Source organism: Mirounga leonina, unplaced genomic scaffold (genome assembly GCF_011800145.1).
Source record: "Mirounga leonina isolate KUSES-001 unplaced genomic scaffold, KU_Mleo_1.0 Mir_115, whole genome shotgun sequence".
Lineage (NCBI taxonomy): Eukaryota > Metazoa > Chordata > Mammalia > Carnivora > Phocidae > Mirounga > Mirounga leonina.
The window spans coordinates 85091396-85161541 of record NW_023270268.1 but is presented as its reverse complement, the minus strand read 5'-3'; the positions used below and the strand labels follow the sequence as shown (position 1 = coordinate 85161541).

At 40.8% G+C, this 70146-nt stretch overlaps 2 protein-coding genes and 1 pseudogene across 3 annotated transcripts; 1 reads left to right on the top strand and 2 right to left on the bottom strand.

The window, feature by feature from the left end:
• Nucleotides 1–10067: 10067 nt before the first annotated feature.
• On the bottom strand, nucleotides 10068–10809 carry LOC118000533 (annotated as a pseudogene).
• Nucleotides 10810–17387: 6578 nt separating this feature from the next.
• On the bottom strand, nucleotides 17388–30513 carry WDR53 (WD repeat domain 53). 2 transcript variants are annotated; one of them, XM_034999907.1, is made up of 3 exons: nucleotides 30439–30513; nucleotides 23576–24071; nucleotides 17388–18877 (listed from the first exon to the last, which is right to left on the bottom strand). In XM_034999907.1, exons 2-3 carry the CDS (start codon nucleotides 24053–24055, stop codon nucleotides 18281–18283), a joined length of 1077 nt encoding a protein of 358 aa, XP_034855798.1. In that variant the 5' UTR covers nucleotides 24056–24071; nucleotides 30439–30513; the 3' UTR covers nucleotides 17388–18280. The 2 variants fall into 2 exon arrangements, with proteins under 2 accessions (XP_034855798.1, XP_034855799.1); XM_034999908.1 differs by lacking the exon at nucleotides 30439–30513 and adding an exon at nucleotides 29103–29153.
• Nucleotides 30514–30751: 238 nt separating this feature from the next.
• Nucleotides 30752–47805, top strand: FBXO45 (F-box protein 45). Its single transcript, XM_034999905.1, has 3 exons — nucleotides 30752–31227; nucleotides 39101–39457; nucleotides 43774–47805. The coding sequence occupies exons 1-3, from the start codon at nucleotides 30904–30906 to the stop codon at nucleotides 43957–43959; spliced, it is 867 nt and encodes a 288-aa protein (XP_034855796.1). The 5' UTR covers nucleotides 30752–30903; the 3' UTR covers nucleotides 43960–47805.
• Nucleotides 47806–70146: the final 22341 nt, after the last annotated feature.

Genomic DNA, 70146 nt, shown 5'->3' with positions numbered 1-70146 from the left:
TTGTGCAATCATCACCACAATCAATGTTGAACATTGACATCACTACAAAAAGAAATCTTGTACCCATCAGCTGTCACTCCCCATTCCCTCCTAATCCCTCCACCCCCTGCCCAAGGATTAGCAACCATTTATCTACTTTTTGTCTCTATAGATTTCCTTGTTCTGGATATTTCATATAAGTGGAATCACACAATATACAGTTTTTTGTGACTGCTTCTTTTACTTAGCATAATATTTCCAAGATTCATCCATATTATAGCATGTATCTATATTTCATTCTTTTTTATTGCTGAATAATATCTCATTATGTGGTGCAATGGACTGAATTGTATCCCCCAAAATTCATATGTTGAGACCCAGTGTGACTGCATTTTGAAATAGGGATTTTATTTATTTTTTATTTTTTTATTTAAAAAATTTTACTTATTTATTTGAGAGAGATAGAGAGAGCAAGAGCAAGGAGGAGAGGCAGAGGGAGAGAAAGAAGCAGACTCCCCACTGAGCAGGGAGCCCGACATGGGGCTTGATCCCAGGACTCTGGGATCACAACCCAAGCTAAAGGCAGATGCTTAACTGACTGAGCCACCCAGGTGCCCCGGAAATAGGGACTTTAAAAAGGTAATTAAGGTTATGTGAGGTCATAAGGGTAGAGGCCTAATCCAATATGACTAGCGTCCTTATTAGAAAAGGAGATACCAGGGATGTGCATGCATAAGAGAAAAGGCCAGAATGAAGACACAGTGAGAAGGCAGCCATCTGCAAGCCAAGGACTGAGGTCTTGGGAGAAACCAAACCTATGTACACTTTGATATTGGACTTCCAGCCTCCAGAAATATGACAAATACTATTTGTGGTTTTTAAGCCATCCGGTCTCTGGTATTCTATTATGGCAGCCCTTGTAGGCTAATACAAGAACAAATGGAAATTCTAGCACTGAAATATGCAACATCTGAAATTAAAAATGGACTGGATGAATTATGAGCTAGAGATGAGAAAGAAAATGATGAAGGATAGTTGGAAGAAAAGCAGGCAGGGACAAGGGGCACATGCCCTAAGAGGAAACCACCCTTAAAAAGATTTTATACCACCCTGGAAAGAGCCCTCTACCCTTTCCCACATGATAGGTGAATGACAAAAATCTGATTGGATGACAGGCTCATGAAGGGTTAATCAGATTGAAACAGCCCACCAACAAGCCCATAAAAACCCCTAGACTTAGAAACGACGGTGGCAACCCTCTCGGGTCCCCATCCTCCTCGGGAGCTTTGTATTATCACTCAACAAACTTTGCTTTACTATCACTCAATAAACCTTGCTTTGCTGCCTACCACTTTGTCTGGTCTACCTTTTCATTTTTCAAAGCAGCGTGACCAAGAACAGTGGGCACTAAAGGAAAAGAAATCCTGTAACAAAAAGATCAATGAATCTGAAGACAGGGCAATAAAAACTCTTTAAACTGAAGCACAGAGAAGTAGGGCTGAAAAATAACAGAGCCTCAGTAAACTATGAGACAATATCAAGAATTCTTACATATGTATATATTAGAGCTCCGGAAAGAGAGGGAGGGAGGTAGAAAAAAATATTTGATGAAAGAAATGTTTCCAAATATGACATATGACACATATAATTCCATGAAGTTAAAAGAGGCCCAAGCAATGTATGTATGTATGTATGTGTATATATATATAAAAACATACCAAAGGTGACAGTATTTGATAACACTGTGTTGCATAATTGAAATTTGCTAAGAGAGTAGAAATTAAATGTTTTCACTGGAAAAAGATAAATATGTAAGGTGATGTATGTGATAATTAACTACATGGGTGGAATCCTTTTACAATGTGTGCATATATCAAATCATCACACTGTGCACTTTAAATATCTTATAATTTTATTTGTCAATAAAGCTGGAAAAAAAAGAAAACCATACCAAAGCACATCAAAATCAAATGGTTGAAAGATAGTGATGAAGAGAACATCTTAAAAGCACCAAAGGAAAAAAAAAAGATGCATTAAATACAGAGAAATAAAAATAAACATCACTGCTGATTTCTCATCAGAAACAATACAAGCAGGGGAAATTGGATTATCTTTGAAAACAATTAAAAACAAAGGGAAAAAAACTACCAACCTACAATTCTCTATCCAGAAAAATATCCTTCAGAATTAAAGGTGAAATAAAAAGACATTCGTAAATAAGAAAGATAAGATTGGAGTAGGGTGGGCCCTTAATCCAATATGACTTAGTATTGTCTTAGTTCTTTCAGGCTGCTATAAAAAAATATCACAGAGACCCGGTAGCTTATAAACACAGGAATTTATTTTTCATAGTTCTGGAGGCTGGGAAGTCCAAGATCAAGGCACCAGCATGGTTGCCTTCTGGTGAGGGCCCTCTTCCTGTTTCGTAGCTGGTGCCTTCTTGTTGTATCTTCACATGATGGAAGAGGCTAGGGATCTCTCTGGAGTCTCTTCTATAAGGCACTAATCCCATTCACAAGGCCTCCACCCTCATGACCTCAGCACATTACAAAGGCCCCACCTCTTGATACCTTTGGGGTTAGGTTTCAACATATAAATTTTAGGGGGACATGTTCAGACCATAAGTGTCTTTATAAGAAGGGAAGAGACCCAGAGAGACACACATAAGGGCAGACTGTCATGTGATGACAAAGGTAGATTGTACTCCTAGAGGCTGTAAACCATGGAATGCCAAGGGTTGTTAAACTAGGAAGATGTAAGGAAGGATTCTCTCCTACAGGCTTCAGACCCTGATGATAATTTGTTTGCAGACTTCTAGTCTCCAGAAAATTCTTAAGACATATTCTTTTATGTCTTAAGCCACCCAGTTTATGGTACCTTGGTATGGCAGTCCTAAGAAACTAATATGCATGTGTCCCTAGAGAAATGAAATGTATATCCAGAATATATTTATATTATGAATATTTATAGCAGCTGTATTTATAATAGCTTAAACTAGAAACATCCTGTTTCCATCAATAGGTGGATCAATTGACAAAATGTGGTATATTCATACAACAGAATATTACTCAGCATTAAAATTTAATTTGCCATGGATAAATACAACAAAATATACAAATTTCCAAAACATTATGCTTAGAACAAGAAAAGACACTATGATATATGATTCTATTTTCTTGAAGTTTGAAAATAGGCAAAACTTATCTATCATGAGAGATAGTGGTTCTATGATAGTTATGCCAACAAATGGTTGTAAACATTTGTTAAAATTCAGCTATATACTTAAATTTTTAATTATGTAAATTATACCCAACATGGTTGATCAAAAATACATACTGTAAAAACTTGTAATGAATGTTCATAGTAGCATTATTCATAATAACCAAAAAGTGGAAACAACCCAAATGTTGTCCATCAATTGATGAGTAGGTAAATAAATTGTGTTTTAGCCATATGTGTTAGTCTTTTGTGGCTATCGATATGATTTTTGGAGTAGTGTGGGGGTCTGGAGCCAACAGCCAAGAAAGAATTCTTGAGACATCTTTGGTCCAAAAAGGTGGTTTTATTAAATCATGGGGACAGGACTCATGGGCAGAAAGAGCTGCTGCTGACTCGGGATTGTGAGGAGTTATTGATTATATACTTTGGGGTTGGGGAAAAGTAAAGATAAGGGAAGTTCCAAAAGGACTTTCATATGCTAAAGAAGACTCACAGGTTCCTGGAGACCTTGGTATTGTCAAACTAAGGTTGTTTTTCCCTCCAGCAAAGCATTAACATTAAGACAGTTGGGAGTTTCGTGGAAGAATGTTACACTCTGCCTATCTCAAGTATTTGTCAATGGGGTGCAGGTTATAAGGACATTTAATTTTATCTACAGTTCCCTCTGCCTGTTTTCCACATCAACTACCATGTAGAATACATATGGGCTGGATGGCATTTCATTTTCTCGTAGTTTTGGTGGCTGGAAGTCCAAGATCAAGGTGTCACAGGTTTGATTTCTCCTGAAATCTCTCTCCATGGCTTGCAGATTTCTATCTGCCTTCCTCACATAGCCTTTTCTCTTGTTCATGCACCTCCCTGGTGTCTCTTCTTCTTGGAAGAACAGTAGTTATAATAGATTAGGGCCCCACCCTTATGACTTCATTCAACCTTTATTACCTCTTTAAAGTCCCTACTTCCATATATAGTCATATTGGGAGTTAAGGCTTCACCATATGTATTTGTGAATGTTAGGGGAACAATTTAGTCCATAACGTTTTTTTTATAGTTTTCATTTCTGTCCTTATTTATGTTTTCCTTAAATCCTGACAACATTTATAATACCTTTTTTAAAAACAGACTTTAAATGCCATTTACTTCTATCATATATGTCATATAAAGTTCTGTTTCTCCTGACTAATTTTTCTCCTGAGTATAGGTCACATTTTCTTGATTTTTCAACGTCTATAGGATTTTTTTTAAAAAGTTCACCCATGTGAAGTGACAATTCAGTGGATTTTAGTATATTCACAAAGTTTGTACAACCATCACCAAATCTAATTTTAGAACATTTTCATTCACCCAAAAGGAAATCCCATACCACTAGCAGTCACTTTCCATTCCTTTCATGCCCCCAGCCCTAGGCAACCACTAATCTACTTACTAGCTCTAGTAAGAGAATGAATTTGCCTATTCTCACCATTGTCTAGTAATTTTGTTTGGATGCTTGTCATTATGCCTGTTACATTGCTGATTTTATGGATTTTGGTGTGTTCCTTTAAAAATGTTGAGTTTGGGGGCATCTGGGTGGCTCAGATGGTTGAGCGACTGCCTTCGGCTCAGGTCATGATCCTGGAGTCCCTGGATCGAGTCCCGCATCGGGCTCCCTGCTCGGCAGGGAGTCTGCTTCTCCCTCTCCCACTCCCCCTGCTTGTGTTCCCTCTCTCGCTGTGTCTTTCTCTGTCAAATAAATAAATAAAATCTTTAAAAAATAAATAAATAAATAAAAATGTTGAGTTTGGGGCAGTAGTGTGGCCGAGTGGTCTAAGGCACTGGATTTTGGGGAAAAGAATTTGAGTTTTATTCTGGTAGTCTGTTTAGTATGAATTAGAATGGTCCTTTCAAGGCTTGTCATTAAGCTTTGTGATGATGGCTCCAGAGTAGCCTTTTCTGTAGGTCTCACTTAGTCCTACTGAATGCATCAGGTCAATAAAGTTTCTCAACACCAGTCTCCCAACAAGATCTCCTAACACCAAGGTCTCTCTGATGGTTGTTTAGCTTACAGTTCTCCAGTAGGTTTTCTTTGCTTAGCCTCAAGGGGTCTCATCCTACCTTTGCACAGCATTGTATTTGGCCAAAGACATAAGGAAACTCCTATGCAGATTTGTGGATCTCATTCTCTGCATAGTTCCCGTCTCTGATATTCTGCTCTATAACTTTTAGCTGCCTCAGTTTCTACAGGTTTTGACTTTTTTCTCCTCAGCTCATCAACTCTGCCATGCCTTACTTGGGATCCTCCTTTTTTTTTTTTTTTTTTAAAGATTTTATTTATTTGAGGGGTGCCTGGGTGGCTCAGTCAGTTAAGCATCTGCCTTCAGTTCAGGTCATGATCCCAGGGTCCTGGGATTGAGCCCCACATCAGGCTCTCTGCTCAGTGGGGAACCTGCTTGTCCCTCTCCCTCTGCCTGCCACTCCTTCTGCTTGTGCAAATAAATAAAATAAATAAATAAATAAAATCTTAAAAAAAAAGATTTTATTTATTTGAGAGAGAGAGAGAACATGAGCAGAAGGGAGGGTCAGAAGGAGAGGGAGAAGCAGACTCCCTGCTGAGTAGGGAGCCTGACATGGGGCTTGATCCCAGGACCCTGAGATCATGACCTGAGCTGAAGGCAGATGCTTAATGGACTGAGCCCCCCAGGCACTTCTCCTTTTTTTAAAAAATTTTTTACGATTTATCTATTTATTTGAGAGAGAGGGAGAGTGCACGCAAGCAGGAGAGGGGAGAGACAGAGGGAAAAGGAGAGAATCTCGAGCAGACTCCATGCAGAGCATGGAGCCTGATATGGGGCTCGATCCCATGACCCCGAGATCATGAACTGAGTGGAAACCAAGAGTCCAATGCTTAACCGACTGAGCCACCCAGGCACTCTGGAATCCTCCCTATGCTGATATTTGGTAAATGCTACCAGGAAGAAAGCTAGGGAAATTGTAAGGCTCACTTCATTTGTTCCCCCTTCTCTCAGTAATCACTGTCCTGTGCTGCCTGTGGTACAATGACAAAAATAACTATTTTACATTGTTGTAGTTATCTAGTTGTGTATGACAAGAGGATTAGTCTGATACCAGTTACTCTGTCATGGCTAGATGTGTGTATTATTTTTTGACTGGTTCCTTTTTGCCCAATATTATGTTTGTAAGATTCATGCTTGTTTTTTGTTTTTTAAGCTTTAAAATTATATTTCATTTATTTATTTATTTTTAAGTAATCTCTACCTCCAATGTGGGGCTCGAACTCACAACCCTGAGACCAAGAGTCACATGTTCTACTGACTAAGTTAGCCAGATACCCCTCATGCATGTTGAGTGAAATATTTAGCTCACTTTTTATTTCTGTATATTATTCCATAACTGAATATATCACAATTTACTTGTACATTCTATTGTTGGACATTAGAGTAGTTTTCATTTTGGAGCTTTTTTTTTTAAAGATTTTATTTATTTATTTGACAGAGAGAGACACAGCGAGAGAGGGAACACAAGCAGGGGGAGTGGGAGAGGGAGAAGCAGGCTTCTTGCCGAGCAGGGAGCCCGATGCGGGGCTCCATCCCAGGACCCTGGGATCATGACCTGAGCCGAAGGCAGACGCTTAATGACTGAGCCACCCAGGCGCCCCCATTTTGGAACTATTTTAAATAATACTGCTATAAACATTCTTGTACCTGTCTTTTGGTATATGAATTCCTTTGGGTATGTATCTAGAAATGGAATTGCTGGATAGGCTATGCATATAGTCAGTTTTACACATACTGCCAATTAGTTTTACGAAATAGTCGTACCTGTTTTCACGCTCATGTGCAGTTGTATGTGAGTTCCAGTGACTCCATGTTTCAACACTTGATACTGTCAACTTTTTATTTATTTATTTTTTTTAAAGATTTTATTTATTTGACAGAGAGAGACGCAGCGAGAGAGGGAACACAAGCAGGGGGAGTGGGAGAGGAAGAAGCAGGCTTCCCACTGAGTAGGGAGCCCTATGTGGGGCTCGATCCCAGGACCCTGGGATCATGACCTGAGCCGAAGGCAGATGCTCAACCGACTGAGCCACCCAGGCGCCCCGATACTGTCAACGCCCCAATACTAACATTTTTAAATGTTAGCCATTCTGGTGGGTGTGTTTTAGCTTGTACTTTCAGGTTTCCAATGCAGTTGATCACCTTTTCATATGTTTATTGCCCTTTTGTATGTCTATTGGCCTATTGATATCTTTTGCCCATTTTTCTATTGGGTTGTCTGACTTTTTTATTAATTGATCAGTTAATCAGTTATTTTTTCATTCTAGATTTCAGTCCTTTGTCAGTTACATGTGTCCCACATATCTTATTCCACTCTGTGGCTTGCCTAGTATCTTCTTAACAATGTGTTTTGATGAACAGAGGTTCTTAATTTTAATGTAGCCCAATTTATCAAAGTTTTCATTTTGATGTCTTCTATTTGAAATCTTTCCTACTTCAAGGTCATGAAAATATTCTTTTTCTTTTAATTCAGAAGGTTTATTACTTTACCTATCATATTTAGATCTGAAGCACACCTAGAAATAATTTTTGGATTAGTGTAAAGAATCAATATTCATTTCTTCTCCATATGGACATACAATTGACCAAATCCCATTTATTGCAAAGACTGTCCTTTTCGCACTGCTCTGCAGTGCATGTTTGTCATTAATCAAGTTTGCATGTTCATAAATATCTATTTCTGTTCTCTATTCTGCCCCATTGGTCTATTTATCTATTCTTGTGCCCATACCACACTCTTAGTTATTGCAGCTTTATAATAAGCATATCATATAATGTGAGTCCTCCACCTCCATTCTTCAAGTTTAACTGGGCTATTCTATATTCTAGACCATTTGCATTTTTTTTAAAGATTTATTTATTTATAAATAAATAGAGAGAGAGGGAGAGAGAATCCTCAAGCAGGCTCCTCACTCAGTGGGGAGCCTGACAGGGGGCTCGATACCAGGACCCTGAGATCATGACCTGAGTCAAAATCAAGGGCTGGCCACTTGACTAACTGAGCCATCAAGGCGTCCCTAGACCATTCACATTTTCGTATAATATTTACAACAATCTTCCTAATTTTTATAACAGTACTAGCTGGGATTGATTAGAATTACACTGACATCTTTATATTATTTAATCTTCTAATTCATGAACATGATAAAACCCTTCTTTTAGATTTTCTTTAATTTTTCTCGATCATGTTTTACAGTTTTTATCTGTAGGGTTTTTGTACGTTTTTCATTATATTTATTAGTAAGTATTTGATGTTTCTTGATGTTATCATAAATGGTATTTTTAATTTTTCCTTTATTGTTGCTGTTATATAAGAACACAACCATTTTTTTGTATATTTATCTTTTTATTCAGCAAACTTACTAAACCCATTTTTAATTTTAGCAATTCGTCTCTAGATTCCTTTGATTTTCTGAATACACAATCATGTCTGTAAATAACTGTTTTACTTCTTTTTAATTCTTACGGCTTTTATTTTTTTTTCTTGCCATATTGTACTATCTAGGACCTCCAGTAGAATGTCAAATACAAATAATTGTGTAGATATCTTTCTCATCTCTTGTTTCCAATATCAGAGGGAAATGTGTCAATATTTGCCCTGTTCCTAAATAATTCATGTATCAAAGAATAAATCACAATGAAAATTTAAATTTTATATCAAAACAATAAAAATAAAATGTTATATCAGAACACTAATGAAAGTGTGGCACATAAAACTAACAGGATATAGCTAAAGCCATACTTAGAAGAAATTGTATAGCCTTAAATGCATATATGCTAAAGGTTGGGGAGGGCGCTAAAAAATCAATGAGCTAAGTGTCCATCTCAAAGTGTTAGGAAAAGAGCAAATTAAACCTGAAGATTGCAGAATGAAGGAAATAATAATTGGAGCAGGAATTAAACAGAAAACAAATAATAGTATTATCCAAGGCAAATATTGGTTCTTTGAAAAGGCTATTAATATTAATAAAAACTCCTGACAAGGGGCACCTGGGTGTCTCAGTTGGTTGAGCATCTGACTCTTGATCTCGCTCAGGTCTTGATCTCAGGGTCATGAGTTCAAGCCCTGTAGGTTCCATGCTGGGCATGGAGCCTACTTAAAAAAAAAACAAAAAAGCAAAAAAAAACCCCTCATGACAAGACTAATAAAAGAGGATATTACAAATTCATGACACTAATTTGAAAATACATGAAATCCAGTTTGCTGTATGTATCAATAGTTTGTTCCTTTTTATTCTGAGTAGTATTCCACAGTATGGATATATCAGCTTGTTTAACCATTTACCTATTTAAGGAATCTGGGCTAATTCCAGTTCGGGGCTATCCATGAATAAAGCTGCTATAAACATTCATGTACAGGTTTTTATGTGAACATATATATATATATTTTAAGATTATTTATTTATTTATTTGACAGAGAGAGAGAGACAGTGAGAGAGGAACACAAGCAGGGGGAGTGGGAGAGGGAGAAGCAGGCTTCCCACAGAGCAGGGAGCCAGATGCAGGGCTCGATCCCAGGACCCTGGGACCATGACCTGAGCTGAAGGCAGATGCTTAATGACTGAGCCACCCAGGCACCCCTGAACATATGTTTAAATGCCCAGGAGAGCAACTGCTGGGTCATATGGTTTTGGCATATTGTTTGGTAGGAAAATGCCCAACTGTTTTCCAGAGTAGCTGTACCATTTTACATTCCCACCAGTGACAAATGAGAGATCTAATTTCTCCCACTCTTTTTTTTTTTAACTGAAACGGTTGACAATTTTATTTTCACATTTCACAATACCAGTGAAAATTGCCTTTTTTTTTTTTTTTGGTCCCACTACTCCCCGGGCAAAAACTATTCTCTCTTTGATAGGAAGGGGGAGCAAGTCTTGTCCTGCTGTGAGAAAACACCCAGAGTCACAGCACCATGATCTCCTGGTGAAGTAGAACAAGTAATATAAAATGAATAGAAAGAGGTCCTGTCTCTCCTTATCTGTCTGGTCGAGTCATTCCTGGCAAAGTGGGCACCATCATAGGACGGGCAGGAGGTCTCATCATCGGGGGCCCAGGCATCATTGGCATGTGGCCTCCCACAGGTGGCCTCATTCCAGGAGCAGGTCCCACTGGCATCATCCCAGGAGGAGGAGGGCCCATCATTGGCATCATGGGAGGGCCCCCCATATGGGGCGCTGGCATCATACCAGGGCGAGGAGTAGCCGGGAGACTGAGGGGAGGTGGGGGAGGAGGAGGTGGAGCAGAGAATGGAGTAGGAGGTATCTTCCGTTGTTGAAATGCGGCGGTTGTTTTGTCAATCAGGCCCGAGCCTGCTCTTCCATCCATTTCTGATAGTAGTCTTTCACATTCTCTTTGTGTTTCCTACCACTGCAGTGTAGGAGAGTCATGGGTGAGGTACGTGTCACAGTAGTCACAATAAAACTTAGTTGTGTTGCTCTGCAGGCCTTTAGCCACTCCGTCCAGTGCCGCCCGGAAATGACGCTTCTCCCACTTTCTTACCAGCATTTGGTGTTGTCACTATTTTTTATTTTAGCCATTCTGACAGGTATACAAATCAATTTAAAAATATTTCATTCAGATTATTTAGTATTTTTTAATGATTTTACTTTTAATTAATCTCTACACCCAGTGTGGGGCTTGAATTCACAACCCTGAGATCAAGAGTCACATGCTCCACCCACTGAGCCAGCCAGGCACCCCCCACATTATTTAGTATTTTTTTTTAAAAAGATTTTATTTATTTATTTGAGAGAGAGAATGAGATAGAGAGAGAGAGCATGAGAGGGGGGAGGGTCAGAGGGAGAAGCAGACTCCCCACTGAGCAGGGAGCCCGATGCGGGACTTGATCCCAGGACTCCAGGATCATGACCTGAGCCGAAGGCAGTCGCTTAACCAACTGAGCCACCCAGGCGCCCTATTTAGTATTTTTGAAGGGTGAGTTGATCTGCAACATAATGAATCTCTGATGGTACTAAATTGGGTTTTTGAGGGATAGGACTTGGGCACCTAGATATTTTTCAAATCTTTACTGGTGAATCTGATTTGCAACTAAGATTATGAAGACATCTTGGTCTCAGAGGACAAGAGCTTTGAAGGAAAAGTCATCCTTTGAAGAAACAGCCATATCCATTGATGGGAATGTCATAGACAATGAAAATATGTGGTAGGATAGTAGAGCTGAATGACATTTCAGAAATACAAACAAGGATTCTATAACCCTGGAAAATAATATTTTTGGAAAATAGGTTTTTAAACTTTGGAAAATTCAAAAAATTAATTTTATTTCTTTTAATTTTTTTTCTTTCCCCATCTCCAAAATGGAGGTCTACTTAATTTTAAATTTTGGTATCTAAATAATAAATGGTTACTCAGAGCCATGAAGAATTCCTTACTAACAAGAAAGAAAAAAGAAAGTTAGTTGATAAAAAGATGTATAATTGTCCAACTCACTTAGAAAAGAAAAAAATAGAAAAAAGTTCAGGTAGGGACTAATCCAGTTACTTGACTAATTTGAGGCTACCAAAATCTGTGAACACCAGGAAAGCTATGAATTCTGTCTCTAGGGGGCGCTGAATCTCTACAGAGCAATGCAGGAAAGGAAAATATTGAAAATTCTAAGAACCAAAAAAGGTAATGCTTCATGAATAGCATCGATTAGAAAATTAGAGCGTATTATTAAGAAAGAAGCAATGCTAAGAGAAAGCGATTTAAGGGAAACAAAGAGAAAGAGAAATGTCTGCCTAGTCCCCACTCTGGCTTAAGGAGTCCAGTAATACTCCAAATCACCCCTGCCTCTCCAGTGCAGCCAGACTCCTGACTAATAACAGCTCTGTGCTATTTTGGAAAGCTGATGGTAATGACACCAGAATGGCAAGGACCAGTCTGGGCAGATAAGGTAGGTCTAAGTAGCCAAACCTGCCCAGCTTCTTGTGCTCCCTACGTGGATTTATGGCCCTAGGACCCACCCAGTCACTGAAATCAAAAACTTGGGCTTCATTCTTGACTCTAATACCTCCTACTGATTATGTGACTAGTTCTCCTATCTGGCCATTTTAGAATTTATTTTGAGCAATCCATGTTTCTCCAAAATATCCTCTTCCACAGCAAACTACTGGTTCCACCCTTGCTATTTCCCCACATTCTCCGGCAACATCACTTAATGCTAGTCTCACATGGAGATGCTAAAGGCCACTCAAGAAGATTTTCAGGACTCTACATGTTCATGCATTCAAGCTTGAGTACTGTATGTTGTTGTTTTTTTTTATTTTATTTTTTTATTTATTTGACAGAGAGACACAGAGAGATAGCAAGAGAGAGAGAGAGACAGCACAGGCAGGGGGAGCGGCAGGCAGAGGGAAAGGGAGAGGAGAGGGAGAAGCAGGCTCCCCCGCTGAGTGCCCACTGGGCTCAATCCCAGGACCCTGGGGTCATGACCTGAGCTGAAGGCAGACACTTAACAACTGAGCCACCCAGGCACCCCGAGTACTGTACGTTTCTAGAAGAAAAAAAATATATTGAAATTACTTTTAGTGTAATGTTGCTTAAATATGTCCAAATGCAACATTAGGTATCAACTTCTTTTAACTCTTACGTGACTATAAAATGAAAAGAAACATACATATTAAATACAAACTAAATTACAACTAATAAAATTAAATTGTCAACATTAATTTATTGTGATAGCTGGTGCTGTTTTGCTGAAGCTAAATTACCTCTCACATGAATTTGGCACTGTTTTAGAGGAGGTTCTTTTGCATTTGGCAAGTTGATACTACCTTGGACAGAGTAATGACTCAGTTATATGACATTTCTCTAACTGAATTACGTGCCTCACTTGGTTCATGCATTCTCACTTTATAAATTTTAGATTTACAGAATTTCGTAAAAAAAAAAACTACTTATACCTGGTATTTATTTTAAAGCATTTTTTAAATTTCATTCCTTCCTTCTTTTCTCTTCCTTTTTCTTTTTCTTCTTTCTTTTCCTTCTCTCTCTCTCTTTTGTAATCTCTACATCCCACATGGGGCTTGAACTCATAGCCCCAAGAACAGTCACATGCTCTTCCAACTGAGCCAGCCAGGCACCCCTAAAACATTTTTAGATTTTATTAGTTTTTTTCAGCCAAAGATACTCTATGACATGATAAATTCTTCCTGTTAACTTCTGCTACTGCTGTTACTGGAGAACTGATAACAGCACATTGGAGAGGGGGTTTATTGATGCTTGTATTTAGTGACTATTGGCTTTGGGGGACTGGTGTCTGTTGAATAACCAGCCAAAGTGTTTCTGTTGAACACAGTCCCAGTTTAAACTCTTGTATTCATATTTCTAACATCATAACTTTCAAATTAGAAAAAGGATGGAAAAAACATTAACTTGGGGCGCCTGGGTGGCTCAGTCGTTAAGCGTCTGCCTTCAGCTCAGGTCATGACCTCAGGGTCCTGGGATCGAGTCCTGCATCGGGCTCCCTGCTCCACAGGAAGCCGGCTTCTCCCCCTCCCATTCCCCCTGCTTGTGTTCCCTCTCTTGCTGTGTCTCTCTCTGTCAAATAAATAAATAAAATCTTAACAAAAAAAAGAAGAAAAAAACATTAACTTGAATTGTGAAACCTAAGGGAAAAAAATCCTAATTTTAAGTGAAAAATTAGTAGTGATAGAGCAAGACACACATTAATGGTGTGAGAGCTCTAAACTTTCTATTTACAAGGGCTTTGGTGGTTACAGGTTTGGAAAGAGCCCTAGGACACTTGTCTTGAAAATGCACTTTTTGGGGCACCTGGGTAGCTCAGTCAGTTGAGCGTCTGCCATTGGCTCGGGTTACAATCCCAGGGTCCTGGGATTGAGCCCCGTGTCAGGCTCCCTGCTCAGCTGGGAGTCTGCTTTTCTCTCTCCCTCTGACTGCCGCTCCCCCTGCTTGTGCGCTCTCAAAGAAATGAATAAAATCTTAAAAAAAAAAAAAAGAAGAAAATGCACCTTTATAGCCTGCAGCCTTTTTAAAAAAATATATTTTGAATATAATTTGCATACAATAAAATTCAATAATTATAAAAGTATGATTTTTTGAGCTTTGACAAATATTTAGTCATGTGACCACAACCACAATCATGATAAAGATCACAGAACATCACCCCATCACCCTCAGAAGTTCTCTTGCACTTTTTTGCAATCAATCCTATACCATACCTCTGACCTCTGATAATCTTTGTCTACTTTCTTCTTTTCCTTTTCTAAAATGTCTTATAAATAGAGATGCCTGGGTGGCTCAGTTGGTTAGGCAACTGCCTTTGGCTCAGGTCATGATCCTGGAGTTCCGGGGTTGAGCCCCGTTGTCTGGCTCCCTGCTAAGCGGGGATTCTACTTCTTCCTCTGACCCTCCCCCCTCTCATGTGTTCTCTCTCAAATAAATAAACTCTTAAAAAAAAAGTCTTATGGGGCGCCTGGGTGGCTCAGTTGGTTAAGCGACTGCCTTCGGCTCAGATCATGATCCTGGGGTCCCAGGATCGAGTCCCACATTGGGCTCCCTGCTCAGCGGAGGGTCTGCTTCTCCCTCTGACCCTCTTCCCTCTCATGCTGTCTCTCATTCTCTCTCTCAAATAAATAAATAAAATCTTAAAAAAAAAAGTCTTATAAATAGAATCATACAGTATTTTGTATCCAGCTTCCATCATGTATTTTTTTTTTTTTTAAGATTTTTTTTATTTAAGGGGTGCCTGGGTGGCTCAGTCATTAAGCAGCTGCCTTCGGCTCAGGTCATGATCCCAGGGTCCTGGGATCGAGCCCCACATTGGGCTCCCTGCTCTGCGGGAAGCCAGCTTCTCCCTCTCCCACTCCCCCTGCTTCTGTTCCCTCTCTCCCTGTGTCTCTCTGTCAAATAAATAAAATCTTAAAAAAAAAAATTTTTATTTATTTAAGAGAGAGACCACAAGTGGGGTGAGGGTCAGAGGGAGAAGCAGACTCCCCACTGAGCAGGGAGCCCAATGTGGGACTGGATCCCGGGACTCCGGGATCACGACCTGAGCCGAAGGCAGACACTTAACCAACTGAGCCACCAGGTGCCCCGGCCATCATAATTATTATCTTAGGTCTTCTGGAACTTGCACGGTCCAATACAGTAGCCACTAGCAAAGGCAGCTATTGAGTAGTTGAAATGTGACTAGTCCGAATCTGTATGTAGTATAAGTACAAAATACATAAAAAGTTTTGAAGACCAAGTAAGAAAAAATAATGTAAAACCTTTAGATGTTTATACTTTATATGCTCTTCTGTAAACATTACCCCCCTCTTTTTCCATTAGGTTCTTCACAATTAGCCCTTCATGCTCTCCTCATCTACACTCATTATTTGTGTCCCCCCAAATTCATATGCTGAAGCCCTAATCCCCGATGTGACAATAAAATTCTATAATCATAAAAGTATGATTTTTTGAGCTTTGATAAATATTTAGTCCATAGCTTGCCTTTTTTTTTTTTTTTAATTTTATTTGAGAGAGAGAGTGCAGAGTGAGTGACAGAGAGAGAGAGCATGAGCAGGGGTGAGGGGCAGAGGGAGAGGGACAAGCAGACTCCGTGCTGGGCAGGAACCTGATGCAGGGCTCGATCCCAGGACCCTGAGATCATGACCTGAGCTGAAGGCAGATGCTTGACTGACTGACTGAGCCACCCAGGTGCCCCAGCTGCTTTGGTTGTTTATGGTTTACCTCATTAAAGACTCAAGTGAAGCCAAGCTACATTTCTGCTCTAGTAAACTAGAGAATTCTGCTCCCCATGCCCTAATAGTAAACTTCCCTTTTGCTTAAGCGGTCTGAGTGGGTATGTTATCAGCAAGCAAAATAAGTTTAGGGCTGATGTTTCAACTCTGGTTTAAATACTTCTTACCTTATTCCCATAAATTTATTCAGACTCAATAGCTAAAATGATGCTGTACTTGGGTAATTTTTCAAAAGATCCCTCTAAAACCTCCAGAGATTAGCCATGAGCATTAGTCCTTCCTGATATTTTAATATTAGAATCACTGGATAAGCATCATATTATGATGGTGGTATTTTCATTTCATTTAACAGTGGCATGAAAGGTACCTTAGAGGATTTCTAATTCAAGCCCTTCACTTTCAAGGAAACTAAAGCCCAAATTGGACGAGAGCCTTGCCCAGGGCTGGAATTAGAACCTTGTTTCTGTCATTACTCAGGCCAAGGTCCTTTGCCAATAATAATTTTTTTTTTAAAGTAATCTATGTGCCCAACATGTGTATCAAACTCACAACCCCCAGATCAAGAGTTGCATGCGTCACCAACTAAGCCAGCTAGGTACCCCTACCAATGAATTTTTTAGGGCCAAGATGGTATTGTCCTTTCCTCAAATTCCAAGTGAGATCACTCAACAATATTTATTGATGGCCCACTTAATTGATCAGGACTCTTAGTTGCAAGTTAAAAAAAAAGGCTCTAGGAATACATTTCTTTCAGGTAAGGTTGTTTCAAGGCTCAAAATCACTGAGTATTCTCTCTCCCCACCTCTAGGAAAGACTTTCCACAGGTTGGGAACCTGTAGACTCACATCTTACCAGCTTATCTATCCCAGCAGTACATGCTGGATTATCCTTGGACTTCTCAGTTATGTGAGCAAAAAAACTACTTTTTACCCCCTTAAGCCAATTTGAATTTGGTTTCTGTCACTGAACAAGTGTTCAGACTAAAATCACACTTATTAAAGAATTCTCCACAAACAAGGGTAATGATAACCAGATTCTCTTCAAAACCTGGAATGTAAGAGTAGTTAGTATAGGGGCACCTGCGTGGCTCAGTTGGTTAAGTGCCTGACTGTTGATTTTGGCTCAGGTCATGATCTTAGGGTTGTGAGATCCAGCCTCCATTGGGCTCAACACTGGGTATGGAGTCTGCTTAAGAATCTCCCTCTCCCCCACACCCCCTGCTTGCCCTCAAGCTGTCTCTCTAAAAAAAAACAAAAACCAAAAACAATAGTAGGCAGTATAAGTAGAAGCAGAAAGAACATGTAGAGAAGAGAGCAAACCAGGCCATGATGAAAAGGAAATTACTCTTGACATACTATCTTGGTTTCTATTCTTTTTTTTTTATAAAGATTTTATTTATTTACTTGAGAGGGAGGGAGAAAGGGAGAAAGAGAGAGAGAGAGAGCACGAGTACACATGCAGGGGGAGGGACAGAGGGAGAGGGAGAATTCCAAGCTGACTCTGCGCTAAGCCGAGTCCGATGCTGGGCTAGATCCCACCACCGAGATCATGACCTGAGTCAAAACCAAGAGTCGGATGCTCAACTAACTGAGCCACCCAGGCACCCCATATTCTTTACGTCTTCTATCTCTTCTCTACTTTTTATCTTCTTAGTCAGAACTTCTTATTCATAACTTCAGCCTATTCTTGGTTCTATCAGCACCACAGCTTGGATTACTGCATAATATCCTAAAGCTGATTTGACCCTGAAGCCCTTTTCTTAGAAACAACAAAAAGTAATTGTCAGCAAAGCCTTCTGGGCTTAACACAGAACAAGCAAGAACAGGTTTCCTCTTCCAACTTGGTAAGACTCCTTATGACATCCTAGGATCGGAAATAACCAGTTATAACTAATGTGGTGACTACATTTGGAATAGATCACATGTGGGCTTCCCTGAAGCAGGAGGCTTGACAAGACAACCACAATCCTTTCCAGGTAAGTAATCATGCCTGCAATCTTCCTCATTCTTTGTTACTTAATATCTTTGAGTCTCGATTACTGTAGCAATAAAATGAGGGAAATCACCCACATCACAGATTTGGAAGAAGAAATGAAACCTGTAAAATGGCTGGTATATGGCCATTACTCAGTGAATATTAGTTCTCTTCCCTCAAATTTTAATATGTCATTTACTATATAAAGTATTACCCAAATGCCTTATAATTTATACGATGGAACAGTACTATTCCACATATGACAAACATTAAGAATGACAAGAATGAAGAATCAGGATTTTTTTTAACCTATAAAAAGTTGCTGCAGTTTTTCAAATAATTTTATTGGATTTAAAATTCTTTTAAGGGATATACAGATATACAACTAGTTTGATCAGCTACTAATATATTTTGGTATCCCTTTATTCTTGTACTCAGGAGCCAGTTCACCTTTTCTCCATGTTCAATACTTAGCTTTGGTAAAATTTTGCCATGTTCTTCTTCATCTGCTACTGGAGCATGAGTGCTTCCACCCTGCTTGGTATAAGCTGCTCTTTTAGTTTTCTTCCTGTGAGTAGGTTTTGTAGGACTCTTCTGTTTTTTTTCAACTTCACTGCTTACATCCCACAACATTATCTTCCCATCATTCCCTCCAGTAAGCAGCAAATAGGATTCTGGCAAAAAGCAGACCTGGGATACTCCCAAAGAATGGCCCTTAAATCCCAGTTCTTGTTCACACTTAACTCCCATCACCCTAAAGATTCGAACCTTACCATCTTCTGCACCACAGCTAAAAATATTGCCACATGATGCCACAGACACAGAGTGGGCTAAAGCAGGGTTTAAAAGCTGACCAGGTGATTGTGGGCTTTCCATCTCTTCCGTTTCATCTTCCTGCAAATTTGTAATCCAGAGTGGCCGTGCTTTATGAAGGTTCCACAGCATTACCTTTAAATAAGAGGAAGTTACATAGTCAAACAGAGGTTTAGCCATTTTGCTCAACTATTATGCTTACTCCACTTCTAATAAAGTCATCAAAGTAGTCTGACAATAATTACTATGACACAGTTCCAGCAATATTAAATTTTTATTTTCTTTCTTTAAAAGATTTTATTTATTTATTTATTTATTTATTCGACAGAGAGAGAGAGACAGCGAGAAAGGGAACACAAGCAAGGGGAGTGGGAGAGGGAGAAGCAGGCTTCCCACCGAGCAGGGAGCCCGATGCAGGGCTCGATCCCAGGACCCTGGGATCATGACCTGAACCGAAAGTAGACGCTTAACAACTGAGCCACCCAGGTGCCCCAACAATATTAAATTTTTAAAAGTTCATATGGCACCACAATATGCCAGTGGAATGCTACCCTGGTGCCAAAACTAGGATGCCAATGGGCAGTAAGGTAGAATTTAGAGAACAAGATCCTAAATAACTTCTGATTAACAACCCCATTAAAGTGTAATCCACATTCTTAAGTTTCTTTAAGTCATTGTACCCTCATCTCTGCAAGTAAAATAGAAGACTATGAAATTTATCTTATTTTTAAATATTTCATTTATTTATTTGACAGAGAGCACAAGCAGGGGGAGCAGCAGAGGGAGAGGAAGAAGCAGGCTCCCCGCAAGGCAGGGAGTCCAATGTGGGGCTTGATCCCAGGACCCTGGGATCATGACTTGAGTTGAAGGCAGACACTTAACCAACTAAGCCATTCAAGAGCCCTGAAGATTATGAAATTTATTAATTTTAGTCTATGCCGGTTTCAAGTCAAAAAGCCTGTCAATTAAATAAATGAAATCTGGAATACTTTCTCTTTCCTTTCACACTACCTAAATTACCCATTTTAGGGGCTTACCTCTCTATCCCTCTAAGAAGGCTTTCCTAACTATTCCAGCCTGCTTCTCTCTTTCCCATATTTAATTTCTACACTATTAACTAACATATACTACTAGCTTGTCAGTTTGAGATTTAATTCTTCTTTTTTAAAAATTTTAAGTAGATTCCATGCCCAATGTGGGGCTTGAACTCATGACCCCAAGATCAAGAGTCACATACTCCACTGCTAAGCCAGCCAGGAGCCCTGAGATTCAATTCATCTTTGCTAATGTCTATACCCAAAGTGTTTTCAGCAGATTCAACATTTTTTTGTATTTACTGAAATCATCTAAATGTGTTAACAGTCATCCCAGATTCTACCAATCCAAGAATCATTTCCAAGTACTGAAGATTCCCAGACTGTTCTTGCCTGGACATTCTCTATACCACTTTACTCTTCCTAACTGCCAAAGATTCTACAATGTTTTACAATTTCTCAACCAGTGGTTCAAGCGGTATCACCCTAAGCAAGAAAGCAAGAGATACTGAGAAATGAATACAAAAGTTTGGGGTATATGGTCCTAAAATATGTCAGAGGGGGAGAAAGTGGAAAACTGGCAAGTGTTCAGAAGTGAATGCAATCACATCCAAGTGACCCTGCTTAGGAATTTTTCTCACTACAAAAACATTTCTTTCCACACAGGAGAATCATCTTCAAGGAAAAAAAGCCTCTTCTACCATCCTGATCCTTAAGTGTTGGTACTAGTGATCTTTCAAACTCCGGAAAGAATAACTAACCTTTGAACCATTTATTTTCAGATGTGGAAAGGAAGGGCAAAAAAAATCAATGTGTATGCCACAGAAATATATGATGGTCTTAAATTTCCAAAGGTCTTTACGAGAGAAAACTATATTTGAGTGATGGCCACTGATGTATTTATTTAATTTTATTCTTATACTTTACACACATATCTTATAGCTACTTAATAAAAATTAAGCAGTCTCGGGTACCTGGTTAAGCGTCTCAGTCAGTTATGTGTCTGCCTTCGGCTCAGGTCATGATCCCAGGGTCCTGGGATCAGGCCCCGCATCGGCCTCCCTGCTCAGCGGGGAGTCTCCTTCTCCCTCTGCCTCTGCCCCTCCCCCAATTCATGCTTGCACTCTCTCTCTCTCTCAAATAAATAAAATCTTAAAAAAAAAATTAAGCAGTCTCAAATGTCTTAATAAATCACTTTAAGGTCCCTGCCCCTCCAAGTGTGCTTTGCTTAATTATTTAAACCTATCTAGATTGAAGAATATAATTTCTATAATTTCTGTAATAACAAAAATAGGTACACTGTGTGTGGCAATAATTCAATTCCTGCTTTGAGATAAAATATTTGTTCAGAGAGAAAGTGCTCCCCAAATTAATCTTATAAGAATTCCCTTCTACTACTATACCTATATTCTTGGACCCTTCCATAGGGAGGCTGTTCTTAAAGTTCATTTTTTTATTTTTAAAATATTTTATTTTATTTACTTGTCAGAGAGAAAGAGAGAGCACAAGCAGGGAGAGAAGCAGGCTCCCCGCCGAGCAGGGAGCCCGATGTGGGACTCGATTCCAGGACCTGACCTGGGATCATGACCTGAGCCGAAGGCAGATGCTTAACCGACTAAGCCACCCAGGCGTCCCCTTAAAGTTTAGAATCATACTGGATAACCAGGTTTTAAGAAGTAAATTGTGGAAGATATTACAGTTTCAACTTCAGTGAAGGAAAGTAATTTCCTAAAGGCATAGTTGTGCTGTCTTACCACTGTTGTTACAGCACAACCCAATGAAGAAATTAATCTACAGTGAATTTTTAGCAAGTCTTGGGAGTCAAATCAATTACGTAATCTAAATCTCCTTCTCACGAAATATTTATATCCTCTACTGTTCTCTAGCAGCTGTCTGCCACTCTATCATCTTTCCTAGAACTGGAGGCAAAATGATAAATTCTGGATGCCTATTTCTTACTAATCTGAGAAGTACCATGCCTAAGTTAATGAACCAGTGACTGACAACTGGTATAGGTTAAGGATAAAAGAATGACTAGTCAAAGAGACACTGTACAATCTGTCTACTAAAACAGATATCCACCTGGATGTGTTAGGTCTTTCTGCACAAGCAAGTAGGCAGGTTATCACCACGAGGGTAGAAAATGCAGGTTTGTAAGGGCTTGGTCAAGACCTACGAGTGGAAAAGGAGTTTACAAGTCATAGGATCATTGTGCACCTCAAGTGTAGAATGAGTCTCAGTAGAGGAACTATACACATTTTTGGTAAGACAATTTTTTATTGTTTCGGGACTGTCCCAGCGCTGAAATCATCATAAGACAGCCCCTGGTTCTGCCTACTAAATACCAGTAGTCTGGGGGAGGGTAACAGCAGTCATTATGAAAACAGCAACAACCAGCCTCGTTTATTTCTAACTGATGAGGGGGTGAAGAGGGTAGAGAAGGGAGTAGTAAATACTGCTGGCCAAAAAGGCAGAAAGACAAATCTTTGATGCTATTAATGGAATCATACTCTTGAAAGATACACAGTTAAGAATGTAGATTAAATGCCTAGAACAGTGCAGGGCACACAGGTCATGAGTCGACAATGGTTCTCTTTCTAGGAGTCACCTGTTCCCAAACCAAGAACTTCTTCTACTACATTACTCATGATATCCTGCCTGGCACTGCTGGCGTCACAGGAAAAACATACAGGCTTTGGAGCCAGAGAGACTGAAGTTCGGAATCTCAATTCAGGCAGCTATGTGGACACTTATTTCAAACCCCAGTCTCATTTCTAAAAAAGAAAGAGTAAGTATCAGGGTGTGACTAGAGTGAAAACTAATATATGTAAAGCACTGGCAAGTACTAAGTGCTCACCAAAGAGAAGCCATGATCGTTCTCACTCCAGTGATACAAGATTTACTTTTAAGAGCAAGTACATCTGCTATGGGAACGTTCAAGCTATCTGAAAGCTCTCCTTTATTAAGCTAAAATCTGGGGGTGCCTGGGTGGCTCAGTCAGTTAAGTGTCTGCCTTTGGCTCGGGTCATGATCCCAGGGTCCTGGAATCGAGTTCCATGTTGGGCTCCCTGCTCGGCAGAGAGCCTGCTTCTCCCTCTCCCCGTTGCTCCTCATGCTCTCTCACTCTCTCTCAAATAAATAAAATCTTAAACAAAAAACCAAAATCTGCTTCCCTAGGACTTCTGTTTAGACTAGCACATTCCACTTTTTCCTCTCATGAAAACCAAGAATTAAACACTTCCATTTCCCCCAAAAATGGAGTTTCTAGATATATCTAACTCTCCTGATGGCTTTCCTCTGCATTTGGTCTATTTGTGATGTTCCTTTTAAAACTCATTGAATGCAGTGCTCTGACCTTGATCACCAATACACAATACTTCAATTGATGTACCACAGAATTTTAAAGAAAAAATCCCAGTCCCTCATTAAAACAAACAAACAAACAAACAAAACCCCACAAAAACAAAACAGAGTTTGTAGAGAGTGGGTGATAACGTCTGCCTTCAGCATGCTCTTTTGTTTAAAGATATTAAAATCAAATATTCAAATTCCAGAGTTTATCACTTTTAAGCATAGAGAAAGGAAGGCTAAAGGATAAATGATTACTTTGTGAATGAAACCTACTAGGCTTTGTCAAGTTAGCATTAAACATGCAGTAGAAGTAAGGCTTATGATTCATACATAGAAAAGACATGTCAGTAGAGAACAGAAAATGCAAAGATATATTTAGCCTGATCAGTAATCCGATCGTTACCAAACTCATTTAGAAATTACCCAAGTACTCTCTGCAAAGCATTACCTGCATATCCAGTCCACAGGATACCAGGCTCTGAGGCCTTTGAGGCCGAAAAGCTACAGAGGAACAGATATTGGAATGTCTCTTCAGTGATCTGCTAACTTTCTTATTTTCCAAGTCTAGGATTTTAATTGCCCCGGAGTCATCAGCAGAAGCCAGCAGGTTTTCAGTTTCATTCAATGAGAGACAATTGATTTCTTCTTCATTCACATGAAAATGGTCCAAGGAACCTTTGAGGGATCTGACATCCAGTAAGCTAATGGTTTCTCCATGTGATGCATAGAGCTTGGTGGGGCAGGAGGGAGAGAATAAGACACTGGTAACATCATCAGCCCCTTGGAAGCGTGTATGTCCTAAAGGAGTCCCATCTTCACCCCAGGCCATGAGATCACCGCTCTCTGCTCCAGAAGCCACTAATCCTTCCTGACTTGCATTCAGGCAGAGAATAGGAGAAGAATGTCCACCAGTCCACTTGACTGCCATTATGGCCCAGGAGACTCTGTGAAGAGGAGGGGGGAAAAACTATAATCTCTTATTTATGAACCTGATGGTAGCAGACTAATGCAATACGCAGTATTTCATTTAAATATTTTTAAAAGATATCTAAAAAAACCTTAATTTTAAAGAAGACATTTGAAGATCAAGTCTACAAAAGCTTAGCTGGACACAGGATTGTGGGGTACCTGGCTGGCACATGCATAAATAGGTTTTTTTTTTTTAAGATTTTATTCATTTATCTGACAGAGAGAGACACAGCAAGAGAAGGAACACAAGCAGTAGGAGTGGGAGAGGGAGAAGCAGGCTTCCAACACTGAGCAGGGAGCCCAATGCAGGGCTAGATCCCAGGACCCTGGGATCATGACCTGAGCTAAAGACAGACACTTAACGGCTGAGCCACCCAGGAGCCCCATAAATAGGCTTTCTTTGTAATCACAGACCCAGGCAAACCTGGTCTTCCAGCATTTGATGTTAAGCTCACATAAGAATAAACATAGGGGCGTCTGGGTGGCTCAGCTGGTTGTCTGTCTTAGGCTCAGGTCATGATCCTGGGGTCCTGGGATCGAGCCCCATATCAGGCTCCCTGCCCAACGGAGCCTGCTTCTCCCTCTGCCCTCTGCCCCCCATTGTCTACCTCCCCCTGAAGTAAATAAATAAAATCTTAAAAAAAGGGAATAAACATTATATATTTAAATTAGGAAAAATACTTTTTAAAAGAGCTGCTCAATCATCAGGTTATATCTTTTATCTGAACGTTTTAGAGAAAGAGCTCTGGAGCTAGATTCTCTGGGTTTGAATAGCTTTACTACCTATTATTAGCTAGGTGACTTTGGGCAAGTTACTGAACTTCTCTGTGATTCATTTTCCTTCTCTATAAAATGGGGGGGTAATAATAGCATCATTTTATAGGATCATAGAAAATTAAATAATATATGTAAAGCACATATAATAGTGCTTGGTACATAATGAGTGTTCAACAAATATTACCACTATCACTTTCTCTATTTTTTTAATTTTATTTTTTTAAAGATTTTATTTATTTATTTGAGAGAGAGGAGGAGAGGAGAGAGAAAGCACATAAGAGGGGGGAGGGTCAGAGGGAGAAGCAGATCCCCCCACCGAGCAGGGAGCCCGATGCGGGACTCGATCCCGGGACTCCAGGATCATGACCTGTGCCGAAGGCAGTCGCTCAACCAACTGAGCCACCCAGGCACCCTAATTTTATTTTTTTTAAAAATATTTTATTTATTTGTTAGAGAGAGAGAGAGAGTGGGCGAGAGAGAGTGAGCAGGGGGAGCAGCAGAGGGAGAGGGAGAAAGCAGGCTCCCTGCTGAGCAAGGAGCCTGATGCGGGACTCGATCCCAGGGCACTGGGTTCATGACCTGAGCCAAAGGCAGACGCTTAACTGACTGAGCCACCCAGGCGTCCCTTTTTTTTTTTTTTTTTTTTAAAGATTTTATTTATTTGGGGCGCCTGGGTGGCTCAGTTGGTTAAGCGACTGCCTTCGGCTCAGGTCATGATCCTGGAGTCCCTGGATCGAGTCCCGCATCGGGCTCCCTGCTCGGCAGGGAGCCTGCTTCTCCCTCTGACCCTCCCCTCTCTCATGTGCTCTCTCTCTCTCATTCTCTCTGTCTCAAATAAATAAATCTTTAAAAAAAAAAAAAGATTTTATTTATTTGACAGAGAGAGACACAGCGAAAGAGGGAACACAAGCAGGCGGAGTGGGAGAGGGAGAAGCAGGCTTCCTGCAGAGCAGAGAGCCCAAGGCCGGGCTCGATCCCAGGACCCTGAAATCATGACCTGAGCCGAAGGCAGACGCTTAACGACTGAGCCACCCAGGCACCCTCTATTTTTTTTTTTTAAGATTTATTTTTTAAAGTAATCTCTACACCCAAAGTGGGGCTCAAACCCACAACCCTAAGATCAAAAGTCGCATGCTCCATTGACTGAGCCAGTCAGATGCCCCTCACTTTTCCTATTTTTATTAGGCTGGTCAAAGCGGCATCATAGATCTACACCAGTGATGCTCCAAGTTTGGCCTCCAGACCAGCAGCATCACCTAGGAACTTATAAATATAAATTGCCCAATACCACCCTGGACCAACTGAATCAGAAATGCTGGGGTTGGGGCCCAGCCATGTGTTTTAAGAAGTCCTCTGGGTGATGCTGATGTACACTAAAATTTGAGAATACTACACCAATAATCATCCAGGGATTTGGTTAAAAATGTAGATCCTTGGGTTTTACCACCAGAGACTAATTCAGTACATTATTTAACTTTATTCTCAACACAACCCTTCTGTTTAGTATTATTCCATTTTAAAGATAAAACTTGAGTTTCAGAAATGTTAAATAATTTGATCAAAGTCATCTGGTCCTTAGGATTTGTACATGGGATCCAATGTAAAGGGATCCCAAACTTTTAAATAACGAAGACCATTTTCTAACAATTCCACTTGACAATAGTTTTTAACTTGTTAGTATTCTCTGAAAGTGCAGAAAATAACCAAAAGCCACAAATAATTCATTACAGCTTTTAAATGTACTCAGGTATTTTTATTATTTTTTGAAGTTTATTTATTTATCTCTAGACCCAACATGGGGCTCAAATTCACAACCCTGAGATCAAGAGTCACATGCTCTACTGACTAAGTTAGCCAGGCACCCCACACTCACATTTTTTTTTTTTTAAGATTTTATTTATTATTTGACAGAGAGACAGTGAGAGAGGGAACACAAGCAGAGGGAGTGGAAGAGGGAGAAGCAGGCTTCCTGTCGAGCAGGGAGCCCGACGCGGGGCGCAATCCCAGGACCCTGGGATCGTGACCCAAGCCAAAGGCAGACACTTAACGACTGAGCCACCCAGGCGCTCCTACTCACACATTTTTAATTACCTTATTACCCACTTACACTTAACAGTACTTATTGTACTTATGTACTTACGTACTTATGTACAAAATTTAGACTTCCTGATATACTAGGCATCCCAGACTTATACAATGAAATTGCCACATAATTCTACCCTGCCTCAACTGTCTGTTGGGTAAAGCAAAAAAAGGAAATAAGGGCAATTTATATAACTCTAACTGTTCAGACAAAAGGAAGCAAGCAAATCTACCTGAACAAATTTAATGTTTCATTTCACAAGCCAAGGGAGAATTTCTCTAGTGAGAAACTGCCATAGTTGCTTTCATATTTTCAGATATGATACCTGAATTCAATCCAATTGCAGATAAATTTCCTAATATTGTTTTGAAAAATAATTTAAAATACTGGCAACCTGCCTAAAGTTTCTATTCCCGACACAAAGCTTATTTCCTCCCATTTTTAGGCACTTACACATACACAAAATAACGAACTAGACTGCTAAAAAAACCTCTAATCTTTCAGTAATCAAAGTAACAGAGGGGTGGGGGAGTAACAGAAACATGGTCACAAAATCATATACAGCAATTTTCATAAGACAACAAAATGGGAAAGACAAAAATATACTTTATTTCAGCAGAAGCACTGAATTAGAATACAGAGGAAACTAATTTCGAGACTGAAGCAAGTAAGTTTTAAAGGAGAGGTCTGGAGAGGAAATGACTCAGAGAGAGGTAAAGACAGGGAACTCTGGTGGTTGGATTTTTGCTGACAAGTAATGAAATAGTAGTTAATTTTCTACCATAAAAAAGACTTTTGCCAAATGTTCAAGATAAACCAAGAAAAAAGGACACTTAGCACAATTTAAAATGAAAGGTATTAACAATATTTAGGCCTAGGGACTGCCATCTGTGGTGACTACTGACTTGTTATATAATATAGATAATATACTACCTTAAAATACGAAGTTTGTAGTAACCATTGAAAAAGCCACTTAAGTTACAAATAATTTTAACTCCTTTCTTTAGAGATCTGATCATTTATTTCCTACATTAGTTTTAGTTTTTCTACAGTGAAATCAACTTTAAAGTCCTGAAGTCTGCCCTCTACAGCTTTAGGATTTTGTATGCATAGAGGTTTTGGATCCCTACTGGGATTTTAGGTTTTATCTAAGACGAGAATGAAATAGGGTTTCTTGTACTTCTGTTTCTCCATCACATTATCTACCCACAGGGGACCTAAGTAAATGCTGACTGGCAGACAAAGTTTTAGTATTTTCTTCTGAATATAATTTTTTTTAATGGAAAAGATTAATTCAATTTTAAAGACACATTTGGTTAAGCTCACCCCAAAGTGTGAGAAATTAGGCAATAAATGGATTTTGTACTTAAAGGAACTATTATAAATAACAACACTGTTCCCATAAAATTTTCCATAATGGAACCAGTAGTATCTATTAATCTCACAAGAACAAGGTCAGCTCTACCTTCACCTCTTAAACAAATTAAACTTCTAATCTCTGCATCACATGGATAATATTTACTGATCACCAACCTAGTCAGAAAAATAAAAATGGAGACCTATTATCTTATGCAGACTATTAATCATTGAGTCAACCAGAGCCCCCCAAATCACATGTTTAGTCTACAAAATTAAAATTGTTATTACTTAAAACATACCCAAAGACCACCATGAAAAACTATTCAACAACAGACTGCTGTGGTAGAAGGCAGTGGGAAAAAAAATGTAATTGAATCTGGGTTAAATGAAAACAATCTTTCAGAAATGAGTTGTCAAGCCACTGTTTCTTGTTTTTCTCCTACTGGGACTGGAAAGCCTACCAGAAATAGGTAAGTGCCATTATCTCCATATTCAGGTATCAGGTCAACAAACTTCTCATAGGCAACGTCTAAAGGGTAATGTCTAAACAGCAATTAATCATGTCCTACTGTGAATTACTCTAATTAGATAATAGTTTCCTTCAACACCTAATGAGATCATGGAGTGGGCAGCGAAGGGTGGGGTATCTTGAGAGCAGTTTTAGAAAGGGTGGAGGGCAAAGATGGAAGTTCTGAACAGTCAAAGTGCAAGGGGGAGGGGCAAGGTCAGGAGGGTGATCTGTAGAAAGAAAAGGACCTAGTCATAAAGAAAATCTTTTCCAGGGCACCTGAGTGGCTCAGTCGGTTACGCATCCGACTCTTGATCTCAGCTCATGTCTTCATCTCAGCGTGGTGAGTTCAAGCCTTGCATTGGGCTCCACACCGAGCATGGAGCCTACTTAAAATAAAAATAAAAAAAAGATTTAAAAGAAATTTAAGTGCCTTCTCAGACAAACCTAGACCTCCTTCCTTGGATGTCCTATAGTTGAAAGTTGAAAAATGAATAATAAAACTCCCTAGCCTGAGATTACACTACCATTCAAATAATATAAGGTAATCATTATCACTATAGTAAGTATAAGTCAACTTTTCTTCACATGTTTGGGTTTTCCAAAGTTGGTCTTGATGTGGAGAAGCTGGATAGCAACCAAAATGATTGAAGGCCTGTGGCATCAGCACTAGTAAGGAAAGAATCTGGGTTACTAAGCTGGGAGAAAAAAACATCTGGGAAGAAGGAACTAGCAAATAATAACCAAACACCATTTACCAGAGAGTAGAGAAGATAGTTGCTGTTGTTTTTAATGGAGAACTAGAAATGTATTATACACGGCAGGGGAACTACTGGAAAGATCTCTTACTACATAAAGGCAAGACAGTGGAGTTAACTTCTAAGGAAATCTGTGAACCCTATAATTATCTCAGAGTTGTTTTGAAAATTATATAAAACCCGAGTAAAGGACCCTACCAGTGCCTTGTTCACATGATGGTTAGTATTTTCTCTCACTAAGCATTCTTTAAAGGCTGTCAGAAAACTTTTGGCCACCTAGGAAAACGCAGTATGACCAAATAATGCTTAAATTCTTTCTCCTCCCAGAAATCATCTATAATTACAGCCTTCACATCATTCTCCCTATTGGAATGTCTAATTATATAAAAACACGCTGCCTTGATCCGCCCACTAATCGGGTTAGTAGGAAAGACTGGGAAAGGCTACATTTTGTCCAAAAAATGCAGTACTTAATCAGCAATTACACGGCACTTTTAGGCCATCCAAACATTTGGGCGGGGGGTGGGGGTGATTCAAATGACGACCTTACTTGCCGAATACACGCTAGGACACATGTTCTGATTAAGTACCACTACCAATAAAGAACAAAAGGGTCTGACCAGGAGAAGACGACCTCAGCTGCCGAAAGTAAAGGAAGAAGATCCAATTCAAGCCGAAGGTGGCGGAGCTAGGAACTGGCTAGCAAAGAGAGGGAAGTTTCATGCGTTAGGTTGGAGTCTGAAGCAGAGACATGACACAGGGAAAAGGGCCCAAGAAGGCCGACGCGAGAGCACTAGATCAAAAAGAGGAAAAGGCACCAGAGGACAGCCACAAAGCCACAGGGGCCAGCCTCATACCTGCGCTTCCCGCTTCCCTCCTCGGCGCCTCGTGATGACCTCACCCGTGGGCGCCCAATCCCACGTAGCGTTGGGCGCGGGGCGCCTCAGCCAAACAGTCACATCCGGGGCCGAGAGGAACCGCGAGCGAGCTGGGCGTGCGCCCTTGCTTCGTGCCCTCAACCAGTATGGCGGAGCCACGGGCGCGCCGCGGGGAGGCCGTGCGAGTCCGGCGGTTCCGACGCCCGCGCTGAGCCGGGGAGGAGGGGCGGGGGACGCCCGTGCGGCCCGTGCGTCTGCCCTCAGTGAGGCGGGGCGCGCGGCGGACGCCCCCGGGCAGGGGCGGGAGTGGTGGAGGGCCGGTGGTTGGCTGTGAAAGGGGCGGTGAGCGAGGTGCTCCGGTCTCAAGGCGAGGCTTGGCCTCCCCAGCAGAGACGGGGGGAAGCGGCGGCGGCAGCGGCGGCCCTTGGGCCGGCTGGTGAGGCGATGGCGGCGCCAGCCCCGGGGCCTGGGGCAGCCTCCGGCGGCGCTGGCTGTAGCGGCGGCGGCGGCGGCGCGGTCGGCGGCTCGGGCTCCGGGTCCGGGTCCGCGGGGGCAGGGGGCCGGCTGCCCAGCCGGGTGCTGGAATTGGTGTTCTCCTACCTGGAGCTGTCCGAGCTGAGGAACTGCGCCCTGGTGTGCAAGCACTGGTACCGCTGCCTGCACGGTGATGAGAACAGCGAGGTGTGGCGGAGCCTTTGCGCCCGCAGCCTGGCAGAAGAGGCTCTGCGCACGGACATCCTCTGCAACCTGCCCAGCTACAAGGCTAAGGTGAGGGAGCCCCGGGCCACGCCGCTGCCCCCAGTCCCGCTTCTCTGCGCCGCTCTCAGTCTCAGTGCTTCTCATCTAAGCTCTGAGTCAGACGTCTCACCTCACCATCCCGCCTTTGCACGGCTGCAGTCAGTACCTTACCTACCTCACCTCCCCCCTCCGTAAAGATCCTCTTCTCTTTCAAGTTCTGCTCCTTAACCCACCCCACTTCCGAGATGCACTTTTTAAAGGACCAGATAGTTTGCAATTCCTGGTTTCCACCACTCATTCCACTTTCCACAGTCTTCTCCCAAAAAGATAGACCCCCCCCACCTCCCCATTATTGTACCTTTCAATACTCTTACCCTGTTTTTTATTAGATCATCTCAGCTGCCTTAACACCGGCTTAGTTTCTAAGATCTTTGCTTTCATCCCACATTCACCTCACCTTTTCCAGGCTCTGATTTTTAACTGTTTTTCCCCCCCTATTTTCTCCTAAGTTCTCTAATTCCCTCCATTATGTTTCAGGCTTATAAGTGAGTGTGGTCCTAGACATTCTGCTAACTTTCAAGATACAGGCTTTAATAGAACATTCCCCACTTCCCCCATGGGCACCACTTAACCATCCTAATGCTGCCTTGTGCCACTATTATTGGCTACTTCCCTGCCAACTTTTTCATAGTTCCACCTTGGTGGTGTGCCTCTTCTGTTTCATTTGTCATCTAACGTGCTGATTGCAGTTTTGCTGCCTTTTTGCCTCCTAGATTCTTGGGCATATTCCTGCCTTCTTCATATACAGATAAAACTGTCAAGTAACAGGTAATGGTAAGGTTGAGAAGATTCTTCAGGCAATATAAACAAAGGCCTGAAGCTTGAATTCAGTTGGATGGATAACAGCTATTCAGTATAGCAGTCACTGGGAGCATATATGAGAGAGGATGAAGTCTGCCCTAGAATGTGGTAAACATAAAAAAATACATTAATAACTAAAAAGGGTAGATACCCTTTTTCAAACTGGACTGCCAAGGAGGGGAGTCAGAGTAAGAAGTAAATTTGTTTTTCCATGTGAAATAGATTTAAAATTTATTCTTCTGTAACAAAGGAGGTTTTAGTTTAATATGGTAAGGAATATTGCCATTATCTATGTCAATTATTAAATTTTCTATTAAGTGAAGTAACATGTTAATTTACTAGGACAGTATTTGTACATGGTGGATGCTCAGTGGATACTAGTTGTAATTTATGTAGTAGAGCGCAGAACATTGCAGTTTTGTCCTGCTTTGCCTAAAAACAGGTAGTCTTCATACATTTTATTTAGTTTTAATTTTTTTATAAAGTTTATTGTTTTTACTTATTTTCATCTGAGAACTTTTTGTAATTGGTCTGTAATAGATACATTTACATGAGTAAAGATTCATATAACAATATGTGTTAGGTAATGTGTTCATGTGAGTCAACATGCAAAAGAAGGAAAATAATATCAGCAAAATGTCTTCCTTTTGCCCTTGTCTGCCAGCCACCCAGTTTAGTTTCCCTTCTTGGAGGCAACCTGTGTTACCTGTTTCTTTTGTATCCTTCCAGAGATATTTTAGGTTCCTTAGGTTTTTAACACTTTATATGTCTTTCTACCACACGCATGATAGGTATTGTAAACTTATACTAATCATATGTTCTTTCAGATGTTGCAGAACTTTTCTTGAATGTCTTGAGAATAAAAAGATCAATTCAAAAGAAGTCAGATAGCCTAGTAGAAAGTCTTCAGTCAAGTAGAGGAGAAGAAAAATGTATAGAAATAACTAACACATGATAGAAATTGCTCCTGTTAGAGATATTATAAATAGTATATACTGGAAGTATATATATTCACACACACTAGAATTTCAGTGAAAGGAGAGATGTACAAGTTAAGTGGAGGCTTGGAGAAGGTTTGAGGTTAGGGTTATATTTGAGCTGAATTTTAAAGATAGGGAGGATTTGAACATTTTACTAAGAAGAAATACCCTGAGCAAATGCAAGACAAGAGTAAAGCAAAGGCTTTGTATAGCATATATTTTTATTTTAAAAAATGTGAGTGCCAGGCACTGTGCTCAGTTTTGCAAATGCAATGGTAAATAAAAACAGACACAAAATTCGAATGGATGCCTTGCTTATAGAGCTTACAGTTTGGTGGGGGCGGGGATAGATATTAATCAAATAATCACAGTTATAAAATTGCATCTGTGGTAGGTACTATGAAGGAGAGGTGCACAGTACTCTGAATGTCAGTAATGGAGGATTTGACCAAGGTAGGGAGGTCAAGGAAGGCTTTCTCTAAGGATATAGTACATGAAGTAAAACCTGAACAGTAAGGCTAAGGGGAGAGAAAAGAGCCTTCCAGGAGGGAACTTGATGAGTATGACGGATAGAAAACACATCAGTGTGGCTGGATCATAGAGAGCAAAGGTGAGACAGGTTTGAGAGAAGATGGAAGAGGTGGACTGATGCCAAACTATAGGGAAGCCATTTTGAATTGTAAGCAAGAGGGGGTTAGGAGTGTGGGGATTGGTGGTGTGATTTTTTTTTTTTGCATTTTTAAGAGGTTATTTCTGACTTCGGTATAGAGAACAGATTGGAGGAGGACCTTAGAAATATGGGTAGATCAGTTAGGAAGTGGGTAGTGTAGGAGATGGGGAAGAAATTTAGGAAAGATTTAGGAAGTAAAATCTACAGGACTTGGCAATAGATTTCAAATAGATTTGAAATAGCGGTGAGGGAGAGGGAGGTGCTAAGAATGACTCCTAGATATCGCACTTATATAATGGAAATCACCTGGGCTGGATTTAGGAGGAATAGCCGTGAATAAAATTTTGGTAGAGTAGAATTTACAGTGTTTTTGAGACATCCGAGAGATTTCAGATGGGCAGCTCTTAAGAGTTTGGAGCGTAGAGGAAAGGCTAAAGATATAAAAGGGTCTAGTGAGATTGAATTGAAGAAGTGGGGAATATGTAAAGGTAAGTTGAAACTAGATATATCATGGATGTTCTTGGCTTATAGGCTTCATTGTATAGTTTGGGCTTTGTTCTACCATCGTAAATCATAGACTTTTTTTTTTTTTTAAAGATTTTATTTATTTATTTGAGACAGAGAGAATGAGAGGGAGGAGGGTCAGAGGGAGAAGCAGACTCCCTGCCGAGCAGGGAGCCCGATGCGGGACTCGATCCCAGGACTCCAGGATCATGACCTGAGCCGAAGGCAGTCGCTTAACCAACTGAGCCACCCAGGTGCCCCAATCATAGACGTTTGAACAGAGGAGTGACAAATAAGAGTTGTGCGGCCATAACATGAATTGGACAGAGCAGGGCTTAGTACATATGCCAGAGGTACTTAAGACCTGAACAAATATGTAGGGGAGAGAAGAGGATGTCTGGGAGAGCTATAGCAGAGAACAAATTCACACAGGTGGACAGCTGACTGGGAGTGAATGAGATGAAGAAAGTCTAGATAGGATTTCCAAGGAGGCTGTGTAACTAAGAGGAGGATGGGAACAGGCATGGGATAGCATAAAACTGGAAAGTATTGTTGCCAGTCTATTTAGGATTTGTCTTCCTCTTAAAAGTTCATATTTTATATGTCATCAAGGAACTTCAATTATTTCAGTCATACTTAGCATCTAATTATAACATATTCTCTAATTTTTAGATCTAGATCCTAAAGTAGGTCTTAAAGTTGTTTGTTATAATGTAAAATTTATTTATTTATTTTTTTAAATTTTATTATGTTATGTTAGTCACCATACAATACATCATTGGTTTTTGATGTGGTGATCCACGATCCATTGTTTTCGTATAACACCCAGGGCTCCATGCAGTACGTGCCCTCCTTAATACCCATCACTGGGCTAACCCATCCCCCCTCCCCCCTCCCCTCTAAAACCCTGTTTGTTTCTCAGGTCCATAGTCTCTCATGGTTCATCTCTCCCTCCAATTCCCCCTGCCCATTTTTCCCTTCCTTCTCCTAATGTCCTCTATGTTATTCCTTATGTTCCACAAATAAGTGAAACCATATGATAATTGACTTTCTCTGCTTGATTTATTTCACTTAGCATAATCTCCTCCAGTCCCATCCATGTTGATGTAAAAGTTGGGTATTCATCCTTTCTGATGGCTGAGTAATATTCCATTGTATATATGGACCACATCTTCTTTATCCATATTCATCTGTTGAAGGGCATCTCGGCTCTTTCCACAGTTTGGCTATTGGGGACATTGCCGCTATAAACATTGGGGTGCATATGGCCCTTCTTTTCACTACATCTGTGTCTTTGGGGTAAATACCCAGTAGTGCAATTGCTGGGTCATAGGGTAGCTCTATTTTTAAATTTTTGAGGAACCTCCACACTGTTTTCCAAAGTGGCTGTACCAACTTGCATTCCCACCAACAGTGTAAGAGGGTTCCCCTTTCTCCACAACCTCTCCAACATTTGTTGTTTCTTTCCCTGTCCATTTTTGCCATATAATGTAAAATTTAGATTGTGCATGAGACTGTGAGACAGGAACTATAGATTGTTTTTATTTATTAATTTGCATATTTTTCCATTTCTTTTTTTTTTTTTTTTAAGATTTTTTATTTATTTCACAGTGAGAGACACAGCGAGAGAGGGAACACAAGCAGGGGAAGTGGGAGAGGGAGAACCAGGCTTGCCGCTGAGCAGGGAGCCCAATGTGGGGCTCGATCCCAGGACCCTGGGATCGTGACCCGAGCTGAAGGCAGACGCCTAACAACTGAGGCACCCAGGCACCCCTATTTTTTCCATTTCATCTGAATTTTTCAGATGAAAAACTATCTTAAAGATAAGGATATAAATAAAAGAAAAATTATCAAAAAATTATTGAAAAGATAAGGACACTTAATCACAATGTCAATATCAATGAAGTATAAAGAAATTAACAATAATTCCTTAATGTAAATGATACAGTGTTCAAATTTCCAATTGTTTCATAAATGTCAAATGTTATAGTCTTATTTTTCAGTTTAATCAAGATCTATATAAGGTTCTCATGGCAAACAGTTGATATATCTCTTAAGGCTATTTTAGCCAACAAATTCAGCCTCCATCTCCCCTAACTCCCATTCCCGCCAACTTATCTGTTGAAGAAACCAAGTTGTTTACCTTGTTTCCCTCAGTCTGGACTTTGCAGATTTCATTCCCATAGTGTTCCTTAACATGCCCTTCTGTTCTAGACTGAGAGAAGTTTGATCAGTTTAGTTAAGATTAGTGTTGTTGTTGTTGTTCTTGTTGTTTTTCAATATATTTTCTACTAGAATCAAGTGGTTGGGTTGGATACAGACTTTTTTTTTATTTAAGATTTTATTCATTTATTTGTCAGAGAGAGAGAGAGCGTGAACCAGCAGGGGGAGCGGCAGGCAGAGGGAGAGGCAGGCTCCCCGCTGAGGAAGGAGCCAGATGTGGGACTCTATCCCAGGACCCTGGGATCATCATGACCTGAGCCGAAGGCAGACGCTTAACCAACTGAGCCACCCAGGCATCCTGGGTTGGATACAGACTTAAATGTTGTTTGGTGCCAACTATGATGGATAAGAATTTAGGAGAGAGAAATTGGGGATTGGGTGGTTCTGGTTAGACCACCTTCATAGAGGGGCGCCTGGGTGGCTCAGTCGTTAAGTGTCTGCCTTCGGCTCAGGTCATGATCTCAGGGTCCTGGGATCGAGCCCCGCATCAGGCTCCCTGCTAGGCGGGAAGCCTGCTTCTCCCTCTCCCAGTCCCCCTGCTTGTGCTCTCTCTTTCACTGTGTCTCTCTCTGTCAAATAAATAAATACAATATTTAAAAAAAAAAAAAAAGGCTACCTTCATAGAGATGGCAAGACTAGATCTGGTCTTAGAGGATATAGGATATGTTGGAGGAGGAAAGCAGGTGTATTACAGACAGGGAGAATGACATGAAGTTAGAAAGGGAAGTAGGAAGAACCAGACCTGGAGGGCTTTGAAAGCCAGAAAGAATAATTCACAGTCGATATGGTAGTTAGTATGGAACCATCAAAGGTTATTGAACTGGGATGAAATGTAATAGAGGTGCTCTTTTAGAAAGATAGGTCTGGAAAGGATTTAGGTAGAGAGTTGAGGACTGAGTTCTGGAGAGTTTTAGGGGGCAGAAGTAGGATGGTCACCAGAAAAGAGTACGGTGAAGAAAGATCAGTCCAGAGTAATAGGAAGAAGTCATAGAAGTTTGAAGAAGAGGCTGGCAACAGTGTCTTTGTGACAAAGAGAAGAAGGATAGAGAAAAAACAGTTGGTAGTTACAAGAATTGGGGAATAGACATAGGTAAGTATTAGTTAAATATTTTTTAATGAAGATTTTATAAAGTATTTTGTATTTTAGTTGTTAAACCCTCTTGAGTCTTTTAATACTTAATATTTTGGGTACATTTTACTCCCCCATTTAATCTTATGTTCTGATTTTTTTATGTGCTTAAAAGTAGGAACAAATAGGAAAAAATTTAGAAATACTTCAGTATTACAGCCGTCTAAATCAAGCAGGGGTTTTGTTTGTTTGTTTTTGTCTGTGCTCTGCAGTGCAACAGTGAAGCAGTGAGGTACTGGCTAATAATAACTGAACACTGGATGAAGGGATACCTGACTTCTCTTTGGAGTTCTTGCTCTAACTAGATGTTGACTTTTAGGTCCATGTCCTCATCCCTGTGTTGCACTAGGTCCCTTTGAGGCCCTTCCTAATGCTGAAATCTATGATTCTGGAGTTGGTGGCTCAGGTTAACTAAAGCAATAGGCCCCCAGTCTTTGGCTTCTTTGAGGTAGTTTGAATAAAGAAGGAATTTTCAGAAAATATACAAATCAAGCACTTTATTTTTTCTCCCTCCCCCAAATCAAAAACTTTAAATTATTAAAGCATGAGAAGTGTTTACTATTTGTGCAGAGTAGAGATTTTAGTACTGTATTTTGGAAGCTTAAAAAACTGGTTAGTGAAGGTCAACTAATCTGTCCTATCAATGGTGGCTGCTCTTAATGACTATCTCTTTATAAACTCTAGTGTTTGAAATTAGATGCTATCTACGGAGTTATTTGATTTGGTAAAATGAGAGTGGTGCTGTCTCAATGTATGAGTAATAACTAGCAAGAAAGCTGAGGATCTAACATAATTTGTGGTTATTAAAATTTTTCATAAACTTTAGAGCTGCTATGACTAAGTTCTCTATTAAAATATTTTTTATGGCAGCATTGCCAACATGAAAACTATACATCCCTTAACTTTTTGATATAAAAATACTAAATATAAACAAGACTAGAGAAAATAGTTTAAGGAACCTCCCAAACCTGTCACCAAGCTTTACCAGTGATTAATTCATGGACAGTCTAGTTTCACGTTTACCCCACCCGCTTTCCTACTCCAGCCCTGGATATTTCAAAGCAATTCTGAGGTCATGTCATCCGTAAACATTTCAGTACTATCTCTAAAATATAAGGATTCTTGTGTATATCTTTTGATATTTTAAGAAATGGATTTAGAGAAATAACTACAGTTGAGAATTTTGATCAATGAAGATCAGTAATGAAACAATGTGACTTAAACTTATAGTTCTCACTTTATTGTTTAAAAACATGGAGCATAAAGGCCTACAATTTGGTACTTTTTTTTTTTAGGAGAGAGCACACATGAGTAGGGGTGGGGTGGGGAAGGGGCAGAGGGAGGGGAAGAGAGAGAATCTAAACAGTCTCCACCCCCAGCATGGAGCCCAACCCAGGGCTCAATCTCACGACCCTGAGATCAAGAGTTGGATGCTTACCTGACTGAGCCACCCAGGTGCCCCTAAAGTTTGGGTACTTTTTAATGTTTAAGAAAAATCAAATTTCTATTTCTTTGGTCTGTTTTTCATCTTTTCAGGTACGTGCTTTCCAACATGCCTTCAGCACTAATGACTGCTCCAGGAATGTCTACATTAAGAAAAATGGCTTTACTTTACATCGAAACCCCATTGCTCAGAGTACTGATGGTGCAAGGACCAAGATTGGTTTCAGTGAGGGCCGCCATGCATGGGAAGTGTGGTGGGAAGGCCCTCTGGGCACTGTGGCAGTGATTGGAATTGCCACAAAACGGGCCCCCATGCAGTGCCAAGGTTATGTGGCATTACTGGGTAGTGATGACCAGAGCTGGGGCTGGAATCTGGTGGACAATAATCTACTACATAATGGAGAAGTCAATGGTAGTTTTCCACAATGCAACAATGCACCAAAATATCAGGTGAGAAACTGGGTATTTTCTCAGTTGTGGGCCTTTGTTAAATCATGCCTTGACTTGTTTTAAATTTACAGAGTTTTATATAGCAGCTTTATATGTCTTTTGGTAATTAAAAATAAATAGTGTAACTGGCCTTTCTTTGCTACTCTAATAATCTTTTAGTATTTCCATATTTGTTTCCTGATACATATTTGATTTTGAGCAATCTGTCTTTGCCCTAAATTGGGAGTTGGCAAACTTTTTTCTGTACAGGGTGGGTAGTAAATACTTCAGGCCTTGCGGTCCATGTGGTCTCTGTCACAGCTATTCAATTTTGTTGTTATAGTACAAAAACAGCCATAGATGTTATGTAAATGAGTGAGCATAACTGTGTTCCAGTAAAGCCTTATTTATGGTCTGCAGGCAAGATTTGGCCCAACGACCATAGTTTCCCAGCTTGTGCTCTAGATTGTCATCTTTCCTATATCATGGCACATCCAAATCGACTTTTTCTAGACTTCTTACTCCCACAAATGCACTGTGCACATGCACACACATACCCTCTGCTATTCATTAATCTGTGGATTAATGAATCCTCCAAAGCTTCTGGAGGTGTCAGCGATTTCTATAAGACAGGCAAATTCAGGCAAACTACTGCATTTTTTTATTCTTTTCATCTTAGCTTTATGCCATACTCACTTGATTCTGTGGTCAAAATTATAGTTCCTATTTGTAAAAGTCATATGATTATCATAGAGTCAGCTGAGTTTAAAACACAATAATCTGATAAGAAATTAGAAGTTTTAAGGAATTATAGACTTAAAGACAAGGAGTATTATTAGAGTCATTTCATAATGATAACAGAGTTAATCAGGTAGGGAGACATAACAAGGTAGGGAGATATATGTGTAAACATATATGCACCTAAATAACACAGCTCCAAAACACATGAAGCAGAGACTTACAGAACTGAAAGAAGGAATAGAAAATTAGCAAGTACAGTTGGAGATTTCAGTACTTGTCTGATGCTAATATAGCAACTTCAACTTTCTTATGCTTACTATTGCAAGGTATCTCTTTTTCTCTATTTTTTTACTTTCAATCTGTCTTTGTGTTTAAAATGGGTCTCCTAGAGGGCATATAATTGGGTCTTTTTAGCTAACCCAATCTCATAATCTCTGCCTTTTGAGTGTTTAACCCATTTACATTTATTGTAGTTGTTGGACTGCTTGATGCTGTCATTGTCTTTCTATCACTGAAGCTATGTTCTTGTTTAAAAAAATCTTTTTTCTCTGGGGCTCCTGGGTGGCTCAGTCGTTAAGCATCTGCCTTCAGCTCAGGTCATGATCCCGGGACCCTGGGATCAAGCCCTGCATTGGGCTCCCTGCTCGGCGGGAAGCCTGCTTCTCCCTCTCCCTCTGCTGCTCCCTCTGCTTGTGCTCTCTCTCCCTCTCTCTCTCTCTCTCTCTGTGTCAAATTAATAAAATCTTTAAAAAAAAATCTTTTTTCTCTTTGTTTTTTGGATCAGATAATCGCTCCATCTTCAAGTTCACAGATCCTTTCTTCTTACCTATCAATTCTTCTATTAAGCCAGGCTAGTGAATTTTGGTTATTTTACTCTTCAGCTGTAAAATTGTCATTTGTTCTTTTTTGTAGTTTCCATTTCTCTATTGAGAATCTATGTCCATTTATCAATTTAGATTTTGCTTTAATTCTTTGCACATATTTGTAATAACTACTTTGAAGTCTTTGTCTGCCAAATCCAACATGTAGGCATACTTAGAATCAGTTTCTATTGACTGCTTTTTTTCCCCAGAGTATGAGTTGCACTTTTTCTTTTCATATCCAGTCATTTTTAAATTGAAAATTGGAAATTATAGATAATATGTAGTAGTAATACTGGAATGTTTTGTTTCTAGAAATCACTTTGTTTTTCTGAAAAGTGTAGATGTTCTAGTAGGCAGTTAAGTTGCCTGGATTCTTCAAACTGTAAACTCTGTCTCCCCCATGGTGTACAGCAGCTAGGTCTTTGTCAGTTTTTGGGGGGAAGGGAGTTGGCTTCTAGCTGCTACTTTTCCAGCCTGATTCTGTGGGAATTTCCCCTGTGTCTGTTTAAGACAGTGATCACACAATGATTTGGGTAGTTTATTCTTGGATTTTGGGGCTCATCCTTTTTGTGGTTCTGTTGCTTATGGAGTTCCTCCTCTAAGTTTCCAGTTGTTTTGCCATTTCCCAAGTTTTGCCCTCTGACACCTAAAGCTAGTAAGACTTCTGCTTTCTGCTCCCTGTGCCGTATGCATGCTGTACACTCAATCAAAGGTGAAGCAAACTTGCAAATCTCACCAGGAGTGGTTCTGTCATCTTAGTTTCCATCTTCTTTAAAATAAGGATAAATATTAGGATAGATGGGAGGATTAAGTGAGATAATACAAATAGTCTACGGCCATACCACCCTGAATGCGCCCGATCTCGTCTGATCTCGGAAGCTAAGCAGGGTCGGGCCTGGTTAGTACTTGGATGGGAGATAATACAAATAAACCACAAAATGAATACCCAGCAAAATATTAACTTTTCATGTTTGTTGTTTGTTTTGTTGGTGGCAATAGTGGTGATGGTGATTATGATGTTTTTAGGTCCATAAAATGGGGTGCAAGTTAATCTGTGAGTTGGGCAAAGGGAAGAAAGAAGCAGATGTTTGTAATTGTCCGTGACAGGAAATACAATGAAGGAAAGAAACAACAACAGCAGGAATTAATATAATTGGGAAGTATTAAATTCTGATTTTTGATTGCAAATGTTAGGACTTTCTGCCTCCAATTGTATAGATGAAACAACCTTTTGTAGGTTCATAGTATAAAAATAAAACATCCTTATTTGCTTACTTTTCCATGTGGGAAAAAAGCTGGATATATTGTGCTTCTGCTTTAGTTTAACAATCAGTGCTGCTGTTTTTATAACAAACAAGTGTTTCAGAGCAGTGGCCCATAAAATGACTAATAAGCTTATTCTGCTTCTTTAGAATCTATAGTCAGATTTGGCTCTTCATGATTATATAAGTTCCACAGTATATGTGGAACTGCTTGTGAACTTTAAAGGTTATGTGTTTTTTTATTATAGTAACTTTTTATTGTGATAAAATATGCATAACATTATTGTTTTAACTATTTGTAAGTGTACAACGCAATGGCATTAATACAATGTGTATATCCATCACCACTATCTATACCCAAGACTTTTTCATCTTCCCCAACACAAACTCTGTGCTCTTTAAACAGTAACTTTCCATCTCTCCATTTCTCCAGCCTCTGGTAACTTCTATTCCATTTTCTGACTCTATGATTTGAATATTGCAGGTGCTTTATATAAGTGGAATTATACAGGGGCGCCTGGGTGGCTCAGTTGGTTAAGCGACTGCCTTCGGCTCAGGTCATGATCCTGGAGTCCCGGGATCGAGTCCCGCATCGGGCTCCCTGCTCGGCGGGGAGTCTGCTTCTCCCTCTGACCCTCCTCCCTCTCATGCTGTCTCTCATTCTCTCTCCCTCAAATAAATAAATAAAATCTTTAAAAAAAAAAAAAAGTGGAATTATACAATATTTATATTTTTGTGTCTGGCTTATTTCACTTAGCATACTGTTTTCAAGGATCATCCATGTTGTAGCATGTATCAAAATTATATTTCTTTATATGACTAATATTCTGTTGTAATATAGTGTAATAATTTGAAAAGGTTAGATAGCTTTTTTTTTGGTAAAATGTACCAAGTTACAGATTTTAGTAGTAAACTTCTTAAGAAAAGCCTTTAAATAAAGAGTAAATAAAATCTGGGACCTGTTCAGGGGGAACATTTAAATTTTTGTTATTAAATGTAGATCCCATCTTAAAAAAAAATTTATAGGGGCGCCTGGGTGGCTCAGTTGGTTGGGCGACTGCCTTCGGCTCAGGTCATGATCCTGGAGTCCCGGGATTGAGTCCCACATCGGGCTCCGTGCTCGGCAGGGGGTCTGCTTCTCCCTCTGCCCTCTGCCCTCTTCCCTCTCGTGCTCTCTGTCTCTCATTCTCTCTCTCTCAAATAAATAAATAAAATCTTTAAAAAAAAAAAAATTTATAAAACAAGCACTTGTTATGAAGTTGATGTATGTTGTTTCTTCTAGGTGTTTCTCCCTGACCAGAAAACTTCTCTGATCATTTTTCCAGATAACTTTATATTCTTAATATTTTCTTAATTTCTTAATAATTTCTTTATATTCTTAATATTTTCAACTTGTTGATTTGTATCTTATTTCTTCTAGCTATGCCCTTGGTGAGTTTCCTTCTAACCTTCTTTTGTTGTGTGTTTGCAGATAGGAGAAAGAATTCGCGTCATCTTGGACATGGAAGATAAGACTTTAGCTTTTGAACGTGGATATGAGTTCCTGGGGGTTGCCTTTAGAGGACTTCCAAAGGTCTGCTTATATCCAGCAGTTTCTGCTGTATATGGCAACACAGAAGTGACTTTGGTTTACCTTGGAAAACCTTTGGATGGATGACAGTCGCTTTCTTGGGGTGAAAGACAGAATGGAGGAGATATCTGCTTGTGGAAAGTAGAATCATGAAGTGACAGTGTCATACATGCATGCCCAAGAAACATCCTGAAAAACACACGAAATTGTTAACTGGAGAAGCAACTCTATGGCAGAGCTTATCTTAGTGTTTCCTCTTTGTACTGGGCCAGAAAAATCCTCAGGGTTGCAGTTGGTTGAGTGGGCAGTTGACATATGCATGTTGCAACAGATTTTGTCTCTAAGTTAGCAATGTGTCATTTCCAACTTTTAAGGTGAGATTTTAGAGATGCTATAAAAGGGATAAGATAAGGAAATAGGAAGATTTTTAAGTAGTGTGTTTGTGAAGAAAGACTGATACTGTTTTACAACTGCCTGTTTTTTCTCCAGACCCTTTTTTCCAGCCAGCTTGACTATTAGAAAAGTATGAAACTGGTTGGGTTTTATTTAATATTTTTAATATATTGAGAAGCATGGTCTGCCTGGACTGCACTTCTCTAACAGTGAGATGTAAAATTGTGCAGCTATTTTAAAAGTTGTATATATAATAAGTGTGTAAAAAAACTGTAAAAAAAAAAAACAAAACAGGACAAAGGGGTTGCTTTGTTCTAGTTCAATTTCTTAAAAACCACTACATGGTACAAAATTAGAATAACATTTAGGGAAAATTAGGTAACTACAAAGAAGAGGATTTTAAGAGGAGATGTGTTGTATTGGCTCATTTTTACATTAATTTGGTTTACAGTTTCCATAGCTATTACAGTCTGGTATTTTTTCTTTTAATGATCAAAATTATTGTAAAGACCCCTCAGTGTCCTGGTTTAAGATTGAGGGAAGGCAAATTTTATTTCTAATCATACATAGGTCAGTAGTAATAACAATAATGTGCATCTTATAGTATCTGGTTTTATATTTTGGCCTTTTGAGAAAGTGTCTCATAACAATATAGAACATTGCCATTTGCTCTTACAGGCCTCAAATATGAAAGCGGTTAGTCACAGACCTTTGGAGAAGAATTAATGGCCCTTTTATTTTGTAACTTTATAATGCTGTAGATACTATAATTTTTTTTTAAATTTCATATTGTTTACATCATGGCAACAAATCTAAGCCTCAAACTCTTCATTGGGGTTATCAAGAAAATGTTTACTCACCCATCTGAAACAGTGCCAGCCTGAACCCAGGTTAAGAATGTTCTTAATCTCATTATAGATAATTGCCCCCATGGGACTTGAAATAAAATACCTTGTGCTGAAAATGAAAACTTCAGGTTGGCAATATTTTGAAGGTTTCCTTATAGAAGAGCTTGACATTAATTCCTAATTTGAGTTTTTGACTAATAAATCTAATTTCACTAATACTCTTGAATTAATAATCTAACATACACGAGCTGAGATTTTCTTTTGTTATAAGAGAAACAAACATCATCTTTCTGTATGAAAGTATAAATGTATGTTTTCAGATGCATCTTTGTGATAAGAATTGACTAAGGCAGGTGGTTCTTTGCCTTTCAGCTTATTGCTGTGTGTAATTTTGTTTTAAATCTAATCAAATTAGGGACAGACAGTAAGCAGCTGGCTGGAGTTCTTGGCTTGCTCCTTGAGAGTTAAGATTATCAATACTCTTATGAAGCAGGGGATTTCAGTCATGAACAAAGATTTATTTTTGCCACTTGACAGGTTTACAAATATTTATTGTGTATTTGGTATGTTGCTTACAGTTGAAATCTGTTAAAGATCCTTTTCAATATCCATGTCAAGAAGAAACCTGGAAACCATATTTAATAATAGTACAGAGTGAAATTATATGTTAAATGTGTTAGAGAATGTAGCTGCTACAGAAATTGATTTTTCTTGGTGCAGAACAACTCAATTTGGCAAAGTTTAGAATTTGAAGAAAAGAACTGGTTCAGGATGAAGGTTGATAAATGATAAGACAATAAAGTCCCTTATGTGCTTGGTTTTTTTTTTCAGGGAGTGATATAGCCAATTCCAAGAGCTTTTGCTGAGAGTTTTGTTTATAACTTCTGTTTTGTCTTATTAGTATAATATTCATTTGTAACAAAGTTTTGAAGGTGCTGAATGGAAAACAGAAACACATGGTTATTGCACATTCAACCTAGAATCAAATAATTGCTTAAATATTTAACAACAAGCCATTCTTAAAGACTTAAATTCTCTAATAATGCTATTTGCAAATTTTATAAAATGGAGGTTCATATTTAGAATGAGCATCAGGGGAATGAGGAGCCTTCATTTATAACCTGATATTTTATTACTGGAGACCATTAGTTGTTGTACAGAGAATATTAAACCGTTACAATGTTTAAGGAAAAGGAATCTCTCGTTGGTGCTGAGAGAGCATTCAGGTAGAAGACAGTTGCACCTGAAGGTTAAGTATAAATCATCTAGACCAGTGGTTCTCAAACTTAGCTGTGCTTTGGAGTCATGTGCATTTTGAAAAATATTGATGCTTGGGTCCCATACCCTAAAATTCTGATGTTGGTCTGGGATATGACATGATCATAAGGATTTTTTTGAACTTCCTAGCTGATTTCAGTATGCTGCTAAGGTTGAGTTTTAAATTCACCTTAAGTTTTCTCATCTGCAAAATTAAAAAAAAAAAAAAAATCCTTGCTCCCTCCCTTCACTACCTCACAAGCATATTGAAGAGAAAGGAGAAAATAATAGGAAATACTTGTATGATGGATAAAATGTGTTATTGAAAGACAAAGTAGTATTGGTTGTATTTCAACTAAAACTATGATCAGGAAAGGAAAATGTGTAATTGAATTTATTTTGTTGACTTGGGAAACTGGGAGCATTCTCTTTGGTTCTTAACTTTAGGGAAGCATGCAGATGTGTAAACAAACAATACTATTATTCATACTATGGTCTTCTGTCATACTTGAGATAGGCTGTTTTAATTACCTGGTTCTACATAGGAAAGAAATATTGAGGCTTAAAGTCTGTAATGGCCAATGGCTCATGATTCATTAAAACTTTTCATACAAGGAGTTCTGTGGTTAATATATTATTTCATAGTTACCATTATTTTTTTCATTATCTACTTGAATATTAAGCCATTTATTTCATCTTCATTCTTATGTAAGTTTATAGATTTTATAAAGCACCTGAAGCAAGTTGGTTTTGCCCAATTGAATACTTAAAAGTCATGGCTCAGTGATTAGGCATCTTCTGCCTTTTAGATATGATTTGACCTGGGAAAGAGAGTTGCGAAAATAACAGCCCTAAACCATATAATAGGTATTACAATTAACTTTTGATTTAAGTCTCCAAACTGCTGTTTATATAGACTATAATACTAATATTTTTTGATCTTTTAAAAAAAATAAACAGTTTTGAATAACTAGTAAAGAATTTTAAAGATTACTTTCTGGAAATCAACACCATCATCATCAGGACCCCTCTGAAACCCTCCTGGAAGGAACAGTCCATAACCAATCCAAATAGTACCCTCATAAAGCATTCCTAATTTCTCTAGCTGAATGTAATCTTTTCTTCCTTGAAATTTCCCTATTTTTATATTTATACTTAACTCATGCTATATTACTTTATACCTTATATAAATTTATATTTATTATTTGTTGGTGTCTTATCTCCTCTAAACATCTTAGGACAGGATCTCTGATGGATTCATCTTAATGCCCACATCACCTGAGCCCAATAGGCAGGTGCTCACATATTTGCTGAAGGAACAGAGAATTATGTAGGCAGACTAAAGCTGCTCTGAGGTTACAGACTATAACAAAAGATAGATGAGAAAGAAATTCTGTATCCTGTTGAAGGGAAGCACTAAGGAAAGGGATATAAATCTGAGGCTAATAAGGAAGAAATAATGACTGTGAATGCATTTTAGCCATTCCCCTTTATTCTTAAATATTGATAAACTGATTTAGTTTTTGGTGTAGATTTCTTATTTGTTTAGAATTAAAATTAGAATTCTGTATTTTAATTTTTTTGAAATTCTGTTGTTTTGCTTTAGTTTCTTAATAAAAAGTTAAAACATTAACCACCTGTGATTGATTACATTTAAAACAACTTTTATGTCTATTGGTCGGAAAGGAAAACTGGGGTAGCTTAGTAGCCAATTTGGTGATGGAATTTATGTATGAACTGCATGTCTTTTAATAATGGAATCCACATTTCCCATGTTTAGAATGGAAGGTGAACAGGGAATAGTAATTCACTAGGATCCTGTTCTCCTATCACCTCCACCCCAGGTAGGTTTGATAATGTTTGCCAAGAGTTACAAGAGGCAAGCATGACTGAACAAATTGCTCCTGTGATCCAAAAGCTTAACTGAGAATTGGTTGATCATGTTGCTAAAAGTTGCTTGACTCATCAACCTTTTTTAACAGGTTCAAATTTTACAAAGGGTTTTAATTTCCTAAAAAGAAAAGTAGGTATAGAATTTCTGTATTTATCTTTTTTGTTTAAGGAGAGCTTTACTGTCTGTTGTCCTAATTTCCTTTTTGGATCCTCCCCCCCCTCAGAACCATCTGCATTTTATTTAATGTAGTCATTAAAATATTATTGAGGGCATGTTCTATCCTCTTCAGTGTATGGTTCTTTAAAAGAAATAGTCCCTCAGAATTGGACAGTGTTGTTAATTAGCTTGTGTATATAGGATTTCATGATGAATGACTTAGGAAGTAAGACTCATTTAGGGAGTTCTCCTTAGGTTACCTGTTGACAGTCCTTAATTTCTGTTTCTTTTTAGACAAGAAAACATACAAGAAAGAGTTTAGGGAAATCAAGTCCTGTCTGTCTATTGTATGATATTTAGTAAATTATATTGTATTTCAAAAAAATTATATTTCTGCTGCCTTTTTTCCTTTATAAACAAATTAGAGATAAGATTGAGTAATGGGAATAGGTTTTGAGGTCCTATCTCCCTTGAGAAAGGCTCCTTGAAGTAATTTATTAATGCTAATATCTAAAGTTAGATTAATTAGAGGCATATTGTAATGGAAATAGGCCAGATATCTTTGTTTATTGTAGTGTAGCTAACCTGTTCACATTTTCCAAACAGTGTTTAAAAGGTCTTTCATTTGTGCCCCTTTGTTGGTCACTTTTACCTTTAAGGAAAAGATGCTTTAAGGCTGGAATGTGAGTGTTCAGTGATTCCTCTCCTCCTTCAACAGGCCAGAGTGATAACAGTTAATGACCAAATGGCCTAGAGCAGTAAAGGGTGTGGACAGATGGCTGCTTGCTGAACGGCATGTGAGTAGCAGAGACGGATACACAGTTTTGGGGAGCCGCCAGATGCATCTACCCTTCCAAGCACAGTTTTACAGGAATAGTGAATTTAAGTGCCTATGGAGCCACGGGGAAGCAATAGTGACTCCCTAGGCCAACTCTGGTTTTATGTGGCCACAGGTGACCCATGGCTTCTGAAATTGTGGAGATTTCCTGCCCACCTAGCTGCTGGTCGCCTACTCAGTATTTAGAAAGAACAAAAACAGAAAAGAATGTCCAAATTCATGAAATAATTTTATGCACCTATATGTATGTACCAGGGTCTTGCTGGGTCCTAGGGATGTACAGATGAGAAAAAAATATGGGCTGGTTTTTGTTTTTTTAAGATTTTATTTATTTTGAGAGAGAGAGTGAGCATGAAGAAGGGGGAGGGGCAGAGAGGGAGAAGCATGACCTGAGCTGAGCGCAGCTGCTTAACTGACTGAGCCACTGAGCCACCCTAAACATGGGCTGTTTTAAAGTTGTTCACAATTGGGGCGCCTGGGTAGCTCAGTTGGTTAGGCATCTGACTCTTGCTTTCAGCTCAAGTCATGATCTCTGGGTCGTGAGATCAGGCCCCATGTCGTGCTCTGCACTCAGTGGGGAATCTGCTTGTGATTCTCTCCCTTTGCCTCTGCCCCTCTACCCCAACCCCCTGCTCATGCTCTCCCCCTCTCTCTCGCTCTCTCTCAAAAAATAAAATAAACTTTACAGAAAAATAAAAATAAAGTTGTTCACAATCAAGTGAGAAAGCATGTAGAAATAGACTACCATGAAAGAGCGGAATAATTGTTTTCATGGACCAGTGAGGCATGGGAGAGAGGGAGTATTTGACTTAATCTGGAGTGATATTTAAACTGAGTCTTAGAAGACAAATACGAGTTAGTGAGGGTAGATCCACTGTTGCAGGCCCGTGGGATAGCATGTACATGAGACAGAGGCACAAGTGGAGACGGTACATACCGGAAGAGTGGTGGGAGAGGATATGAAACGGGAGGACTGGGGCCAGATATAATTGCCATGCTAAGGAGTTTGGGTTTCATCCTATTTGTCATGGGGGAGCCCTTCAAAGGTTTTCAAATGGGGTCATGGCATGATCTGTGGTCTTGGACGATTACTCTAGCTGCAAAAGGCAGTGATAGAAAAATGGGAGATGAGTCTGGAGGCCTAGGCAGGAAATGACGAGGACCTAAAAGTGACTGTAAAGATGTGAAGGAAGGATGTATTTAAGAGACCTTCAGGAAGGGCGCCTGGGTGGCTCAGTTGGTTAAGCGACTGCCTTCGGCTCAGGTCATGATCCCGGAGTCCTGGGATCGAGTCCCACATCGGGCTCCCGGCTCAGCGGGGAGCTTGCTTCTCCCTCTGACCCTATCCCCTCTCATGCTGTTTCTCTCTCTCTCTCTCTCTCTCAAATAAATAAATAAACTTAAAAAAAAAAAGAGACCTTCAGGAAGAGAAATGGACACCATTTGTGTGTAGAGGATGAGGCACTCTTTTTGGTGTGAATATCTGGGAGAATTGTGGCATTCTATTAAGGAATTGAAAAGGAGGAATAGATTGGAGGAGAAGGTGATGAGTTCCATTTTGAACACACTGAATCTGAGATGGAAATACTGAAAAAGCAATGGGAGTTACGAAGTCTGAAGTTAGAGAGGCAGCCAACAGGGAGCGGGAGCTGCTGACACGTTGCTTTCCTCACTGGTTCTGCTAGCCCCACAGAGCCCCACAACCCCGTGGGCAGAGGGAGAAGACACTGAAAAGACAACGCACTGCCCCTCCAAATGGCGACTCTATCAGGTAAAGACTGGTGGGTTGTTTTCTGTTTTAGCTCTTGTGTGCCCTACATCTCTGAGAAACAATCCTAGCCCTTCAAAAATTTTGATGTCCCCTTTTAAATCTGTAAATGTCCTATCATTTTGGTTTTCAGGCGAGAACACGGCTGCAGTAGTCCGGAGTCCTACGTTCTAAGTGCTGGCAGTGCTGCCATGACATGATGCCCAAGCCGACTTCTTCCCGTCTAGGGCCATTTCTTTATCTGCTCAACTGAGGAGGTTGTCCCAGCTCAGTGGTGTTCATTTTAGGATGCCCACTAGAATCACCTGAATGGCTTTTAATTTTTTAAACAGCTTTGTTGAGATGTAATTGACATACAATAAGCTATACATATTAAAGTGTACAGTTTGATAAGTTTTTGTGTTTTTTTCAAGATTTTATTGATCTGGGACACCTGGGTGGTTCAGTCAGTTAAGTGTCTGCCTTTGGCTCAGTTCATGATCCCAGGGTCCTGGGATCGAGTTCCGCGTCAGGCTCCCTGCTCAGTGGGAAGCCTGCTTCTCCCTCTCCCTCTGCCCCTCCCCTGCTTGTGCTCTCTCTCTCTCTGACAAATAAATAAAATCTTTAAAAAGATTAAAAATATTTAAAAATCTAAAAAAGATTTTATTTGTCAGAGAGAGAGAGAGCACAAGCAGGGGGCGTGGCAGGCTGAGGGAGAAACAGGCTCCCCGCTGAGCAAAGTGCCCAATTTGGGACTCGATCCCAGGACCCCGGGATCATGACCTGAGCCAAAGGCAGACCCTTAACCAACTGAGCCACCCAGGCGTCCCACTTTGATAATTTTGACATCTGTATGCATCCATCACAATCAAAAGACTATATACCTGGGCAGCTTTTAAAAAGTAGGATACCCAGGCAAATGAGATTTGATGGCATGGGGGATGCACTCAGGCATCAGTATCAGTTTGTTTTGTTTTGTTTTAAGTTCCCAGGTAATTCTCCCTTGAACTAGGAGATCACCAGTCAGGACTGATTTTTGAGGAGCCTGAGAGTGGAGGCAAAATCTCTGTTTTATGACCAGGAAAATACATACCGAAAAACAAAAACAAAAACAAAAACCAACTAACCATATGCTGAGAGCAAATCTCTGGCAGAGCCAGAACTAGTACTGAAGGCATCTAATATCTCTTCTGTTGTTCCTTCTATGACCCTTGGTGAGCTACATTTATGCAGTCATTTAAAAGAGGTCAGTGTCCTTGGGGTGTCTGGGTGGTGCAGTCACTTGGGCATCCAACTCTTGGGTTTGGCTCCTTTGTGGAATCTGCTTGAGATTCTCTCTCTCTCTCCCTCTGCTCCTCCTGCCCGTGCTCGTATGTGTGCACACACACACACTCTCTCTCTCTTTAAAATAAATAAATAAATCTAAAAAAAAGAGAGAGAGATCAGTGTCTTTTTTTTTAATGTTTGTTTGTTTATTTATTTATTTATTTATTTATTTATTTATTTATTAGAGAGAGAGAGAGAGCATGAGAGGGGAGAAGGTCAGAGGGAGAAGCAGACTCCCCGCCGAGCAGGGAGCCCGATGTGGGACTCGATCCCGGGACTCCAGGATCATGACCTGAGCCGAAGGCAGTCGCCTAACCAACTGAGCCACACAGGAGCCCAAGATCAGTGTCTTTATCAGGATTTTTTTCAGGGACAGTGTAGTTGGTATCCTTCCTGAATCAGAGTAGCAATGAAATATGGTGTTAAACCAAAACTGAAAAGCTGCACCTGAGGTTTGTCCATCTTAGAATCAAACTTTTTACCACTTTGAAAAAAAGGAGATATAGTCACTAAAAATTGCAGCAGGAAAATACACAAAAATAAAGGGAAGAATATTTAATCACAGAACAGTAGTAAGTACTGTCGATATCTTCGTACATAGCCATCCAATGTTTTGTATACAAACTTTAAAATTTTTTTATCAGAAGTGAAGTCATCCTCTACCCCCTACTTGTTTTTTTTTTTTTTAAAGATTTTATTTATTATTTGACAGAGAGAGAGATAGCAACAGCAGGAACACAAGCAGGGGGAGTGGGAGAGAGAGAAGCAGGCTTCCCGCCGAGCAGGGAGCCCAATGTGGGACTCGATCCCAGGACCCTGGGATCATGACCTGAGCCGAAGGCAGACGCTTAACGACTGAGCCACCCAGGTGCCCCTCTACCCCCTACTTGTAACCAGCTTGTTACATAACATTACTTCCCTGTGTCATTAAATAATTATATCAACTAAAAAAAATTGCAACAGGAAAGAAATAATAAAACCTTGTTTTATGGGTTGAGTTGTGGCTCCCCCAAATTCATATGTTGAAGTCCTAACCCCCAGTACTTCCAAATATGACCTTATTTGGAAATAGAGTCATTGCAGGTATAATGAGTTGAGGTCATACTGGAGTAGGGTGGGCCTCTAATCCAGTGTGACTGGTGTCCTTATAAAAAGAGGATATTTGCACATAGACATGCACACGGGGAGAACACCATGTGAAGAGGAAGGCAGAGACTGGTATGATGCCGTAGGAGCCAAGGAATGGCAATGATTGTTAGCCAAGCCCCAGATGCTAGGAAAGAGGCATGGAACAGACTCCTCCCTCACGGCTCTCAGAAGGAACCAGTTCTGCCACACTTCGGTCTTGGACTTCTAGCCTCCAGAACAGTGAGATGGTACATTATCGTTGTCAAAGCCACCTTTTTGCCGTAGCAACCCTAGAAAACTAGTACACCTGGTAAGTTTTCTCTTTACTGATCCTGATATTTCTCTGTGGAGACAACGTTGATGGTGTGTCTGGTGGTTTGTTGGAACAAGGGCCAGGAACAATTTTAGGGGTGTGATAGATTTGTTGGGAGGTCTTTTGTCAGGTTACATTGGTAATGTTTGGAAAGTGCGTAGTATAGTGACTAAGTCAACACTGCTTGGATTCAAACCCAATACTACCACTTACTAGTTGTGTTACTTTGAGGAGGACATTTGATTTCTCTGTGCCTCAGTTTCCAAATTATCTGTAAAATGTGTAGAATAGTACTACTTCCTTTAAAGGATGTTGTGAGGATGAAAGGAAAGGCACATTGAGAGGCTTAGAATAGTGCCAGGAACATAGTACGCATTCAGTACATTTCTCAATATTGTTACTGAGCTGGTCTACAGTAGGTAAATATCATTAGGAACCAACTATGAGAAAAAAAGCAATTTTTTTTGTAGGTTGTGTGTGTGTGTGTGTGTAAAACAACTTCTAACTCATTTGGTCCTAAAATTGGGAATAGGAAACACTTAAAAAATATTTAAAGCAACAGAAACTTGAAGTAGTTTAAGCAAAAGGAGTTAATTATAGAGATACATGGCTATCTCACAGAGGTCAGTGGCAAGAATATAGTTGGACTTCACGAGAGACTTGGACAAGACAATGGAAAGTCATCAAGAGTCTGGGAGTATCACCTCTTCCTTGTCCCTGAGACAGCACTCTGCCTAAACTTTCTCTTCTACACAGTCCACACTGTGGAAAAATAGTTGCCAATACATCTCCTCCTTTTAAGAAATCAACCCAGGACAAGATTGGACTCTTCGTCCTACTATCAAATTCTGAAGACAGGGACGCCCCTTCCCACTGCTAGTCCCATCGGCTGTGGTCAAGGGGTGGAAGCGGGTTCACACAGCACCTGGGAAGCTGCTGGGATCCCCGTCTGAGCCCCTTTGGCTGGCGGAGGTGGTCGGTGGGAGGCAGTCACAGAGAAGAGAGGCTGGGTACTCCACAGACACTGACAAGCATGCTTTTATTTCAAAGTTTGGCCATGTAAAGAGTAGCATTCTTAAGGAATCCAAGAATACAAAAAGACAAAGGAGGCTGAAAGGGAGGGAGAGGACCCACTTCTTGGGGCCAGACTCAGCTCTGAGGAGGAACAGACACTGCTTGGGCAGCAGGGGCTGCATTTCGGCAGGAGCTGGTCTGCTACGCCAAAGGCAGGAATAAAAAGCTCAGGTCTGGGCGCCTGGGTGGCTCAGTCATTAAGCGTCTGCCTTCGGCTCAAGTCATGATCCCAGGGTCCTGGGATTGAGCCCCGCATCGGGCTCCCTGCTCGGCAGGGAGTCTGCTTCTCCCTCTCCCACTCCCCCTGCTTGTGTTCCCTCTCTCGCTGTGTCTCTGTCAAATAAATAAATAAAATCTTAAAAACAAACAAACAAACAAAAAAAAACCCTCAGGTCTTTTGGACCTAGAAAAAAGAAACTGTGCTTCTTGCCTCAAGCTTCTGTTCCCTGTGTAAGAGAGAGAATAAAGGAGGGTGAGGTTGGAAATTCAAAGGAAAGCCAGTTCAGCGATCTGCTCTTTGTTTGGCTCATCTTGGGTCATTACCATCCTGTTGCTCACAAGCTGCTCATTTTGAGCATTAAAAATTGGGGTGATGGCATTGTTAATAAGTTGCGCCCTCTCTTGCGGGCATGATGCTTACATACTTCATTGGATTCTTTTCCGAAGACCCCAGAGTTTAATTTTAGTTGCTTTGGGGGCACTGCACTGAAGTGAGGGTCACAGTCTGGAGGGGAGTTTGGTGATGTGGTAAACTGAAGAAATATTTTAGGGAAAGGACAGGGTCTTAGTCAGAGAGGGCTATGATAACAAAATACCATGAACAGGGTAGCTTATGAATGACAGAAATGTATTTCTCACAGTTCTGGAGACTGGAAGTCTGAGATCAGGGTACCAGCCCCGTTGGCTTCTACTGAGGGCCCCTCTTCTGACGGCAGACTTCAGACCTTTATCCCTCTGTCTGCCGCTCCCCCTGCTTGTGCTCTCTCTCTGACAAATAAATAAAAACTTAAAAAAATTTTTTTAAATTTTATTTATTTGAGAGAGAGTACATGTGTGCACGTGAGAGAGATTGACAGAGAGAACAAATGGGGTGAGGGGCAGGGGAGAAGCAGACTCCCCGCTGAGCAGGGAGCCCGATGCGGGACTCGATCCAGGGACTCCGGGATCATGATCTGAGCCGAAGGCACATGCTTAACCAACTGAGCCAGCCAGGCGCCCCAGGCTACAGGTTTTGACATAGAAAAGGAGCTCTTATGGGAAGATGGAGCCACACATCTGCCCAGAGGGGGCTCAAGAGGACCTGCTACATCCTCAGGACTCTCCTCCCTGCCCAAACCTGGATGTGTCCCCTGATTGCACAACGTGCTGTGGCCTGCCCTCCTTCCGGACCCCATGAGGAGTGCAGGGCTCTTCCCTGCAGGGGCCCCTCCTGAGAGGAAGCACAAGATCTGCTAGGTGACAAGAGGGCCCTGCCCACTGTGCCTCTCTCGTTCAGGGCCTTATCAGCAGCCACTGGTGGAAAATGATGACTGAGGCTTTCTTATCTCTTTCCATCAGATCATGACTAACAGTAAGAAAAAAATTTAAGAGCCTCTGGTGTAGATAATTAATCAAGAGCTCACCCTCCATTTGTGTCTCCAAATCTGTTATAGGAGAGAAAAACGGATGTTTTCAGCAGATAAGTGACCAGCTCAAGTCACACAGCTTTATGTTTCAGAATCCGGATTTGAACCCAGATCTCTGCCTCAAAAGCTTGGTCACTATCCATTCAAGGAGGAAGCAGACAAGCAGTCAACGGATCACCAGGGGGGTGCTCTTCAAGAGGCAGACGTGAGCAGGGGTGGTGGCTGGCTTGCCTGGAGGGACTGGACATACTGACAGATGTTTTATTCTTCAGGCTTGGGAGACAGTCCCTATCCCGAAGGCCCGTTCAGGGTCTGGACTAGCTCCTCTCTGCTTCCCTCCTCACCTCTGCGAACTAATCCCTCTTAGTCTGCCTATTAATTATAATCAGCACTAACTACACAATCCCTGGCCTATGTCTGGCTTTCCAGAGAAAACACAAGATGCCCAGTGAAATTTGAATTTCAGATAAATCACTTTTTAGGTTTAAGCATGCCCCCCACCAAAGTTGCATGAGATAACAATTATGCTAAAGAATTATTTGGTGCTTATCTGAAATTCAAATTTCACCGAGTATCCTGTATTTTTATTTGCGAAATCTGGTGACTCCAAAAGCCAGCCAGAGGCCTCTTGTCTGGTCCTGACTGTCAGCAGCCTTGGTGACCCGTGGCTTTTCTGTGTAGCATCCTGATAGCAGGCTGGCTGGGCTCCTGGTCCCCCCTGCCCAAGCACTCCTCATCTGCCGCTGTCCGTGCCCCGGCATGAGAAGTTCTCATCATATTTTCTGGCTTTGCTTCCTCTGAGAGCACCTCGCTGGCACCACAGGCTGAGCCTGAAGGTAGAAATTGGCAGAAGTTCATCTCAAAGGAAATGGCCCAAGAGGACAAAATGTTGAAACAGCAGAAATTTGTAGCCTAAACTCAAGGCATGGACTGTTAGAAACATCCTTCACTTTGCGCACTGGAAAAAAGCAGACATTTTTGGTTACTTGATTCTTTCGTCAGTTAGAGTTCTTGGTCTCTCTCCTCTCCTCTGTTCAGATACTTACTAAGGACCTACCATGGGCACCACATTATCAGGCAGGCAGAGACAATAAAACTTTGCCCTCAGGGATCTCATGGCCCTGCAAGGAAGCCAAGACCTGTCCAAATACCTGTAACAAACGTGGTAGAAAATGATACTGGCCCGAGGGAAGTGCAGAGAGAATGCTGTGGAACTTCAAAGGAAGAAGAAGGCATTTTGGGGGAAGCAAGGGGTTCAATCCAGGCAGCCTCATGGAGGAAGTGTCATCTGAGCAAAGGATATTTATCAAAGGATGAATACTGTTTAAACATCTTTCAATTTGCTAAACATCAAATCATTGAACACTAAGTGATTAAGAGCATTTCATCAATTTGTCAAATGATCAGCTCACTAAAACCTTGTTTCTTTTAACTATTTGTAGAATCTATAGTAATCTGGGTGTTTTTTTTTTTTTTTACCAAGGCTTCCAAATAATTTTTTTTTTTTAAATCTCTGGTGATATTCATGTCCCAAATGTCAGAAATATTATAAGGTTGATTTCTCTCTTCCATCCAATTTTAAGTCCATTTTGCTTGGGCACCTGGGTGGCTCAGTCAGTTAAGCGTCTGCCTTCAGCTCAGGTCATGATCCCGGAGTCCTGGGATCCAGCCCTGCATCGGGCTCCCCACTCAGCGGGAAGCCGCTTCTCCCTCTCCCTCTACTGCTTCCCCTGCTTGTGTGCTCTCTCTCTCTCTCTGTCAAATAAATAAATAAAATCTTAAAAAAGAAATCCATTTCACTGCCTCCCTAGGCTTCTGTGACTGCACTGATTCCCCTTGTTATCCCCTGCTCCTGATACGTGCTTGAAGCTTTCTCTACCTTGTGACTATTCCTTTATAATTTTGACGTCTTTGAAATAAACAGAAGAGTAAAGAGAATAACAACAAACACCCTTGTGCCCGCTGTGCAGCTTTAACAAATCTTAACATTTTTGCCATATTTGCTCCAGATAATTTTTTCCCAGAAACAAAAAGCTGATATAGTTGAAGCTCGTACATGCCTTTGCCTGTGATTTGATCCCTTTCCCTTCCCTTCCCCTCCAGATTCTGACAGTTCTCATTCCCATGTTTGTTTTCTACATATGCATGATTCCATAAAGAATGCTTATAGTTTGCATATTTACAAACTATACATATATAATACTGCTTATGTCCTTTTATAATGTTATATCCTCTGACTTATCCAAACTTGAACGTAGAACTGTTAATTCATTGTAAATTACTGTATAGTATTCCATTTTACAAATATATTCCAATATATTTATTCTTCCGTTGATGACCATGTAGGTTGTTTCCCACTTTTTATTAGTACAAACAAAGCTGGGATATATTCTATACAAATACTATCATCTCTCTAGAATATTTTACTAGAAATGGCACTCTTGGGTTATGGCTGATGTTCAGCTTCACCTTTGCTAGACATTGCCAAATTGTTTATCAAATATTTGGACCAATTACTCTCATGAGCATTATTTCTGTTTATCACAGGGATGAGGGCAGAACCCACAGATAATACCCGATATAAGCACGTTTCAACTGCAGGTGTAAGGGGATGTATGTGGTACCCCAGATTCTGACCACTTCATGGGCAAGTGCACTCAGGCCAGGCACAGCTGGACACACCATGCACTGTGTGCAGAAGGACTGCAGAGTTCCTGTTGCCACACATGTTTATGAAGGAGTATGGAGGAATCAGGATCGTCTGACCAAGCTGGCTTTGTGATTAAGGGGTCGGCCTTCCTGGCATGAGAAATGTGTTAGAAACAGCCTAATAATTCAGAGAATTTATAGACCAGAGGCTTTGCAGCCCTCCCTGAAGAGTCAATTTATTGCTAGGCTGTCTGAGAGAGGCTCAGCATGGTTATTCAGGTGAAAAGCTGGTTTATCTCTCTGCTATACACCTTGGCCCTGGGAGCTTATTAAATATAGGCTTTCGAACCCAGAGCGAGTATTAGTTAACATTGTGATGAGTTTGCATCATGGGCTCTGAAAGGTATTTTGATAAAAAGTATTTTGAGCCTTTTTGTTCTTTCTGTAGTACAAAGGGAGAGGATTTAAACAATTTTAATATAGGTCTTTAATCTACCTAGAACATATTTTTATTATGGAGAAAGTAGTTTCGTTATTTAAAATGATGTGATTAATATGTATTGCTGCTTATTGAAGGGTTTATGCTTTCTTCCATTGACTTGCAATGCCCCCTCTGTGCTTACCAATTTTCCATATATGCATGGGACCCTGTTCTATTTCTTTGGTCTATTTATCTACACATAGGCTAAACCATCCACTCTTAGTTATTCTTACTTTATAATCAGTCTTACGATCATTTTTAAAAGAGCAACTCCATCAAACTTGTAATTTTTAAAAATTGTTTTGATTATTCTTAGCCCTTTTGCTCTTCCATATGAATGTTAGACCTCGCTTGCCAAGTTACCTGAAAGTTCTGTTGTGGTTTGTATTAAAAGTAGAAAATAGAGGGCGCCTGGGTGGCTCAGTTGGTTAAGCGACTGCCTTCGGCTCAGGTCATGATCCTGGAGTCCCGGGATCGAGTCCCGCATCGGGCTCCCTGCTTGGCAGGGAGCCTGCTTCTCCCTCTGACCCTCCCCCCTCTCATGTGCTCTCTGTCTCTCTCATTCTCTCTGTCTCAAATAAATAAATAAAATCTTTAAAAAAAAATAAAAAATAAAAAATAAAAGTAGAAAATAGAGAGATGCCTGGGTGGCTTAGTCGGTTAAGTGTCCAACTCTTGATCTCAGCTCAGGTCTTGATCTCAGGGTCAGTTCAAGTCCTGCATTGGGCTCCACTCTGGGCATGGAGCCTACTTAAAATAAATACATAAATGAATAAACAAATATAGAAAGTATAAATCAATATACATATTGAATTAGTAGCTTTGGGAAGAACTGTTATCTTTATGATAATTTGTATTCTCATCCATGATCATGGTATATCTCACCATCTTTTAGGAGTAGTACCTGGGAGGCCAGAATATTACCCTTATTGCTGATAGAGACCAGGTTGGAGGATGTGCCTTTAGGTTAGATAACCAAGTGCTTAGTAGATCAAGCCAATAAATATTAGTAGGCGTTCAAAGGATGTATGCAAATAATCTAATAGATACAGCTATATATAGGACACTGTCAGCAGTTTGCTCCCCAAGAAGAAGAAAAACAGAACTGAGCCTGGCATGCCCAGATTATTCTTCCTAAATGTGCTATTTAATGTCACCCTGTCCTCCAAGGAGCAGAATGAGTAAAGGGGCAGGGTGACAGAGTGCCCCACCAGCAGAGTTCCTTTCAAATGGATAAAAATCTTACAAGTAGGAAAGAGGTGTTCTTCCTTAGAGGTACCTAAGGTGTCTGGTTTCTTTAAGAATGAAATTTGTTTCCCATTACATTTTTCATTGGTTATTAACAGTATATAAGAATTCTACTGGTTTATCTATGATGACCTCATTTTCAGCAACGTTAGAACAATCTTATGGGATATACACTGTTATTATTCCTCTTCTAGATGGGGAAACTAAGGCAATGAAGAGTTTAAATAGCTTGCTCAAGGTCACAAACCTAGAAAGTAGTAGAGCCTGGCTCTAGGCTAGGCAGTCTGATTCCAGAATCATCACACTAAATCCCCACACAAACTTTCACACTAATGCATGGTATCCATTGTATGGATGACCCATCACTTATTTACCCAGTCCCTATTGATGGTCATTTATCTTATTCCCTGTCTTTCCTTATTACGGATATGCTGTAGTAAATAACCTTGTATATGTGTCATTTTAAACACATATGGGATAAATTTTTGGCATAACAAGGTGTCCTAGGTTCATCTTGCACCTTTCCCGTTCCAGACTTGGAGCCTAATTGTTTTAGCAAGAAGCCCTGGTTTCTTGTAGTAGGGAACGGTATTTAGAAAATAAAATCTGGGCATTTCCCCCACACAGTAAACACTGTGCTTTAGGAAGGTTAATATGTTTCAGATAGGCCAGAGGGAGAAGATGGGTGGTTTAGACGTCATTAAAATCCTTCGGTCTCAGGGGGCGATCTCTCCTTGTTCTGCCTTGACCTCTTTTAACAGGCCTGTATGCTTATTATAAGCCAGACATTTCGACATTTTCCGCATTAGTGTGTTTCTGTATTTAAGATACTGTGTTTTATTGCCTACCCCTTGGAGTATTTTATTTTATTTATTTATTTTTTAAGATTTTATTTATTTTTTGACAGAGAGAGACAGCGAGAGAGGGAACACAAGCAGGGGGAGTGGGAGAGGGAGAAACAGGCTTCCCGCTGAGCAAGGAGCCCGACGTGGGGCTCGATCCCAGGACTCTGGGATCATGACTTGAGCCGAAGGCAGACGCTTAACGACTGAGCCACCCAGGCGCCCTTTTTTTTTTTTTTTTTAAGATTTTATTTATTTATTTATTTGACAGAGAGAGACACAGCGAGAGAGGGAACACAAGCAGGGGCAGTGGGAGAGGGAGAAGCAGGCTTCCCGCCAAGCAGGGAGCCCGATGTGGGGCTCCATCCCAGGATCCCGGGATCATGACCTGAGCTGAAGGCAGACGCTTAACAACTGAGCCACCCCGGCGCCCCTACCCCTTGGAGTATTTTAAATGACCCTGGATGTGGAAAGGGGCCATCCTCCAAAAGGCATCCCTCTTCCCATGTCCAGCAGGGTTCTCCCAGCAGGGGGCAGCAGTGACACACTTCAGGTGCTAGGGGGAGGGGGAGGTGTGAGGGGCCCTGTTGGGAGGAGCTTGTAGGAGGAAACCCCTAGAGTGGAAAAAGTTAACTAGTTCCTCAGTTCCACTTCAGAGCCAAACACACACCCTGTGGTGGGTTAAGCCACAAACACCATGTTTTCTGTAAAGCTGACGGGTTTTTTTCTTCTGGAGGGAGGAGGATGCTCTCAATAGTTTTGAGGACCTGACTTTTTGTTATTTTCTTTTCCTAATTCTTTATCTTCTGCTTTTGCCCATGAAAGTTCTAGTTCCTCCAGCTTTCTTTCTCCTGTTCTTTCATTTCCTCCATTTTCCCACTGCCATGATTATTAAGCAATCTACATAATCACCTTATTGACACCCAGTAACTCTGGGAGTAGAGATGCAGAGTGGGAGGGCACAGCCCCCGGTTCCTCTAGCTCTTCGCCTCCCCCCAGAAGGATCACATTTCTCTTCAAGACTTTAATCACCTCTAATCGTAGGCCTCTGACACTCTCTTACACATCTTCACTCACTTGCTGGATCCTCTGCAGAGACAGGATGAGTGTGGGCACCCACTTGCAGTCTGGCCTGTCGTTTGGTCTGCTCCTACATGTCATGTGGGGAAGGCATCCTGGGGAACAGAACGTGTGGGGCTGGGGACCAAAGCACATTGGTGAGGGACAGTTTTGCAGGGATTCCCAAAGAATGTGACCCTAGAAACTTCTCCCCACTTCCCCCTCCCCAAACCCACGGTGCTGATGCTTCTACAGTATCTCTACCCTGGCATGTTATAGTAGAGGCGGTGTGGGGAGTAGAAAGCACATGGGAGTTTACCACCTCAGGCCTGGTGGCACTTGGCCACAAACCACATGCTGATTTTCCTGCTGTGTGGTTTTGGCCAATCACTTACCTTCGAGCCTTAGTTCTCTCATCTGCGCATGAAGTTAACAGTGCCGTCTGTAACCACCTCCCAGAACTGAGATAGTCACGTAAGATAATGATATGATGAGGTTTTATAAACAAGAGAAATCTTTCAAAACATCATTTATCATGACTATTTCTTCCTCAAGAGTTTTTTGGCTCCTGTTTCATGGGCACAGAATGAGGTATTGGGACAAATTGGATTCTTGAAGTTTCCAGGGCTATCAAGAGGCAAGACAGGACAGAACAGAGTGGGACTATTTCTAGGGACTTGGCTTCTAGCCTTCTCTGAGAGGACGGGTTTCTCTCCCCCCCCCCCCCCCCCCGTGGCCAAGAGAGACTAATAAGGTTATCTACCTCTAGAATTCTGGTCTAGACAAGACCACCAGAGAGTCATTAGTCTCGGACCATTTCCCTGCCCCTCACCTAAGCCTAAACTACACCAGATGGATAAGAGAAAATGTGGCAGATAGTCTGTTTGTTAGGTGTTTCCAGGGAAATTCCATATCCTCTCCTGGTAACTCAGAACTAAGTATGTTTTACGGTGAGTCTGCATATTTTATTTTTGCCCTTTGGCTGCAGTTGAAGGTTTTGAATGCTCTGAGGGAAGGAAAGCCTCTATTCATCTTCATATCCCATCTAAGCCCAGCACAAAATGGCCCTGGGGCCCACTTTGTTGACCTGATCTGTATTGCTCTGTCCTCACCAGAGCTAGAAAATATGCTGGTCCCCATTCTTTTTTTTTAAGATTTTATTTTTTTATTTGAGAGAGAGAGTGAGAGAGCCAGCGGGTGTGCACAAGTGGGGGGGGAGGGGTAGAGGCAGAGGGGGAAGCAGGCTCCCCACTGAGCAGGGAGCCCGATGCACGCATGACTCGATTCCAGGACCCTGGGATCATGACCTGAGCCGAAGGCAGATGCTTAACCGACTGAGCCACCCAGGTGGTCCCCATTCTTGAAATACAGTATTTGCAAAGTTCAAAAGAAACCTTGCGCTATTTTGGCTTGCAACTTCTCCCCTAACTCTTCCTCCTTGGGGGGGCCCAGTGGGATGGGAGTAGGAACTGGAAAGACTGAACTCCCATTTCTGCTCAAGGACAGGCCCCATGATGGCTTAGCTTGGACTCCCCTCCCTTTCCTTATCAAATGAAATCAGCCACTGAGGAAATTGGCTTCTCCAGATTGTGAGAGACAGGAAGCAGCGCTATGAGGCAGGGTCCAGGAGGGAAACCAGAGAAATAGCTCAAGGCCCCGCTCAGGCAGTGCCTGGCCCCGCCCTGGCCCCTCCTTTCCTACAGCTCTGCTTGTTCTGACGCCTCTGGCCTCACACACCCCTTCCCTGGGTCCTGGCATGTGAGGCTGAAAGGGACTGTAGAAGTCAAGGCCAGTCCTCTCAAGTCTTCCAACCTGTGCTTGATCCTTCCAGAGATGGGAGTTTGGCTGCTTCCCCAAGAAATCAGCTTCGTTTGGCCTTTTATCAAGCTGAAATCTGCTTCTTGCCGTTCTTCCTGCCCTCTCTCCATGGGACAGCCCTTCAGATGCCTTGGGTCGTCTCCAGGCTGACCACCCCCACCCCGGGAAGATCCTGATAAGAGTATGAGTTTCTCAGAAACTCGCAAACCTAAAGGGAGTCAGGACAGGAACTTCAGTGGGAAGGAAATGTTGAGAACAATGCCCTTAGTGAGCTCTTTCCTTGCCAAGGAGCCTGGGGTTTACCCTGATGTTTACTACAACCTTGACATATTGCCTTTTCCTCCTCCTGTGTGCCTAGTGTCTTCTGGGAAGATTTTTCTCCCCATTCAGCTCACTTTATTAATTTTTGCTAACATATTTAAAAGTATATTTAAAGACATCATGACATTTTGCTCCTAAATACTTCAGTATATATCTTTAAAACATAAGAATATTTTCCAAGGGCGCCTGGGTGGCTCAGTCAGTTAAGTGTCTGCCTTCGGCTCAGGTCATGATCCCAGAGTCCTGGGATCGAGATCGGGCTCCCTGCTCAGTGGGGAGTCTACTTCTCCCTCTCCCTCTCTCTCTGCCCCACCTCTGCATGTGCTCGCTCTCTCAAATAAATAAATAAAATCTTTAGGAAAAAAAAAGACTGTTTTCCAGCAGAGCTGAAATCAAAATATAATACCTAGCAAAATTAATTATAATTATCTAATACTTAATCTATATTTAAAATCAGACCAATGTTCATCCTTGCCCTGCTCTTGGGAGGCTACACAGCCCTGAGCCAGCCTACTTGGCCAGTCAATGCTTTTTTCCTCAGCATATTATCCCTTCATGACCCAGACTAATGTCCCTGAGACTTTGGGTCCCTCAGCTGGGTGCTCCCAGTCACGTGGCCCAGGGGCCAAAGCCTCTGCCCAGCTGAGCACCATGCCGTACAGTTGTGCTGGGTTACTGCAGAGGGGACGAGTGAAGGCTAAAGCCCGTGTTTTACCGGGGGGTTGTGTCTGGCTGGATGAGCATGCCTTCTAAATCGCACAAAGACGCTGTAGAGCAGAAGCCCTGGACTGGAGCTGCTGGGGTACTGCCAACGTAGTAGTTAATCCTTCCCCTGACAGTTCAGCGTGCAATTTAACCTTCAGAGAAGCATGGTCTCTTGGTTGGGGGGTTCCGAAGTTCCGAATACTTAGTCTATCCCCAACATCAATAACATGTCCAAATCCCCTCTGAATAAAGCGTGGTATTTTGAGTTCCCCAACCTCACCCTCCTTTCATGCATTTAGATTCTTTGTTTAAAAAATGTTTAATTTAAATTTAATTTAGTTAACACATATGCTGTATTATTAGTTTCAGGGGTAGAATTGAGTGATTCACCAATTGCATGTAACACCCAGTGCTCATTATATCAAGTGCCCTTCTTAATGCCCATCACCCAATTACCCCACCATCCCCCCACCCACCTCTCCTCCAGCAACCCTCTGTTCCCTAGAGTTAGGAGTCTTGTGGCTTGCTTCCCTCTCTGTTTTTATCTTCTTTTTCCTTTCCTTCCTCTATGTCCATCTGTTTCATTTCTTAAATTCCACGTATGAGTGAAATCATATGGTGTTTGTCTTTCTCTGAGTTATTTCACTTAGCATAATACCCTCTAGTTCCAACCACGTTGTTGCAAGTGGCAAGATTTCATTCTTTTTGATGGCTGAGTAATATTCCATTGTATATTTAAACCCCATCTTCTTTATCCATTCATCTGTCAATGGATATCTGGGCTCTTTCCATAGTTTGGCTATTGTGGACATTGCTGCTATAAATACTGGGTGTATGTGCCCCTTCGAATCACTATTTTTGTATCCTTTGGATAAATACCTAGTAGTGCAATTGCTGGGTCAATAGGGTAGTTCTATTTTTAGCTTCTGTTTTCCAGAGTGGCTGCACCAGCTTGCATTCCCAACAGTGTAAGAGGGTTCCCCTTTCTCTGCATCCTCGCCAACATCTATCATTTCCTGAGTTGTTCATTTCAGCCATTCTGACCGGTGCGAGGTGGTATCTCATTGTGGTTTTGATTTGGATTTCCCTGATGCTGAGTGATGTTGAGCACTTTTTCATGTGTCTGTTGGCCATTTGGATGTCTTCTTTGGAGAAATGTCTGTTCATGTCTTCTGCCCATTTCTTGACTGGATTTTTTGGTTTTTGACTGTTGAGTTTGATAAGTTCTTTATAGATTTTGGATACTAGCCCTTTATCTGATATGTCATTTGCGAATATCTTCTCCCATTCCGCAGGTTGCCTTTTAGTTTTGTTGATTGTTTTCTTTGCTGCATGCATTTAGATTCTTACATTATGCCTGCAGCAATCCCCTCCACCGGTTTCTCTCCCTCCTTTTTTCTGACTCACTGCTTGCAATAGCCTCATGAATTCACCAAAAAATATAAACTACCTTTAATCTTTTATCCAATTCATAATGACTATCACTGACAGACACAATCAATAGAAAATAAAACTGACGGGCACCTGGGTGGCTCAGTTGGTTAAGCGACTGCCTTCGGCTCAGGTCATGATCCTGGAGTCCCAGAATCGAGTCCAGCATCGGGCTCCCTGCTCAGCAGGGAGTCTGCTTCTCCCTCTGACCCTCCTCCCTCTCATGCTCTCTGTCTCTCATTCTCTCTCTCTCAAATAAATAAATAAATAATCTAAAAAATCTAAAAAAAAAAAAAAGAAAAGAAAACTGACAATTGCTTATAATGAAACATAAAAAATTTTTAAACTAAACATTGAAAATAAAAATTTTAACAAAATTAAGGCCTGCAAAATTTGAGGCAGAAAATTTGGACTTTGTAGGGGCACCTGGCTGGCTCAGTCAGAAGAGCATGCAACTCTTGATCTTGGGGTTGTAAGTTCAAGCCCCACGCTGGGTGTAGAGGTTGCTAAAAATAAATAAACTTTAAACAAAGAAAAATTATATCCAAAATGTCCATTGAAACAACTCATAAGAGTTGTTAAGGCAGTTTCAGTTGCAAGGAACAGAAAGATCAACTAAACTTAGCTCAAAAAGGGGGGAGCAGAGAGGGGATTTAATGGCTCCTACAACTGTAAAGTCCATAATAGCTCCTTCAGATGTAGTTTGGTCAGTTTAGTTTCCATGCAGGCCTCTAGGTCCTGGCCTCCTCTGTGTGCTGGCTTAGCCCTCAGCTGAGGTTTCCTCATGGCAACAAAATGGCTGCAGTGCATCTAGCCTTCACATCTTCATACCACATTAGGCAAGGAAGAGAAGGGAACTGCTCCCCTAGAAGCCCCCACAAAAGGTGTTTTCAAACCTCATTGACCTGAATTAAGTCATGTCCTACCTCCTGCCATAATAACATCTCACTGCTTCAGCCAGGCGTGGGGTTAGTTTCCCTCAAAGTTCCCATACTGCCTGTTGGAGATATGGTTCCTGGACAAAAGCTGGGGTAGTCACTTGGAATAAGGAAATAGATGTGATAGTGAGGGGCAGGGATGCAATCACAATGTCACCTAAAATGATAGAAACTTTAGTAAAATTTAATATAGATCAGACATAGATAAAGAAACCAAGCAATGAGACAAAATTTAAAAATTTAAATGAAGAAGAATTGATTCTGGTGAAAAAATGTTTCAGTTGACTAAACATAAAAACATAAAATGGAAATGTCTCCATGTCATAGAAAGATGATCAAAGCATTAAAGTGACCTGGTGTTTGTTCCAGAAAACACATTCCTGATGAAAATTAATGTTGGCATAATTCATTTGAAGTGTTTGCATTGCAAACCTCCTTGGGGACAAGACGGCAAAGATCAAAATGTTGTGTAGTCCCCTACACTACTCTTGGGACCACTGCCCCTTTGAGGTGCCCACAAACCATTCATTAATAATCCGTTTTGGTTCTGGAAATCAGAATAAACACAATGACTTGTGGTGTGTGGAATTGAATTCTCTCACTGTTTTGAACACTGTAATGAGTGCCTGCTTCCACAGGTCTGTCCCTTAGACAATGCTTCCAGGGTGATTCATTCACAAATCTTCCCACACTCTGGAAGGTAATTTGTTCTGGTCAGATTCCTGGAATTCGTATAGAGACACTGGGGTTGTCTCTTGCCCCTTTTTCTCCCACCTTGAGTTAACTTTTCCTCTGGGTGTTTCTGTTCTAAGAACATTCCTGCTGACAGAGAAAACAGAAGCAAAACACAAATTGAGGAGTTCTGCTTTCTCTTTGTCACCCACCAACATGACAGCATTGACCACAAATAGCATATCCCTTTTTTGCTTTGAATATGACTTTATTCATATTCACATGAGGCCCTTAATGGGCCTCTATTCATGTGAGGCTTTCACTTTCTCAGAAGTGTGTTGGGCATCCGTTCCATGTCCTTGTGCTCACCAGTGGTTATGCACCTCTCTGTTCATCTTAGGCTTCCTTTCTCGTACAAACATATATGTAACTATATGGCTTCTTTAAGCTCCTTTCCCTTTTTCACTGACTTGGGATCTTATGGGTAAAGTGACTGTTATTAAGAAGTTACTAAATTCTTGAGCGTCTTTCTAAAGTCTCAAGCCCTGTATTTTCTTTCAGTTATTAAAATCAAGGGAACACATCTCCCTGTGCGCTGTCACTCACCATCGCAAACTTCAAGACCCAGTTGCTTTCTCGCAAGGTTCCTGTCACTTCCACTCTGCCAACCAATTCCTCCTTTTGGCCAAATTTAGGCCCAGAGTGGCAGTTCCCCTTCCTACTTCCTCTGCTCTCTGGAAGATGAAATTGTCAGCAAGCAATAATAATAGCTAAGGTCTATGGAGCACTTGCTGTGTGAGAGGCACCTTTCCTATGGGGAAGCCGAGGCCCAAAGAAGATAGGTCTCTGCTCAAGTTCCTCCTCCTGCCACGTGCTGAAGCATGAGTATTAGAGCCAGAGTGTGACTCTGGAGCCCAAGTTCTGCCTCTGGTTAAAAGAGCTTGTCACACAGTCTGGTTTTACCTGGACAGACATCCAGCCTGCCTGAGGATTTGAAGATCTCCCCGCCACCGGCTGCATCTCTCCACTTCAGGGTCATTTTCGTGACATGGAGAGGCTGGTGGTCTGATTTCTGGATCTCTCTTCTCCTTCCACATTCAGCCTTTGATCCCTGTGACCTACAATCTGACACCCTTTCCACTCCTAACTTCCCAGGATGCCTTCATCCCCTTCCAGGACAAGTCAAGTAGGGAGGCTTTTCTTAAACGTCTTTGCTTCCTCCTCCCAATGGACCATCTTGCACTCCTCATAGACACGGCTGGCAGAACGAAAACAGGGGCACACTTCTGGGGGCCACTTGAGGTTAGCAATGGATTCCAAGTAGAATGGTTATTCCTTGTGGCTCCTCCTCGAAACAGTTCTGCTCTTTTTGTTTGTTTTTCTTTTTCTTCTAAAGTTACATGAGTTTGGAGAGGTGCTACACCTTTTGGGTTTCTTAAGTAAACCCTGTTTCATTTTTTTTTTTAAAGATTTTATTTATTTATTTGGCAGAGAGAGACACAGCGAGAGAG

Coding starts and splice junctions, on each gene's coding strand:
- FBXO45 (XM_034999905.1), top strand. CDS start 30,904: ATGGCGGCGCCAGCCCCGGGGCCTGGGGCAGCCTCCGGCGGCGCTGGC. Junction 31,228..39,100: donor TGCCCAGCTACAAGGCTAAG/GTGAGGGAGCCC, acceptor TCATCTTTTCAG/GTACGTGCTTTCCAACATGC. Junction 39,458..43,773: donor ACAATGCACCAAAATATCAG/GTGAGAAACTGG, acceptor GTGTGTTTGCAG/ATAGGAGAAAGAATTCGCGT.
- WDR53 (XM_034999907.1), bottom strand. CDS start 24,055: ATGGCAGTCAAGTGGACTGGTGGACATTCTTCTCCTATTCTCTGCCTG. Junction 18,878..23,575: donor CCTGTGGACTGGATATGCAG/GTAATGCTTTGC, acceptor TCTTATTTAAAG/GTAATGCTGTGGAACCTTCA.